General features: G+C 45.6%; 1 protein-coding gene, 3 long non-coding RNA genes, 1 other non-coding gene and 1 pseudogene across 9 annotated transcripts in view; all 6 read right to left on the reverse strand.

The window, feature by feature from the left end:
• Nucleotides 1-1,045, reverse strand: part of LOC127297608 (uncharacterized) — an 8,654-nt gene extending 7,609 nt beyond the window's left edge. For 2 of the 5 annotated variants that reach the window (XR_007849273.2, XR_007849272.2), the window contains exon 1: nucleotides 1-1,043. This exon is cut by the window's left edge and continues 373 nt beyond it. This is a non-coding gene — a long non-coding RNA (uncharacterized lncRNA). The other 3 variants (XR_007849274.2, XR_011744214.1, XR_011744215.1) reach the window with 3 other exon arrangements.
• Nucleotides 1,046-2,858: 1,813 nt separating this feature from the next.
• Nucleotides 2,859-2,930, reverse strand: TRNAT-UGU (transfer RNA threonine (anticodon UGU)). Its single transcript has one exon. It is a non-coding gene; the product is annotated as a tRNA-Thr (tRNA).
• A 3,607-nt stretch (nucleotides 2,931-6,537) lies between these two features.
• On the reverse strand, nucleotides 6,538-8,329 carry LOC127349321 (uncharacterized). The gene is made up of 3 exons (XM_051375059.2): nucleotides 8,086-8,329; nucleotides 6,971-7,074; nucleotides 6,538-6,866 (listed from the first exon to the last, which is right to left on the reverse strand). The coding sequence occupies exons 1-3, from the start codon at nucleotides 8,167-8,169 to the stop codon at nucleotides 6,728-6,730; spliced, it is 327 nt and encodes a 108-aa protein (XP_051231019.1). The 5' UTR covers nucleotides 8,170-8,329; the 3' UTR covers nucleotides 6,538-6,727.
• A 15,293-nt stretch (nucleotides 8,330-23,622) lies between these two features.
• Nucleotides 23,623-25,753, reverse strand: LOC127297605 (uncharacterized). Its single transcript, XR_011744216.1, has 2 exons — nucleotides 24,008-25,753; nucleotides 23,623-23,925 (listed from the first exon to the last, which is right to left on the reverse strand). It is a non-coding gene; the product is annotated as an uncharacterized lncRNA (long non-coding RNA).
• A 2,820-nt stretch (nucleotides 25,754-28,573) lies between these two features.
• On the reverse strand, nucleotides 28,574-29,077 carry LOC139830348 (uncharacterized). The gene is made up of 2 exons (XR_011742270.1): nucleotides 28,978-29,077; nucleotides 28,574-28,870 (listed from the first exon to the last, which is right to left on the reverse strand). It is a non-coding gene; the product is annotated as an uncharacterized lncRNA (long non-coding RNA).
• Nucleotides 29,078-46,995: 17,918 nt separating this feature from the next.
• LOC127348244 (uncharacterized) lies at nucleotides 46,996-58,837 on the reverse strand (annotated as a pseudogene).
• Between the last annotated feature and the right edge of the window lie 13,082 nt (nucleotides 58,838-71,919).

Raw genomic sequence — 71,919 nt, forward strand, 5'->3', positions numbered from 1 at the left:
ATAGTTCAATCGTTTGAGAACTTAATCAAACAAAATATGACTCAAAAAATGACCTTGGTCTTCTTAAAAAATCAAATCTTTTTGTTTCCTATTTAGATCTGCACATAGTGTTTTTACAAAAACATCAATTAGTTTTTTCCCTACCCTTGGAGAGGGAGGAATTTCAGAGACACACTCGTTGTTTGCTACTACCATGAAAAATGTATCTAAGCTGGATTTGCATCCACGAACAAGTTGCAGTCTGCCACCCACCCGGATGTCGCTGTCGTGGCACGCCATCACGTCTGAGCTGCCGCTACGGAAGTGCACACACACACACACACACACACACACAGAGAGAGAGAGAGAGAGAGAGAGAGAGAGACCGGGAGGAAAGAGGATAGGGGGCGTTGAACTGCCTAGGGCGGGAGCCGCCGACTTCTCCGTCGCGCTGCTAGCGCCCCGCACGTCCTCCAAGGCCGCACCAACTCCAGGTGTGTCCCGTCCGCCATTGCTGTAGAGGGTGGAGCACCATCAACCCCTCTTTCTTGCGCCCCTCCTTGCCCATCTCTCTTCCAGTAAAGGAGCTGGTGTGGTGTAGGCAGAGGGACGTGATGCAGGCAGAAGATCTGGCGGAGGGGATGGCATCGGCGGCCGACCTGCACTTCCACCCGGCGATGGCGGTGATGAGGCGGCGCTGCTGCAGGAGACCATGACGTCGACGACACGAGGTAGAGGCGGCGCTGCTAGGCGACAACACATGGAGGAGCTGGAGCTCGAGGAGAGGGGCGGTGCGGGGAGAGAAGGAGAGGGAGAGAGGCGTGCGGCGGCGGGGATGCGGGCGCGAGGGGAGAGGATTGGGGAGGAGACGGGCAGAGGAGGGGATTGGGGAGCGATTGGGGGCGTGGCGATTGGTGGAGATCGGGCCGAGCGGGCCTTTTCGCGATCCATGGATAAAAAGTGGGTCTGCGGGAGGGCCTCAGCGCCCTGGACGGAACGACGGCCGAGATCGCGCCACGTCTGCTCGATCGGACGGCCGAAAATCCAAAGCGCTGTGAGAGCTCCATGGGGGTGCAGCAATCATACCGTGAGATACCAGGGTCTCCAGACTCCAGACTCTACCCAAACCCAGAGGCCAGAGGAGAGGAGAGGCGGCAAGGCAAGCTAACCTAGATCGGCAAGGCAGAGGCGAGGAAAGGGGAAGAAAGCTCCGGCGGCTTAGCTAGATCGACCGGCAAGGCAGAGGCGAGGAAGGGGAAGAAAGCTCCGGCGCCGGCGCTGAATATGGGCGGTGAGGAGGCGTTGGCAGCGTTTGGTGCGAGGAGGAAAAAGGAGCGGGAATTTGAACCCGAGGAGTCCCGCACCGATCCCAAGGCCTACGAAGCTCGTCTCTACCGCCTGTTCTGGAACAACAATTTCGCCACTGAATGCGGCTCCTACGAGGACACAAGTAAGCTTCACGCCTCTCAAGTCCTAGTTTAATTTTGGCTAGTGCTGCAATTTTGATTGTCCCCCCTCCTATCGCTAACCACGTTTATGTGCTATTGGATCGACTCATGCAGCCTCTATACCTCCCATGAGCTTCACCGACCGTCGTTGCACATTCGCAGACATGCAATCGACCTTGCAGATCTTCTCGGTGAAAGTCGAGGAGATAATGGGAGGCTTGCAATGGCCGCTTCACGTCTACGGCATGGTAGCAGTACGCGATATCGTGGACCATAACCGTAATATCATCTTCCACCGTCAAAGAGATAACTTTCAATCAATTACAGAGGAGGTTAGTTTGTACACCTTCTCCTACTTAATTTGTCTCGGTTAATTAGGAGTGCATATTAATTATATATGCATTTTTTGGGGGGTCTGATCACTTCAAAATTCAAATGCATGCAGGATCCCTATCTAGCACTAACTGGCCCTACCCGTGCCGTTGTGGTGAATGTTCACCCTGTGTACTTTGAGGTCGATCTTAAAGTGAAAGGCGTCGTTGAGTCCGAGGACAAAGATTTAAGCTTTCTAGCACTTTGTTACACCTGCAACGGCCCATGTATGTCCTACGTGACCAATCTTGTTGGGACTAGCAAGCTTAGTACACTAAAGTTCACGTTTGGTCACATCCTCAACTCCGTCGAGGCCACGGTCAATGTGGAAGTCATTAGCGGGAGATGGCCATGCGATTATCAAGGCGTATTTACTGCCAAAACCTCCAACATTGACGACATGGACATAGTGATGCTTGCATATGAAGATGGTGAATTGCCAATGGATGGTGACCGCAAGATCAAGCTTTCACGCCGTGTTATTTGCGTCGAACTTATTCCACCCGAGGAACACCTTAAGAAGTCAAAGTTGATGCTTACTCTCAAGGCGTTGCATATTAATGACATAAATGGTAAGGTGGAACATCATCTGAGTTTCAAGCCAAAGAAGAATGGTAGAAGCCATCGGAAAATTAAGGTCGGCCCCTGTGAGATTCAAGTGACCGTGGCATGGTCTCTTCTCACGACCTTCAAATTTCCCTACGAGGAGTCTTAACTCACATGAAATGTTTGTGTTTGCTAAAGTAGACGGACTAGTTGTTGCAGTACGTATAATAACTAGCAAAATACATGTACGTTGCCACAGATAGTTCATGTATTCTTCGTTTTGGGTGATCCTTTGTTCTCACAATTTAGGATGGACAACACGTCGAGATTTACATTTAAGCAAACCACATGATACTTAACTATCCTTGAATGAACATGGCCAAGGAACATTTAATTTATGCTGAAAACCAGATAAAAGTTTTTACGGAAAAAAGTGAGACCGAGAAATCTGGGTACAAGATAAAAGAGTAGCACAAAATGCAAAATAAAAATGAAACTAAATACCGAAATAAGTGCCCACACGCAGGATCGAACTACGGACCTTCAGTTTACAAGACTGACGCTCTACCACTGAGCTATACGGGCTTGACTGGTTATAATCTGATAGCAGGACAAATTAACTTCTAATGACGACGAAGCCTCGGGTTTTGTGAACGCTTCTATCGCAAATTATGAAACTGGTATCTAAATGTGGTTATGAAAGCTTCGAGTCATTCCGTGCTATGGTTCTGAAACCCTACCAAACAAATATCTAGTGAAATTGGATCCTAAATAAGACTCACATAGTCACATACGATATTCGAGTTATTCCGCGGCTGCGCCCACTTGACTTTGGTCAGCCCCGAGGGTCGTTTTGATCTGGCCGGTGGAGACCATCTGCGGCTGCACCTCAGCTCCTGCCCGTGGATAATCTGTACCCCTAATAATAAAGGAGCTAACGTTTCCTTGGTTTCGTCCGTCATAATGCGCTTTCGTCCGTCGTGATTTGCGCTTTTGTACGTCTCCAGATGTGTCCTATTTCCTGTGTGATCGACATGTGCTTCCTTATCGTTGAGAGTTCTAGCCGATTTTAGTCTAATCTAAGATTAACCAGGCCCGGAGTCCGTCCCAAGCCCGTCTCATCCGTTCTTACGCTGAAAAGTTCCACATCTTGTACGACAAGTTGTAGTATTGTCGTGTATAAATATACCTATCGTGGGGCAATTGTCTATGATTGTTCCTTGATTTCGTGATGAAGTCATGAAGCAGCAGTCGGAAGCGGTAGATTTATTTGATTTTGAAGGCCGCGAGTCGGCGACCCTCGCCCATATCGGCAGAGACGTGATCAAAGCATCAAGCGCGCACCGCCGCAGAGGCCGATGTACTCCAACCTTGTGGTCTAGGCGGCCGGGAAAGCATGACCGTGACACACTGTCGCGATCTGATGCCCCCTTGCTGATACGAGGTAGCCACGTCCCGCGATAACGATGAGTCTCCACTCTCCAGTTTACTCCGGTGGTCTAGCTCACCGCCCGCCGCAGGCGAGCCGTCGTCATCATCCCATCGGAGCCGAAGGTGGTGGCCTCGAAACATGGCTGCGGCGCCGTCATGATCCGATGACCGTGTGTATTCTTAGGTCAGCTGGCACTAGCGGGACCGCGGTAAAGTAGCATGGTGGTCGGTGGAGGCAACGACGACGACAAGCGGCAGCACCATTGATCGTTCTCGCGTGCACCGGCCAGGCCGAGTCGGCGAGTCCTGCCATCGTGATCAATCGTGATCGATCCGGTTTCCTACATGTACAATCATCAAGGAGTCCTACACTGCATCGGCTCAGGCCAACTCGTCCGACACTCATCATAAAATCCGAGCGACTATAGCCTGCAGCGTTCCTGCTCGCACCGCGAGGGCGTGTGGCTGCAACGAGCGTGGCCGTCGAGGGAGGTGCATGACCTGGAAGAGGAAGCGGCGATGGACGGCCGCTGCAAGAAGGCCATGAGGATGCGAGCGTTGGAGAGGAGAGAACGGCAGGGCTGTCGCTGGCCACGTTGCGTCATCGTTGATCGAACTCGTGGAGGGTCGTTTCTGCCCAGCTCGTGTATCCCGAAAGAGGAAGAGATTGAAGACCAAATGAGAGCAGGGATGTCCACTAGCGGAATCTTTCTTTGAAGATGCAAAACATAGGGTGCATGTACTTCCAGATCCCATCCTCGCTGGGAACCACCACCGATGTATTGACGGAAGACGGATCAACCGGGCTGGGCATGATCTTAAGAGAAAGATGGCGGCTCTCTGATGTTTACCGCTTGCATATTCTTGGATGCTAAGCTTTCTGCGTCAGGAGAAGAAATTAAACTGTGTATGAATAGGTTCACTAAATCAATTTTAGTTGCAGTCGATTGTGCTGAAACTTTGTCAAATAATAGAGATACTTGGCATCAATTTGTTCACCACGTGAGAGAATTAAAGGGCTGCTTGTCTTCGACAGAGAAATTCCATTAGAAAAAGTTTGTAGCTTCAGAAAGCTTAGTCGTGTCTTTGCTGATGTGGGTAGGTCCCAAGAACGTGGTACTGGACTACAGGTTGGGAAGCTTCCCGGAGGAGCTGGTTAGCATGGAAACATCAATTGTAACAAAACCTATTTGATCGATTAAACAGTTGATCCAGAAAAATAGTTAAAGTAAAATAAAATCTTACTAATATTTAGGAAAGATCTTATGTTGTATAATTATATAGTCCAAAAAATAAAAAATATAGGTTAGTGAACTTTGGTAATCGTAGAAAATAAGAATAATAAATCGAGCGTGTTGTCAGGTTTAGCGCCGGCCTCCTCCAAATATTGTTATATACGCTATTTACTATGGTTTAGCGGTGCTATACCACATTGTTTCACGGATTAGCTACATCGACAGTAAAATGAGACTTTCTTTTATAGATGTAGAGAGATTCACGACTTCCATTGAAATGTTGGTGCAAATAGGTTTTTTTTTCATAGATGCTGGTTTCTCTCTCCCGTTGCAACGCACGGGCAAATTTCCTAGTACAATACTTATATCAAGATTGCCCATGTTTAGCACTGTACCGGTTAGTATTCATGACCATCTTTTACCGCCTCCATTCCAAAATATAAATAGGTTTATTTTTTTGCGAAAAAAGGTTTATATTTTAGAACAGAGATAGTGTTCATTTACCTAGCATTATTTGTGATGACTTGACGAAATATGGGTACTGATACGAGAGACGAGACAGATGATGTTTTTTTCTCCATGTCCACCTGCGCAGCACACCTAACTTTGGGCACGTGTGCATGTCAAAAAAAATAAAACTTTGGGCACATGTGTTAACACAGTATGTGGTTTTTTAGGGAGTGATCACTGTAGGTGTAGACGAGGAGTAAGTTTTGTTAATTCGAGGTTTCCATGAATCTAACTCATACTCCTCGTCTACAATGGTTATAGTTCATGGCTACTCGCTTGCTCAAAAAGTTAGAGAAATGCCCCAATTTGATCTCTGAAGTTGCCCCGGATGCGCATTTTGGTCACAAGCTTGCAAATCGTGAATTATGGTCATGAAGTTGCTTCGCGCGAGTATTTTTGTAACTCCGCCACGGTGACCGTTAGTTTGCTGATGTGGCCAATTGGTTTTTTTTTTTTTTGCAAATTTTGTCCTCTAAAATTTTGCATCCTCTCAGAAAAATAGAGCAAATTGGAGATTTTCTCAAAAAGCATCTCAATTATCATGCACCTCTCTTAAATTTTGTTAGAAATATATAATGGCAATCAGTATTTCGTATTTCACCTTTACCTGCTTTGAAATACTAGAAACTAACAAATCAAAAACACACTTCTGGAAGAAAGTTTGAAACCACATTTTGTGTCAAACAAAAAGAATAAACTCGCGAGCTTGACATTGTTGTTTCATATTCACCACGATGTTGATTCAGCAGGTACACATTTGACTATTTGAGGCATATACTACTGAGGATGAATCATTGCATAAACTTGGAATGTTGAGATGAAATCGTACAAAAGTTCATGAATAATTCCAATTTTGCTTTATTAATTAAGCAAATACACATCTTAACAATATACTGCTCAGGAAAAATAAATGCATAACAAAGGATCAAAAGAGCTGAAATCGACTAAGGAGTAAGGACAGCCTGTAGTGGTTGCAACTAACAGTTGTCGAATATAACACAGCAAACACGTTAACGGGTAGCCGTTACAAATATAATTTATCAACCGCGGTATGTTCGCTTCCCTCAGAAACAGAGTTTAACAGGTGTCGAATATAACACAGAAAACACGTTAAAACGGGTCGCCGACACGCAGCAGAGTGCTCTTGCAGTACACAGGCCATTACCAAAGTGTTCTTGAATAGTAATAAGCTATTAGTAGCAGTAATTAATCCGGATGATTGGTGCCTGCTTCCGGTAATTCAACCCTGTTATTGTCAGCTATATAGCAAAGCCCTCCAAAAGCAATTGCTAGCGCGGCAGCTTCAGCACGAAGAACGGCCTTCCACATCGACCTCCGTTGACGCCTTCCAAGTGCGGACAAGGGGAAGAACGTGAGAATAAACAAAATCATGCAAGTCACAGTTATGAACATTTAGAAGAAAAAACCAGTCTAGTGCTTTGTGCATACCGTTGTTCTTTCTCTAGCTTCTCGAAGAAAGACCGGAGCCTCTCATCGTAACCTTCAGCCCAATCAGCAGGAGTTTTCGAGAATGCTCTGCTGCTCATCTTATCCTGCAGTTAGACAGTTGAAGAAGACATCAGATACTGATGCACTGGTGCCATGTCACGTGCAAACAGACAGATTGATCTGAATTGCTAACTGATGGACATGAAAATGCTGACAGGATTTGTTAATTCTGAAGTGAAAATCCACGGCCAGCACACTGTTTCTTTTCAAGATAAAAAAGACTCTCTAGTTAACTAAACAACCAATTCAAGTTTGCTAGTTCTATCAAAGCATAAATCTAGCGGCCTGAGCAATTAAGACCACATGGGGCCAACTATTATTTCCGTTTCCTGGCATTTTCCTTGGATTTGTAGTACAAAATCATTCTTGCAGACACATACTTCTCAAGCAAGGATATATATATAAATCAAAAGACAGTATACAGTCAATGCGACCTACCTACAAACGTTTCGACAGTGAATTTCTTGAGCGGCACTTTTGATTTACAAACTAGTTCAGTGTAATTAGAAAATAGCTAAATCAGCTTGCGATTTTTCTATAGCGTCCTATGATCCTATTTCGCCGCTCGAGCGACCGCGATGTCGCATCGGCAATCCAAGGTCATCGAGGAGGCGGCGCGTACGCGCGCGCTTAATGTCACTTACCAGCTCCGCGCGGTCGGCGACCCATCATCACCGGTGGTGCAATCGCGATCACCCTCATAGTGTCATTATACCGAGATCAGACAGAGGCAAATTTACAACTAGTACATCTAAAATTGTGAAGCCAGAATCGTGCGAGGGCACCAAATAGAGGAGAGGTCCGTGCGCGTGCTGCGGGTGGAAAATTGTGCGGGATTGGTTGGTCATTCAACGAAACGATATGTCGATTGAACATCACATAATACATGTTTCTGCTACGATTGGCAGCGGGTGGAAAATTGTCGACTGATTAGCACATAATAGATGTTTCTGGTTCATGGATCGTACTAAGTGGGCTACGATTGGCATATGCATGTATAGATGAACGAACGCAGCAGCGATTGCTGAGCGTGGGGGACGGGGAACGGAGTGAACCTGGGAGGCGACGCGGCCGGAGCCCGCCACCCGCTGGAAATAGGCGGGGAACCTCAGCTTCCCGACTAGAGAACGCATCGCCATGCCGCCAACCGGATCTGGAGGAATCAGTGGGGTGGGGGAACGCCTGCGCTAGCTAGCTTTTCCTTCTTCTCCTTCCTCCCTATCTCGCCGTCACCCTCGCCGTCGCCTGGTACAGATTGCTGTGACCGTGTTCGTGTCGCCCTTTGCGCACCTGAAAGATAGCTGCACGAGAAAATAGAGCGCGCCGATCGAACCCAACTGGAAACCTTCTCGGACTCGAGGATTGTAACGATATGGGCCCAACTTGGGGAATTGGCTCAACGACACGGAGGTGTGCATCTGGGCTCTGGGCCCTTACCTGTTGCCCTGTCGGCTGAGCCATTATACCAACGAGGTACTCTCGCATCTAAAAAACAAAATAGGTCGTGGGAGGTCGGAAAACTCTAGAAAAAGGCCGGCGCTGCGAAGGGAAAGGCGACTCACTCCAAAGCGCGCGACATGTGTATTTGTGGTGCGGGAAAATCTGCGGGAAGTGGTAGTCTCGCCGCCACGTGTCGCAAGGGGAAGCAAGGTGGGGATGGGGGAGGAGAGAGAAGAGTGAGTTGTGTCAGTTTTTCCCTTTTCCTTCTAGATTCGTTTTTTCAAAATAAAATATCTTGAGAACCGTAAGTCCAAATTGCGAACCGTTTTCACTTTTGAGATCCTCGCGTCGAGATCTTCGAAACTAGATCCCATGTTGATAGGTTTGTAGATACTTTTTTTTCGTACTTCCAATAGTAGTATGATTGTACCTGTGGTGTGTACCTAACTGTACCTGTGTTTCAACTGAAAAGTACTTCTGTTTTTAGTGTGTTTGGTGCAGTTTTTCCCTTTACTCGCTTAATCATTGTACTTGCACGCGATCGCTATCGTGTGCATATGATCAGATGCATACATGTACTTGCTCGTGTTCACGCATCGTACCGCCGTATGCGCGTTTGTACACCGTCGTCGGTGTGTATTTGTACTGCTCGTGTGTGTTCATCGTACTCGTGTGTGTGCGTATCGCATACTGAGTGCACGATCATTTCGCTCGTGTACGTGATCGTACTTGTATCGCTGTGTTCAATCAATTATTGCTCGTGTGTTGTGCGTGATCAGACTCGCTCGTGTGCACGATATATTCGTGTGCGTGGTATCAGCTTGTACATGTACTCGCATGTATGTTCAACTGTGCTCGTGTGTTGTGCGTGACTGTACTTGCTCCCCAAATATTGTACGTACATGTAAAGAGTTTGTAGTATGCCGATGTACTTGTCTTTTTGTTGTATTCGATCTAGCAAGGAAAAGCAATCAGATGTATGCATGCAAGCTAGGTACCGGATCGATCCTCGTACTCGTACTCGCGCACGATCTGCTCATGTGTTTGCCCACGCGACCTTGTACTCGCGCACCCTCGCGTGCGGTACTCGCGCTCGCTCGTGTCGGGCCGACGCGCCTACGCGCTTGCGTATAGTAGTAGTAGATCGTGCCACGCGTCGCTTGCGGAGCGTCGCTCGCGGACGGTTCGGACCTTTCCGAAGATCGGCCTCTAGCTAATCATACCCTGGGAGGTCCTGAGACTTCCCTGGAGAACCGCAAGAGGAATTCGGCTGAGGCCCGTCTTAATGATGGGAGTCCAGCAAACGATGCTCTACCCCAGCACCAGCTCCCACTGATGCTTGAATGGAAGGAGAAGGGGGTGATCGGCCCGGCTGCGGACAAGGGGGCACAGATGAAGCTGGATTTTGATGGGGGAGGGAGCAGAGTTTATCCACAACGCTCTGGAACACCTCCACCGCCTCCATCGGCTAGAGAACAGAAGCGTCCCAAGAAGCATTCAACACCCAAGAAAGATAAGAAGGTGGAAGAAGAGGCGGCCTCCATGGTGGAGGACCGCCCTGCACAATGAGTACCTTTCTCTGGAACTGTCGTGGGTTAGGCAATGCCGCTACAGTTCAAGAGCTTCGCGACTTTGCGCGCGAGTTTGCCCCTTCTATACTATGTGTTGTGGAGACTCAAATTCACAAGTCTAGGGTAGAGGGTTTAGCAGGAACATTGGGATATGACAATGTTTTTGCTGTTAGTAGTACGGGCCGCAGTGGTGGTCTGGGGATTTTTTGGAATAATGATATCAAAGTTGATTGTTTGCCTTACTCTCAGTATCACATTGATGCAGTTGTTCACACCCCCTCGGAGGAACCGTGGCGGCTAACGTGTGTGTATGGAGAGGCGTGCGTGAGTGAACACCACAAGACTTGGGATATGCTGAAATTCATCAAGGCATACTCACCTCTACCGTGGCTGTGCATCGGCGATTTCAATGAGGTACTCCATAGGGAGGAGCATATGGGGGTCAATGATCGGAGTAACACCCAGATTCAGGCCTTCAGGGAAACGGTGGATGTGTGCGAGCTGATGGACCTCGGCTATATAGGCACGCCATGGACTTTCGAGAAGAAGGTTGTGGGAGGAAGTTACTGTCGCGTCCGGCTGGACCGAGCCTTGGCGACGACAAGATGGAGTGAGCGTTTTCCACTCGCCACTCTCCATCACCTTACGGCAGCGGCTTCTGACCACTCGCCGATAATCCTACACCATGTACCCCCAGCTGATCGGCCTCTCCAACACCACATTTTTCGTTATGAGGCGATGTGGGAGTCCCATGAGGATCTGGTGCCGCTGATTACGCAAAACTGGAGGTCGGTGATACGTCTCCGACGTATTGATAATTTCTTATGTTCCATGCCACATTATTTATGATATCTACATGTTTTGTTCACACTTTATGTCATTATTATGCGTTTTCCGGAACTAACCTATTGACGAGATGCCGAAAGGCCAGTTGTTGTTTTCTGCTGTTTTTGGTTCCAGAAAGGCTGTTCGGGCAATATTCTCGGAATTGGATGAAATCAACGCCAAACCTCCTATTTTTCCCGGAAGGCTCCAGAACACCGAAGGAGAGTCGGAGGAGAGCCAGGGGGCCCCACACCATAGGGCCGCGCGGGCCAGACCCTGGCCGCGCTGGCCTAGGGTGAGGCCACCCTGTCAGCCCTCCTGCGGCCGCCTCTTCGCCTATAAAACCCCTTTCGACCTAAAAACAAAGTACCAATTGACGAAACTCCAGAAAGACTCCAGGGACGCCGCCACCGTCGCGAAACTCCAATTCGGGGGACAGAACTCTCTGTTCCGGCACCCTGCCGGGACGGGGAATTGCCCCCGGAGCCATCTCCACCGCCGTCTTCACCGCCATCTTCACCGCCATCGCTGCCTCCATGATGAGGAGGGAGTAATCCACCCCCGAGGCTGAGGGCTCCGCTGTAGCTATGTGGTTCATCTCTCTCCCATGTACCTCAATACAATAATCTCATGAGCTGCTTTACATGATTGAGATTCATATGAGTTTTGTATCACTACTATTCTATGTGCTACTCTAGTGATGTTATTAAAGTAGTTTTATTCCTCCTGCACGGTGTAATGGTGACAGTGTGTGCATCCGTGTTAGTACTTGGCGTAGGCTATGATTATGATCTCTTGTAGATTATGAAGTTAACTATTGCTATGATGGTATTGATGTGATCTATTCCTCCTACATAGTGTGATGGTGACAGTGTGCATGCTATGTTAGTTCTTGCTGTAATTGTGTTGATCTATCTTACACTCTAAGGTTATTTAAATATGAACATTGAATATTGTGGAGCTTGTTAACTCCGGCATTGAGGGTTCGTGTAATCCTACACAGTTAGCGGTGTTCATCATCCAACAAAAGAGTGTAGAGTAGTCCTATTATGTGATCATTGTTGAGAGTGTCCACTAGTGAAAGCAGGATCCCTGGGCCTTGCTTCCAAGCATCGAATCTCCGTTTGTTTACTATTTTACTGCGTTACTACTGTTGCGTTACTACTGCTTGTTTACTGTCCTGGGCAAAGCACTTTTTTGGTGCCGTTGCTACTGCTTATATATATTCATACCACATGTATTTCACTATCTCTTCGCCGAACTAGTGCACCTATTAGGTGTGTTGGGGACACAAGAGATTCTTGCTTTGTGGTTGCAGGGTTGCTTGAGAGGGATATCTTTGACCTCTTCCTCCCTGAGATCGATAAACCTTGGGTGATCCACTTAAGGGAAACTTGCTGCTGTTCTACAAACCTCTGCTCTTGGAGGCCCAACACTGTCTACAAGAATAGAAGCTCCCGTAGACATCAAGCACTTTTCTCATACTCCGGTTCCAGGTAACAGTACTCTTCTGGCGCCATTGTGTTTGTGCTCGAAGCTATTTCCTTTAGATCCTGCAATTGCATCTTTTTGTTTCTTGTTTTACACTAGTTAGGCATAATGGAATATAACTATGAGCTTCTTAATTTATTTCCTAAGCTAAGACATGAATTGTGTGATGCAAAAATTAAAGAACCTATGGAACCTCATTTGCATGCTAGTAGCAATATTATTGGTATGAACGCAATCACGGCTAATGCTATGAATAAGTCTAAGCTTGGGGAAGCTAGTTTCTGTGATCTTTTTGGCTTCCCATCTTTAGGGGAGAAAATTTGTTCTGATAATGCTTTATCTTCCATATGCGATAACTCTAATGATGCTTCTGATATTTTGAATCCACCTGCTGAAAGTATTCCGTATAAAATACCTATGAAAATTATTGAACGCGTTATGGATAACCGCTATAAAGGGGATGGAACTATCCATCCTGGAGATCATTTACTGTTTTTGCATGAATTATGCGGGTTATTCAAGTGTGCAGGTATCTCTATGGATGAAGTGAAGAAGAAGCTATTCTCTATTTCGCTGTCTGGTAAAGCAGCGCATTGGTATAAATTGTTGGAGAATAGTCATTCTCTTGGTTGGGAGGAAATTGTACCTCTCTTTTATTCTAAATTTTATCCTCCTCATGAAGTGCATATTGATAGGATTTATATTTATAACTTTTATCCTCGTGATGGAGAGAGTATTTCTCAAGCGTGGGGGAGATTGAAGTCACTAATGATCAAATGTCCCATTCATGAGCTCCCCCGTAATGTTATTGTTAATATTTTTTATGTGAGGCTTTCAGGACAACACAAGGACTATCTGGATGCCTGTTCGGAGGGATCTTTCACAAGCAAGGAGGTTGAAGCTAGGTGGGATCTTCTTGATCGGATTGAGGAGAACGCTGAAGGATGGGAGAACGACAAAGGTAAAGAGTCGGGTATAAATTATGATTATGAATGCATTGAAGCTTTTATGGATACCGATAAATTTCGAAATATGAGTGCTACTTATGGTCTTGACTCTCAAGTTGCTGCAAATCTTTATAAAGCCTTTGCTTCTCATTTTGAATTGCCTAAAAAGAATTTTGATAAGTATCACGAACCTTTTAAAGAGGCTTGCATGAAGAATGAAATTGTTGTTAATTATTGCAATAAGCATGCTCAAACTCCTAAGAATGCTATTTCTTATAAGCATGTTAATTTTTGTGGAATACATAGACCTTGTGGAATTAATCAAATCAAAGATGAATATTGTATCCATCATGCTAATGAAAAAACTAGAAAGTGGTTTAGGGCTTTAGATGATCTTGGTAAAAAAGTTTGTGCCCTCTATCCTTTTATTTGTGAAGTTTGCCATGAAGTGGGTCATTTTAATTTTCAATGCTCCTCCAATGATAATTTGAACCCAATGAGTGCTGCAAATTTGTATTGTGATGATGAAATTACTCCTAATCAGCATGATGAACTTACTTTATTTTTGGGGTGTGAAGAACTGTCGAGAAAAATCTCTTTGTTACATATGAGTGATCTTGATATTGATGATGTCCTGCATGGGTGTTTTTCTTATTGCATTGATAATAGCCATACAAATACTTACATACAAAATATTTTAGAAGATGACACCCTGCCAAAATATGATAGGACCGCTGTGTGTTTTCAACTAATTAATGAAAAGGAGGGATCCTCCCAAGTTTCTTCTATTGTTTCTGAAAGTAAATCAGGTTATGCGGACAAACCACCCTTCAAGCCTCTTCCTCCTAAAGAAGGGAACGAGGAGAAGGAAGAGAAGAAGAAGAAGAAAAAGGGAATGAAGAAGAAGAAGAAGAAGGAGAATAAAAAGAAAGAGGTAACGGCGTATCCCCGCGTGAATGAGATAACGCTAGGTAACCGTAAGTATGTTGCTCCTAATGATTATTGTGATAATGAATCTGAATATGATGATTTTCATATGCCCTTTACATACATTAGCAATCATGATTTGAATGAGCACACTACTTTTGATATTGCAAATCTCTGGGAAACTAATTCTGAAAATGATAATGATAATAATTGCCATAGTGTCAGTGCTATCCATGCTTCCTCCCATAATGATATAGAAAGCTCTAAGCTTGGGGAAGAGGTGTTTGAAAATCCTTTAGCTACTGGTCATTATGTTCTTGATACATCTCCTTCTAATAACAATGATGGTGTGGACACAGATAAACCGACTGTGAAAGATAACTATTCTATTTCCTATGATGACACTGTGCCTCCGATCTCTGGTGATTATTATAAAGAATGCTATGATATAGGTTCTAACTATCCTGATGAAACTTGTCATAGTCATGATTGGATTACCAAAAACAATTCCCTTAATATGCAATTTGTTTACCATGATCAAATTCTTGATAATAATCTTGCTCCAATTACTATTAATGAGAATAACTCTTCTTATGCCAAATTTAATGATACTTCTATGCATATGAACCATGATAAGAATGTTTTAAGTGATGGGTATATTGTGGATTTCATCAATGATGCTACTGAAAGTTATTATGAGAAAGGGAAATATGGTCGTATGCATCTTAATAATATTAAGTTTCCCCTCTTTATGTTGAGAATCCTGAAGTTACTCGTGTTCTATCCTCTTATGCTTGTCACTTTGTTCTTCATGAATTCATTTGTGTACAAGATTCCTTTGCATAGGAAGTGGGTTAGACTTAAATGTGTTTTGAATTGCCTCTTGATGCTCTCTTTTTGCTTCAAATACTATTTCCTGCGAGTGGATCATTAAAACTGCTGAGCCCATCTTAATGGCTATAAAGAAAGAACTTCTTGGGAGATAACCCATGTGTTATTTTGCTACAGTACTTTGTTTTATATTTATGTCTTGGAAGTTGTTTACTACTGTAGCAACCTCTCCTTATCTTAGTTTTGTGTTTTGTTGTGCCAAGTAAAGTCGTTAATAGTAAAGTTCATACTAGATTTGGATTACTGCGCAGAAACAGATTTCTTTGGTGTCACGAATCTGGGCAAAATTCTCTGTAGGTAACTCAGAAAATTATGCCAATTTACGTGAGTGATCCTCAGATATGTACGCAACTTTCATTCAATTTGAGCATTTTCATTTGAGCAAGTCTGGTGCCTCAATAAAATTCGTTTTTACAGACTGTTCTGTTTTGACAGATTCTGCCTTTTATTTCGCATTGCTTCTTTTGCTATGTGGGATGGATTTCTTTGTTCCATTGACTTCCAGTAGCTTTAGGGAATGTCCAGAAGTGTTAAGAATGATTGTGTCACCTCTGAACATGTGAGTTTTTGATTATGCACTACCCTCTAATGAGTTTGTTTCGAGTTTGGTGTGGAGGAAGTTTTCAAGGGTCAAGAGAGGAGGATGATATACTATGATCAAGAAGAGTGAAAAGTCTAAGCTTGGGGATGCCCCGGTGGTTCATCCCTGCATATTTCAAGAAGACTCAAGCATCTAAGTTTGGGGATGCCCAAGGCATCCCCTTCTTCATCGACAAATTATCAGGTTCATTCTCTTGAAACTATATTTTTATTCGGTCACATCTTATGTACTTACTTGGAGCGTCTGTTTGTTTTTGTTTTTGTTTGAATAAATGCTTGTATGGGAGAGAGACACGCTCCGCTGGTTCGTATGAACACATGTGTTCTTAGGTTTTAATGTTCATGGTGAAGGTTGAAACTGCTTCGTTAACTGTTATATGGTTGGAAACGGAAAATGCTACATGTAGTAATTGGTATGATGTCTTGGATAATGTGATACTTGGCAATTGTTGTGTTCATGTTTAAGCTCTTGCATCATATACTTTGCACCCATTAGTGAAGAAATACATAGAGCTTGTTAAAATTTGGTTTGCATGAGTGGTTTCTCTAGAGTCTAGATATTTTCTAGTGAGGTGTTTGAACAACAAGGAAGACGATGTATAGTCTTATAATGATTGTAATATGTCTTTTATGTAAGTTTTGATGTACTAGTTCGTGCTTGTGTTTGCTTCAAACAACCTTGCTAGCCTAAAACCTTGTATCGAGAGGGAATACTTCTCATGCATCCAAATCCTTGAGCCAAACAACACTATGCCATTTGTGTTCACCATACCTACCTACTACATGGTATTTCCTGCCATTCCAAAGTAAATTGCTTGAGTGCTACCTTTAAACAATTCAAAATTTATCACCTCTGATTTGTGTCAATGTTTTATAGCTCATGAGGAAGTATGTGGTGTTTATCTTTCAATCTTGTTGGGCAACTTTCACCAATGGACTAGTGGCTTCATCCGCTTATCCAATAATCTTGCAAAAAGAGCTGGCAATGGGATTCCCAGTCCCAAATTAATTAACAAAAATAGACACTCCTCCATGGTATGTGATTGTTGGACGGCACCCGAAGGATTCGGTTAGCCATGGCTTGTGTAAGCAAAGGTTGGGAGGAGTGTCATCATAATAAAACTAAAATAAAAAGGCACTCCTTCATGGTATGAGATTGTTGGCAGGCACCCGAGGATTCGGTTAGCCATGGTTTGTGAAAGAAAGGTTGGAAGGAGTGCCACCCAAAAATAAAATAAAATGGGAGCCGCTCTTTGAAGGTTTGCCTGGCAAGAGGGTTAGAGTACCCGCTACCATTCGTTGACAACAACATACACCTCTCAAAACTTTATTTTTATGCTCTCTTTATGTTTTCAAAATAGAAGCTCTAGCACAAATATAGCAATCGATGCTTTCCTCTTTGAAGGACCATTCTTTTACTTTTATTGTTGAGTCAGTTCACCGATTTCTCTCCATCTCAAGAAGCAAACACTTGTGTGAACTGTGCATTGATTCCTACATATTTGCATATTGCATTTGTTATATTGCTTTGCATTGACAACTATCCATGAGATATACATGTTACAAGTTGAAAGCAACCGCTGAAACTTAATCTTCCATTGTGTTGCTTCAATACCTTTACTAAGAATTTATTGCTTTACGAGTAACTCTTATGCAAGACTTATTGATGCTTGTCTTGAAGTACTATTCATGAAAAGTCTTTGCTATATGATTCATTTGTTTACTCATGTCATTTACATTGTTTTGATCGCTGCATTCATTACATATGCTTACAATAGTATGATCAAGTTTATGATGGCATGTCACTCGAGAAATTATCTTTGTTATCGTTTACTGCTGGACGACGAGAAACTAAGCTTGGGGATGCTGATACGTCTCCGACGTATCGATAATTTCTTATGTTCCATGCCACATTATTGATGATATCTACATGTTTTGTTCACACTTTATGTCATTATTATGCGTTTTCCGGAACTAACCTATTGACGAGAAGCCGAAAGGCCAGTTGTTGTTTTCTGCTGTTTTTGGTTCCAGAAAGGCTGTTCGGGCAATATTCTCGGAATTGGACGAAATCAACGCCAAACCTCCTATTTTTCCCGGAAGGCTCCAGAACACCGAAGGAGAGTCGGAGGAGAGCCAGGGGGCCCCACACCATAGGGCCGCGCGGGCAGACTGGCCGCGCCGGCCTAGGGTGAGGCCACCTGTCGCCCTCCCGCGCCTCTTCGCCTATAAAACCCCTTTCGACCTAAAAACGCAGTACCAATTGACGAAACTCTAGAAAGACTCCAGTGGGCGCCGCCACCGTCGCGAAACTCCAATTCGGGGGACAGAACTCTCGTTCCTAAGACCTGCCAGGACGGGGAATTGCCCCTGAGCCATCTCCACCGCCGTCTTCACCGCCATCTTCACCGCCATCGCCGCCTCCATGATGAGGAGGGAGTAATCCACCCAGAGGGCCGAGGGCTCCGCTGTAGCTATGTGGTTCATCTCTCTCCCATGTACCTCAATACAATAATCTATGAGCTGCTTTACATGATTGAGATTCATATGAGTTTTGTATCACTACTATTCTATGTGCTACTCTAGTGATGTTATTAAAGTAGTTTTATTCCTCCTGCACGGTGTAATGGTGACAGTGTGTGCATCCGTGTTAGTACTTGGTGTAGGCTATGATTATGATCTCTTGTAGATTGTGAAGTTAACTATTGCTATGATGGTATTGATGTGATCTATTCCTCCTACATAGTGTGATGGTGACAGTGTGCATGCTATGTTAGTTCTTGGTGTAATTGTGTTGATCTATCTTACACTCTAAGGTTATTTAAATATGAACATTGAATATTGTGGAGCTTGTTAACTCCGGCATTGAGGGTTCGTGTAATCCTACACAGTTAGCGGTGTTCATCATCCAACAAAAGAGTGTAGAGTAGTCCTATTATGTGATCATTGTTGAGAGTGTCCACTAGTGAAAGCAGGATCCCTGGGCCTTGCTTCCAAGCATCGAATATTCATACCACCTGTATTTCACTAGTGGATTCCAAGCATCCACTAGTGACAGTTTACTGTTTTACTGCGTTACTACTGCTGCGTTACTACTGCTTGTTTACTGTCCTGGGCAAAGCACTTTTTTGGTGCCGTTGCTACTGCTTATATATATTCATACCACCTGTATTTCACTATCTCTTCGCCGAACTAGTGCACCTATTAGGTGTGTTGGGGACACAAGAGACTTCTTGCTTTGTGGTTGCAGGGTTGCTTGAGAGGGATATCTTTGACCTCTTCCTCCCTGAGATCGATAAACCTTGGGTGATCCACTTAAGGGAAACTTGCTGCTGTTCTACAAACCTCTGCTCTTGGAGGCCCAACACTGTCTACAAGAATAGAAGCTCCCGTAGACATCAGTCGGCTGGTTCCTCTTCCATGCAGGGCCTCCAAGAGAAGCTGAAGGGCTTTTCGGACTCCCTCACGTCGTGGGGGCGCACGACTTTTGGCCATGTCCGCAAGGAGCTGCGTTCTCTCAAGCAAGAACTGAAAACCCTTCGCAATACCCTGGATAGAGTGGGTCCAAGCTACCGAGAACTGAAGGTGGTAGACAGAATTGTTGAGCTACAACATCGCGAGGAAACGATGTAAAGACAGAGATCGCGAGTCCAATGGCTCGCTGAAGGCGATCGCAACACAAAGTTCTTTCATCTCCGGGCTAGCAAACGGAAGAAGAAGAACTGTATTCGTCGGTTACGTCGTGCAGACGGTTTATTTACAGAAGATCAACAGGAGCTAAACCAGATGACAAGGGAGTTTTACAAAAATTTGTATACTTCAGAGGAGACATCGGGTATGGCGGAGGTGTTGGATTCTGTCCCTGTTTCGGTAACAAAAGTCATGAATGACAAGTTACTGTCACCGTTCGAAGAAAAGGAGATCAAAGAGGCTTTGTTCCAGATGTACCCACTGAAGGCGCCGGGTCCTGACGGCTTCCCCGCCCAGTTTTTCCAAAAGCACTGGGATGTCTGCGGGGCTGAAGTAACAAGCGCTGTTCTCCGGATTCTGCGGCTTGAGGAAGATCTGGAAGTGATCAACAAAACCTTTGTGGTGCTTATACCGAAGGTGGCATCACCAGAGGAGTTGGGACAGTTCCGCCCCATCAGCCTATGTAACGTCATATACAAGATCGCTTCGAAGGTCTTGGCGAATAGGCTGAAGGTTTTCTTGCCAGAGATAATCTCAGAGGAACAATCTGCCTTCGTCCCAGGGAGGCAGATTACGGACAATATTATCACGGCATATGAGTGCCTCCACTTCATGAAGCGAAACGGAGCCAAGAAGCATCAGCACTGTGCTCTGAAACTCGATATGAGGAAGGCCTATGACCGTGTTGAGTGGACATATTTGAGGGCGATCATGCTGCGTATGGGTTTCCATCGTCGTTGGGTGGACTTAATTATGAGCATGGTGACATCTGTATCCTTCTCGGTGCTGTTCAATGGCGCACCGTGTGAGGAGTTTCTCCCATCGCGCGGTCTCCGCCAGGGCGACCCTATATCCCCATACCTGTTTTTGCTTGCAGCAGAGGGCCTTTCTGGCCTCCTAAAAAACAGCCGTCAATCATCTGTGTTAGAAGGAATCAAGGTGGCGCCTACAGCTCCTGCCGTGAACCACCTCCTTTTTGCCGATGATAGCCTGCTACTTGTGAAAGCTTGTGTGGAGGGAGCGTTGGAGGTTAATGCTATTCTGGAGAAATATTGCAAGGCTTCAGGCCAGCGTGTGAACCGAGATAAGTCATCTGTTTTCTTCAGTAAAGGATGCACTGAGGTCACTAGATAGGCTGTGAAGAATACTTTGAATGTTCCTAATGAGACTCTGAATAAGAAATACCTGGGCATGCCCTCCGACGTGGGGCGATCCAAGCATGGGGCATTCAAGCATCTCAAGGACCGGATCTGGAAGAAGATTCAAGGGTGGTTGGAGCAACTACTAGCTTCTGGTGGTAAGGAGGTGTTGATCAAATCGGTTGCTTTGGCAATTCCAACTTTCTCCATGTCCTGCTTCAAACTACCACGAGGTTTGTGCTTGACGATCAATGCTATGTTGCGAAGTTTCTGGTGGGGTAGTAGAGATGGTAAACGCAAGACCTGCTGGATATCTTGGGAGTCCATGTGCACGCCGAAGGCCTCGGGTGGGATGGGTTTCCGTGACATTGAAATTTTCAACTTGGCTATGCTTGCAAAACAGGCGTGGCGTATTCTTCAGAACCCTCAAACTCTTAGTGCGAGAATCCTGAAGGCAGTGTACTTCCCGAGTGGGGACTTTCTGGAGGCTCCGCTGGGATCTACTCCATCACAAATATGGAGGGCCTTGGTTGAAGGCAGAGATGCAATGAAAATTGGGTTGATTAAGCGAATTGGTCAGGTGAGGAGACTAATGCATGGAATCACAACTGGCTTCCACGTGATCACATGCTTTGTCCGCTAGCCTGCCTGAAGGAGAACCCGCCGATGCTTGTATCGGACTTTATTGACCCCACGTCGGCCACCTGGAAGCCGGAATTGTTGACTGAGTTCTTTCTGCCGATGGATAGGGAGGCCATCCAGGCGATTCCTTTGAGCACCAGGAGGATGAATGATTGCTGGGCGTGGCACTATGAAAAGACCGGAATCCTGACTGTGCGGTCCGCATACCGCCTGCTAGTAGAAACAAAGAGGAGACGGGAAGGCTGGTTAGAGGGTAGACCAGATGGCTCGAACCATGCTGGCGAGAGCAAGGCCTAGCAGCGCCTCTGGAAAACCGAAGTCCCCTCAAAGCTTCGGGTGTTCCTTTGGCGACTTGCCAGGCATTCACCTCCGACTGCTGATGTTAGGCGGCATCGGCACATGGCGGAGAGCAGTATGTGTTCTATCTGCGGGGCCGAAGATTCTTGGAGGCATTCCCTGATAGATTGCACAGTGGCGAGATGCGTATGGGCTCTTGCCGACGAGGGCATTGTGGAGCATCTATGCAGAAATGAGGATCCCAATGCGAAACAATAGCTCTTCACTATGATGGAGTCCTTGTCCAGGGACGACTTTGCAAGAGTGGCAGTCACCTTGTGGGCGATCTGGTATGCACGTCGCAAGATCATCCATGATGAGGAATTTCAGAGCCCCCTGTCTACTCACTTGTCCATCGAGAGTTACCTCCGAGACCTTGCTATCTCGACCAAGGTTAGTAAGAAGATACCGGGAGGAACTGCCCAGCTATGGCCCCAAGGTGGATCCCTCCAAGTGTAGGTTGCGCGAAGCTGAACGTCGATGCGGCCATGTCCAAGCAGGATCGGGGTGGAGCAGTCGGCGTCGTTTGCAGGAGCGAGCAGGGGGTGTTCCTGGGGGCCTCCTCGCTCACCGTCCCAGGAATTGCTGATCCCACGGTTATGGAGGCGATTGCCTGCAGGGAGGCGCTAGCGCTGGCTAAGGACCTGGGGCTCCCCCGTATTACCGTGGCTTCCGATTGCCTGACAGTGATTAATGCGCTGAAAACTGAAGGGTTTAAGGGGGGATACAGTATGGTTCTTGATGAGGTGAAGGAGGATGCGAGGTTACTCGCCGAGGCCTCCTTCCGACATGAAAACAGAGCTTCTAATGGCGAAGCTCATCGTCTGGCACGTTTTGCTGTTTCTAGTAGTGTGGGACGTCAGGTGTGGCTCATCCAGCCTCCTGATGGTCTTTGTATCTTGAATAATGTTATTATTCAATAAAGTGGCGTGCTTAATCTCAAAAAAAAAAAAAAATAGGTACTCTCTAGTCTCTTCATTCAACCATAATAAAATGGCACAATAATTTACTAAAATGTTAATATGTTATACACTTACACTCCCTCGTGCATTTTTTCTGGGAAAGGAAGGGACATAACATACTTTTACCCCTTATGTTGATTTTGGTGTTCATGACAAAGAGTTAGGGGACTAATCATTGTTTTGGTTCCATAGAGGAGAGATATTTGGATGGGTGGCACGGGGTGTCTACAGTATGTCTCTGTTATCCCACATACAAATTTATTATGTAAATGGTGATGGAAATTGAGGAGTGGTGGGCGGTTATGACAACAACAACAAAAATCAGGCTAAAATATGTTCTCCACAGACCTATTGCTCTGGTTAAACATAGACGTTTTGACTCTTCATGTTGGCATGATTTTTTGAAAGTTAGGCAAATCTATTTATTAGATAATAGAAGTATGAGTTGACGCGGGGAGCAAAAAGTTCTGGGATGATGCTTGGTGCACTCCGGTATCCAGATCCTATGAAAGAGAAAAAAAATCCTTAATTATTTGAAGTTTGCAATCCAAGGTAGTCAGGGAGGTGGCTGCTTGCAACGCGGAGTAGCTACACGTAGTACACCCTCAATGTCACTTGATCAGCTCCAAGCGTGGTCGGCGGCCGTCAGCAGTGGTGCAATCGCTATCACCCCCATAGTGTCGTACCAAAATACTCCCTCTTTCCTAGATATAGGGTGTATAGTTTTTTGCATGGAAATTAAGAAAAAAATATTAAGGGCAACTTACACGGGTTTTGGCAAGATTACCCCTGAATTATTGATGTGATAAAATACAGGAGTTTGCATTAGCTAAGAAAATGCAAACAAATAATGTTCACATGAGTGGTTCAATACAATACACCTTATATTTTAGAGCTTATCTTCAAAAAACTATACGAACGGATGGAGTAAGAACAAATCACTGCACAATCTTGGAAAGTTGAGCTGAAATCATCCGAAAGTTCATCAAGAATCCCAATTCCACTTTGTTAATTAAGAAAATACACATCTTAAGACATACAACCCAGGATAAATCACTGCATAACAGGTTCAACAGAGCTGATATCGACTAAGAACGACTCACAGGTGACGAATATAACACAGCAAACATATTACCAACGGATGGCCGCCACAAAACATAATTTATCACCGGTTATGTCGCTTCCATCAGAAACAGAGTGTATATATAGAACAGTTTCAAAAAAGAGTGTATATATAGAACGAGATGCCAGTTGCGCTTACAGAACACAGGTCGTTAACAAAGTGCTTTTGAATAGCCATAAGTATGGTCGCTAGCTGCTCCGTTTAATTAAACCCTGTTATTGTCAGCTATGTAACAAAGCCCTCCAAAAGCAACTACTAGGGCGGCAGCTTCAGCACCAAGAATGGCCTTCCACACTGACCTCCGTTGCCGCCTTCCAAGAGCATGACAACGATCAGTCATGCAAATCACAGTTATGAGCATTCAGAAAAACAAGCCTAGTGCTTTATACGTACCGTGCTTCTTTCTCCAGCCTCTCGCGGAAAGACCGGAGCATCTCATCGTAACTTTCAACACGGTCAGCAGTAGAGTCAGTAGTTCTCGCAAATGCGGTGCTGCTCATCTTATCCTGCAGTTGAATGATTGAAGAAAATATCAGATGGTAATGTGTTGTGTTAAGTCACGTGGAAAAAGACGGTTTCAGCTGAACCACTAACTGAAGTATATGAAAAAGTTGATTGAAAGCATTGATTAAATTCTGAACTGAAAACCAAATAACTGAAGTACATGAAAAAGTTGATTGAAAGCATTGGTTAAATTCTGAACTGATAACCCACTAACTGAAGTACTGCATTAAGACGGAAAAGATGATCAGAAGCATCAGTTAGATTCTGAACTGAAAACCCACAGCCAGCTCTCTGCTTCTTTCTATTTAAAGAAAACTTTCTATCAACTAAACAACCCATTCAAGATGGCTAGTTCTATCAAAGCGTAAATCTAGCAACCTAAGCAATTAAAAGAACTTGGGACTAACTAATTTTTTGGTTTCATGGTATTTTCCTTCAGTTTGAACCATAGCATTCTGGCACAGGCTCATGCTTCTCAAGCAAGGATATATAAATCAAAGATGAGAATTTTTCTATGGCCTATCTCGTGCAAAAATGTAAACATACTGTCTTTCTCCCGATTGGTTCTGCTTTAGCTGGAGCACTATAGTCTTACTTGTTCAGCAGCCCTTAACTGATCATGATCGGCACATTCCCTACCTTTTCCCATAGAAAATAAAGAGTTCTAGTATGGTAGGAAAAGGAGCTAAAGGGCCTGCGTGTCTGCAGAATGTTTCACACAGGCGCTTCGAAATAAATTGACGATACGGCTAGGCTACAAATTTACCATTCAAGTTAATTAGCTCCTCGTGTTATTTGCCAACTTTGTCTCTGAAGCTTCCACAAAATGAACACAATGATCAATTGGAAATTCCTCTGTAAATGAAAAGGCAGTGTCATCGTGCTAACTGTGTTACTGTGGTGCGTGATTACAAACAGGCTAAACAAATAAGTTATCTGGTACATGATGGTACATGATCAGAGACCTTAAGAAATAAGACATATCCTACGGCTTAAAAATCCAAAAAGGCTGGCAAAGGAGGAATCTGCGTGCAGCAGGTGAAATTGCGGAGGATTTGTTGCGGCAAGAGAGCACAGTGCCATGAGGCCGGCAGGGGTGGAGGGGACGGCGGGAAGCTGGCCAGGACGAACTAATTTTTTTTCCTTGCTACTCTCCTTCCATTTGAACCGTAGCATTCCGGCACAGGAACATTACTTCTCAAGCAACGATATCTAAAGCAATAGATAATTAAGAGTTTTTTTATGGCCAATGAAGATCATTTGTATAGTAATTTTTCTTTCCCATGCATGTACATAAACCTACCGTCTTACTTCCTGATCGGTTCTGCTTAGCTGGAGCACTATAGTTACTTGTTCAGCACCCTTAAGTGATGGTGATCGGTAGTTCTCCTACCTTTTCCCTAGAAATGAAGAGGGCAAGGGAAAGGCGGTAAGGGGCCTGCATATCTGCAGATTGTTTCATACAGGAAGTGCTTGATTCGAACTAAATCGACGACACGGCTACAGATTCTCATGGGTTAGACCCGTTGAGTTAAAATTACCTCCTCATTTTATTTGCCAACTTTGCCTCTGAAGCTTTCACAGAATGAACACAATGATCAATTGGGACTTTCTCTGCGCATGTTTCCATGCCATTACCCTGGGGCTACGATTGGCATATGCATGTATATATGAACGAACGCAGCAGCGATTGCTGAGCGTGGGGGACGGGCCGGGAACGGAGTGAACCTGGGAGGCGACGCGGCCAGAGCCCGCCACGCGCTGGAAATAGGCGGGGAACCTCAGCTTCCCGACCAGAGAGCGCAACGCCATGCCGCCAACTGGATCTGGAGGAATCAGGGGTGTGTGGTGAGGGAACGCCTGCGCTAGGGTTTCCTTCTTCTCCTTCCTCCCTCTCTCCCCGTCGCCTGGTACAGATTGCTGCCACCGTGTTGGTGTCGCACCAGAAGATAGCTGCCAACTTGCCACGAAAAAATTAGAGTAGATCGATCCCAACCGGAAACCGCCTCGGTCCTCGGACTCGAGGATTCTAACTCCGTGGGCCGATCTTGGGGAATTGGCTCAACGACACCTCTTTTGTGTGCATCTGGCTCTTACCTATTGCCCGCTTACCGTGTCGATTACAGAACCGCCAAAGTACCCCGTCACCGCGTGAAATGGGCCATTACCAAAAAGATTTTTTTTTTTCGAAATGGGGTGTGCCCCGTCCTCTGCATCGGTTGATGCACACTCTTTTATTAAAGAAACGAAAATTCACCGTTTACAATTCAAGGATCAACGAGGATCGATACAAAAATCAACCACCGAAAAAGTAAAAGGTTGCTAAGCAAGCTATGCATCATGTAATCTCTTAATAGGCCGTCAAGTAGCCTCGTAGAAAATATCATGGGCAACCATTCGAAGGCGGTTGCATCCAGTAACCATGTACTCCCGCTGGTCCTCTGGGAGCAAGAAACACTAAAGCTGGATCCAGTAAACCATAGTGTGGATAACTTGCAAAAAATTTGTAGAGTCCTTTCTATTAAAAACAATATCATTCCTGCAATTCCAAATTGATCAACATAAAACCGAAACACCAATGCGAATCCTAGCTTTATCAGTTTTGTCAGTTCCATTAAGCCAATTCCCAAACATATTTGTGACATTGGATGGAGGTGGAATATTATATGCAACAAAAATCACTCGCCAAATAAGCTTAGCAAAAAGATAAGAAATAAATAAATGTTCAACTGATTCCTCATCGTTACAGAAAGAGCATTTTGTATTTCCATTCCAATTCCTTTTTGCTAGATTATCTCGGGTTAAGAGGACTCTCTTACTGATTACCAAAAAGACTTGAGGACGAGGTACTCTCTGGTCTCTCCATTCAAATAAAAAAATACAAGCCCCATTAATTTAGTAAAAAGTTTTTTTTGAACTATAATTTATTAAAAAGTTAATACTTTCTCTAGAACGGTTTAACATGGTTGACTGGATGGCTGTGAGAATCATAGTTATGCACAGGCCGGGTGTAACGCTGAAACTTTTTAAGTAACAAAATGCCCTTTATCAAAGAAAAAAAAGGACCGGTTTAACATGCGTGGACGCATTTTAAGACAAACTTTACAAAATGTATACCATTAGATTCGTATTCAAAAAATATTTACAATGATAATTATTTTTATAAAACATATTTCATATTTCATTGACCAAAATAATATTTGAAGCAATTTCATAAACTACGTGCGCGCCTATGAAACCAATCCGGAGGGAGTATGTTATACTCCATCCCATCCGGAAAAAATGACGTAATTTTCAAGAAAAGGAAGGCACGGATCCGTTCTTTCCAAAAAAAAAAAGAATTGAAGGAACATGCTTTAACCCTCTAGGAGGATTTTGGTGTTCATGACAAAGGGGGCTAATCATTATTTTGGTGTCTATGGAAGAGAGAAGTCTGAAACATTTGGATGGGTGGCAAGGGGAATCTATGCCTCTAGCAGGGAGAAAAGTTATATTGATATTTCTTTGAGTAGTTTATACATTTACTATATGTCTCTGTTTAGCGTTCCCTTACATTTAATGAAAAGTTGCTCAAGATTCAGATGATTTTTTTTTTGGCAAGGTGGACATTTCACTAGAAAATATCATATGGCAAAATGGTAGTTGATTTGTAGAACCCAAGAGAGAGGGAATTAAATATTTAGAAAAAAGAGCGCTATTTTGGCTAGCCTTTAGTTTAAAGGACTGACGTTCTACCACTAAGCTATTTGGGCTTGCCTGCTTGCATGCTGATATACCACTATATATTGGGAGTATAATCCTAGCCTAACAACGACCAAGCCTCAGAGTTCCCATGTGAATATAATATGAAATGCAGGAGCTAGTCCTTCTATCAACGTTGTACCTATTTAACTTTTGTTAGCAGTCTGAAGTTTTCAGGAATCTAAGCTATATTTTTCAGCCAAAATCGGCGAGTAAAGGATACATATAGTCTCTGCTCAAAGAGTTCTACTCAATGCATCATCTTCAAATTCTCTTTGTTCCACATCTCTTACATTATTTTGGTACATAATTAAGTAAATCGATTTTTGTATTTTAATTACCTTTTGGCTGCCCGCTTTGTAATAATCTAGAAATTAAGAAAGAGTTCGGAAATACAGTTGTTAAAGAAAAGAGTTCCGCGCTTCTATGTAATTAATTAGACAACAAGCTGATTTCCGTGTAGAACACTAGATTTTTTCGCATCAGATTATTAAAAAAATGAAAGATTGCGTGTGTGTGCATGTGTTTTGTACCCGCATTTGAAAATGATTACAAAGTCACACAAAAAGAAGAAATACGTAAGTTTGAGCATGTTGTTTTAAATCCACCGGGATATCAATTACGCTATGTTAACTCAGAAGATACACATCTGAGGCATATACTACTCGGACGAGTCAAAGCATAAATTTGGAATGTTGAGCTGAAGTCCAACAGTTCATCAAGAATTCCAATTTCACTTCATTAATTAAGCAAATACACATCTTAAGAGGTATACTACTCAGGAGGAATCACGGCATAACCAAGGATCAACAGAGCTCAAACCTACTAAGAACACAGGCCATTGTCAAAGTGCTCTTGAATAACCATTAGTAGTATAGAAGTAATTATTATGGATGGTCGGTGAACTAAACCCTGTTGTTGTCAGCTATGTAGCAAAGCCCTCCAAAAGCAACTACTAGCGCGGCAGCTTCACCAGCAAGAATGGCCTTCCACACTGACCTATTTTGCCGTCTTCCAAGGGGAACAAGGAGAAGAGCATGAGAACGATCACAATCATGCAAGTCTGAGTTATGAGAACCATAGCATTCAGGAAAACCAGTCTAGTGCTTTGTGCGTACCGTAATTCTTTCTCCATTCTCTCATAGTGAGACCTGAGCAGCTCATCGTACTTTTCAAACGGAGCATCACTAGTTCTTGCGAATGCGCTGCTGCTCATCTTATCCTACAGTTGAATAATTGAAAAAGGTATCAGATAGTGATGTGCTCTGTTAAGTCACTTGGAAACAGACAGTTTGAGATAGACAACTAACTGATGTACATGAAAATTTTGATTAAAATCATTGGTTGGATTCTGAACTGAAAATCTATGGCCAGCACACTGTTTCTTCTGCACGCGAGTAAACCTACTGTGTTTCTCCGGGTTGGTTCTGCTTAGCTGGAGCACCAGTCTTACTTGTTCAGCACCCTTAATTGACCGGCAGATCTCCTACCTTTTACCTAGAAAATAAAGAGGGCTCATATGGTAGGAGAAGGTGCTAAAGGGCCTGCATATCTGCAGCGGATTGTTTCATACAGGAAGTTGGTCAGTTCAAACTAAACCAACTAGAAATTCTCATGGGTTTGATGACCGTTCGAGTTCAAATTAGCTCCTTGTGCTATTTGCCAACTCTGTATCTGAACAATGATCAACTGGGACTTCCTCGGCAAATAAAACGGCAATGTCATCGCGCTACTGCGTGTGGTACGTGATTCCAAACAGGCCTAACAATAAACAAACGAGTTGTGTGGCTGGCTACATGATCAACACGCTTAACAAATAAGACATGTTCCACTGCTTAAAAATCCAAAGAAAGGCCAGCTTATCTTTGGATTGGTGAAGGCTGGCATATGTACACTATGCTACAGAGATCAAATCCCAGTTTCGACGAGACTTCTAGAGCGGCAAAATACGACTTCGTGTAAGGAAGAAAAAAAATAAACGGAAGAGAAACCTCCGACAGAGAGTCGCCTGAAGAAACGATTTTTTTTGAAGCCCAAATCGTGCGACCGCGTGCAGCATGTGAAATCACGGAGGAATTGGTAGGTCGATCGAACAGCACACAATCGATATTTCCTGGTTCATACTAGATCAGAGTAAGCAGGACCGGATTGGCACCCTTACATGAATATGCACGATCGAGCGGAGGAACGGATTGAACCTGAGATGCGATGGGGCGATTGCCCTCCACCCGCTGGAGATAGGCGCGGATCCTCAGCTTCCTCATCAAAGAGCGCAACGCCATGCCGCCAGAGGTGGGGGACGAGGCTGGCAACGACGGCTCTTGTGCATCCGGGCCCTCACACAGGTATGGGCTTTTGCTGCATACCGAACCGACGCGGGTACCTCCTTAACCGCGTGGGCCGGTCCGTTAAAAATAAGACTTGACGTCATATTTACACAAGTTATTTTCTCTAAAAATACCTTTTATTACAGAAGTTTTTTTTTTTGAAAATGTAGGCAAAACTTTTGCCTCATCCATCAACTAACAAAGAAGAAAGTGCACAGTTTTTAAGAGAAAATCGAGCGAAAACCGGCAATAATAGGGCCACACCCCATAAACAAAGCCCACTCACACTTACCAAAGCTAAGCCTAACAGAAGACCCGAATAATAAGGCCACACCCACTCATGCCAACACAAAGATAAAAAAAAGCTACAAGAACGAACACTCTAGACACAACACACCTACATCGCACCGACAAATATGCAAGGGCAAAGGGGGCAACCATCAAGTAACTGCAGATGCAATTTCTGTAGCACCTCTCTTCTTGCTACTACACTTGTCTGGGCTAGTACCATCACCCTTACACCCAAGGTAGGCAACGAAAGCTCCAGACACAGGTGTCAACACTCCCGACTTAGCAATCACATACCTATCGGACTCAGGCAAGCCGCGTCGACATCAACACTCTTCTCAAGGTCAGGCGCCTCAGCCATGATCATGTCCATGCCCTCATGCTCAGAGGCAGATGACACATCAAGCTGTAATGACAAGTGTTGTGGGTATACTTCATGGGTGTACCATCGACAGTGCCTAGATCCGGCAAGCCCGGGTGGCCCACGGATGGTGATGAGGCATGTGGCCCATCGGGCGGCCCAGTTGCTGTTGATCATGAAGGAAGAAGTCCGGCCCAGGATCAGTAAGCCGGATCCGTACCGACATCAGGAGTAACCCGGATCCACGGAGGCCCATGAGGAACCCGGATCCAGTACGACGTATACGGAAGGCGGATCCGTGACGTGCACGGCAAGATATTGTACCGTAGCTAGGCTGTCTGTAATCCGGCTAGGACTCTCCATGTAAACCCTAGATCCGTGCGCCTTTATAAGCCGGATCCCGGGAGCCCTAGAGGGACAACCACAACTCATTGTAACAACGCGAAGCGCCCAGATAATTCCAGACAAGCAGCAGTAGGCCCTGTCATCGTGCAGGTGTTCCGAAGCTGGGTAAATCGCGTACCACCGTCCCGTGTGCTCTCCGCCCTATGGCCCCTACTTCTTCTTCCCCTCGTGAGGATACCTCCTCCGAGGTACCGTCGATTAGGCAACGACAGTTGGCGCCCATCGTGGGGCCTGTGGCGTCTGGAGGCCGGAACCGGGAGGGTTCCGCCATGGGAAGCTACGACGACACCATCGCTGTGGGACGCGTCCTCTATGCCGGAAATCTGCCGATCGTCCCTCCGGATGAGTGTTGGATTCCGGCTAAGGCAAACCCCGTCAAACTCTCCATCGTCCCAATTGGCGGCATACACATCTTCATCGGGGAAACCGTCGATTCCGACGGAAACCCACTGGTAAGTAACGCAGACGCGACCGCCGCAGAGCTGGACGCTGTCGCGAAGATCCGATCTGAGATGCAGGAGCTTCCCAAGGAAGATTCCGCCTCGGATCTGGAAATTTCAAAGCCCACCCAATCCGCCCCTGAGCAGGAAACAACGGTGGAAGACCAATGCAGATCCACCTGGGTCTCCCAGGTGTTAGAAAAGCAGAGGTGCCACTTCGTACACTTCTTGGCCCACACCGCCGGAACCGCCCCTCAAGGAGAAGGAGCTGGTCCTGAGCAGGTAGAGGCATCGGAAAATGACGCGGATCCGGATGAGGCTGAGCCTGTCGGAGAAAGCGGAACTCCGGTTGAAGAGTCGATTTTGGGCAATCTGAGCCCACTTTCCGGAGATACCCCCTCCATGGACACTGGCGAGTTTTACCGCAAGCTAGGGGAGTACGGTTACGGTGATCAGCCTGAAGTCGACTCCACCCAGCCTAGGCAGGTTCTCGCAACGGTAGCAGCGCAGGGACAAGCTGGATCTGAAGAGGCAACCAACCAATCTGACCCTCAGCCATCCCACCAAGGATCTCCCATGTCTCAGGAGCAACCCCGCAGAGATTCTTCCCCGGAGGAGCTCCTGACAGCAGAAGAGATGGTTGCGCGAGCAGTTCTTAACAAACCTATAACCCCGGGCGACGCCGCAGATCTGGAGGCTCTAGAGACCACTAGAAAGGAAATGCTGGCCACAGCCAAGAAGCTCGCCGATACCGAAGCCGCGTTAAGGGAAGAAAGGGCAGAAGCTGCAGGTTTGGCGGACCACTTCGACAGACAGGACCGCGAAATTACTGCCACACTCGAACAGGTCAAGAGCATGGCAAAAGAGTGGGAAGAAAAGATGACCTATGCGCAGGCGGAGGCTGATCGAATTGTTAGAGAAGCAATTCCGCCCCGCAGAATCAACTTCGCCACGCCCGCAGAGCAGCGGCCGCTCGAAACCCCAAAGGACAACATGCTAAAAGCTGCGGAACTTTTAAAGAAGAAGGACGAAGAGGTTGATATCAACTATCTTCGCACACTCGTCGCTTCAGCAATGCAGCAGCAAAGCAAGGCGGATACTTCGCGCAGGTTGGAATCCAATCCGGATAACTGTGTATCTACCGCGCAGAAGGGCGCCCGCGCTGATCGGCGACCCGATGATGAATCACACACCGGATCCTCGGAGCGCAGAAGGAAAGCCAGGGAACACCCAAATCCGATCCCCGTACCATCAAAGACGCCACCGTCAGATCCAAGAAAGGGAAAGGATGCAATGTACTCTGGACGAGACAAATACCGCAACCCCTCTCCTCCGCCCAATGGTTACCCGCGACCCCCTCGCCGCCGTAGTCCAGCCGGAAACACCAGGCCCCCAGGGCATGGTGGGATTGTTATCCGCGACAACGTGCTGCCAAGAAACAGAAACAGGGAGCGCTCGCCGGAACCTCGCCGGAACCAGAACAATTTCATGAGCCCGAGCCCAGGAGGAGTCGGAATGAGGAGCGCGACCCAGAGCCTCGCCGGAGCCGCGACCCGGAACCTCGCCCGAACAACCAGGGCAGCCAGCGCCACGGCGAAGGTAGCCACAGAAGCCGGAGCCAGCACCAGGAAGGCCGAGGAGAAGCAGATGGCGGAAGCAAGAAATCGAACCGCCCACCTCGCAGGTCTCCCTCACCACCACCTAGCGGTGGCGGCGGAGGTGGAGGCGGAGGCAACGGTCGAAGATCTCGCTCTCGCTCAAAATCTCCTCGCCACGGCTCGCGCGACGCGCGGGATCGCCTTAACGAATACAGAACCGACTACATTGGTCCGAAGTGCTTTGGCAGGATGATTCGAGAGGAACCAAAGCCAAGGATGAACCTCAAGCTACCCGGAAACCTGAAGCATTATGATGGCACCGAAAGGCCGGATACCTGGATTGAGGATTACTATAATGCTGTAACCTTTGCCGGAGGAACCCCTAACATCGCCTGCCGCATGCTTCAGTTGTACCTTGTAGGTCCAGCCCGGATCTGGCTCAGCGACCTCGAGAAGAATTCCATCTTTTGCTGGTTTGACCTGAAGAACGCTTTCGAGAAACACTTCAGGGGCACATACAAGAGACCTGCCACAACAAGCGACCTGCAGGCATGTATCCAGAAGAAGGGCGAAACATCGAGGAATTTCCTCACCCGATGGTTGGCATGCAGAAACGAGTGCGAGAACGTTGACAACCGCACAGCAATGCACGCCTTCATTGGGGGCTTGCTGCGAGGAGGATTGCTGCGACACAAGCTAACTTGCTTGGTCAATGCAAATAAACTGACGTTGGACGACATGATCACCATCGCCAGCGATCACACTGCCGCCGATGACGACGCAGGCGGTGATCTCGCAGCTACAGCAATCCCCCTGCATCAGCAAAAGAAGAACCGTGACAACGGTAGCAGCGAAGACCATAAGCGCAAGAACCCCGATGACCGGAAGAGTGGCGGATCCGAGATGGTCGCCATGGCGTTTCAACGCGGAGGTTCAGGAGGCGGCAGAGGACGCGGACGTGGAGGCGGAGCCGGCGGGGGTCGGCGACATACCTCCGAGGTCACAGCTGGCGGATCCCGCGCCCCGCAAACCTACGAGGAGTACAGAGACATGCCCTGCCTGGCCCATCTGGACCCGGTTACAGGGAAGTCCACTCACACCAACCGCAACTGCATGTGGGTCAATGATCTAAAGAACGACCCGGAGGCAGGATACAAGCGCGCCCGGAAGCACCGCCCACGCGGCAAAGGTGGCAAGGGAAAGAACAAGGACAAAGAGGATGATAGTTCCGAGGCGATGGATGAGGATGATAACTCGCCGGATCCCAAGGCAGGATCCGCAGGAAAATCCAACCCATTCGATAAAAAGAGCGTGGGGGCTTACCACACTTTCCTCGGGACACCAACAGTACGCGCCTCCAAGTCAGCTACCCGGATCCTGAACGCCATAGTCCCGGCTGTGCCGCAGTACGTCAGGTGGTCGGAAATCCCGTGCACATTTGATAGGAAGGATCACCCCGCAATTGTGCCAAAAGAATGCTACGCCTTGGTTGTAAGTCCCCGCATAGATGGGTATGACTTCTCCAAATGCCTCATGGATGGCGGAGCCAGCTTGAACATCATGTACCTGGAGACTCTAGAGCGGATGAACCTCACCAAGGAGCAGCTGAAACACAGCACCACTGAGTTTCATGGCGTGGTTCCGGGTAAGAAGGCGAATTCCCTCGGCAGCATAACACTTCCCGTGGCCTTTGGCGATGTTCATAATTTCCGCGAAGAAAAGATCACGTTTGAAGTTGTGCCCTTCAAGAGCTCCTACCACGTCATCTTCGGCAGGCCCACCTACCACAAGTTCCACGCAAGAGCGTGCTACATCTACAACAAGCTCAAGATTCCGGGTCCTAAAGGTATGATTACCGTATCCGGAGACTACAAAAAGGCTCATGAGTGCGAGTTAGGCGAAGCCGCCTTCGCGAGTACGTGATATCGGAGAAGAGCTGAAAGGCTCTGAGCCGCGGTGGATCCGGCGAGATGCGGACTCACCAAGAAGCAGATCTCCGAGCAGAAAACCTCCTTCAAGGCCGCGATAGAAACCAAGAAGCACGACCTCATCCCAGGCGACTCTTCCAAGCAGGTTTCAGTCGGAGCCAACATGGACCCCAAATAGGAAAGCGCGCTCGTCGAGTTCCTCCGCGCTAACATGGATATCTTCGCATGGCAACCTTCTGACATGTCCGGAGTACCTAGGGAACTCGCCGAGCACTACCTCAACATAAATCCGGGGGCTAAACCGGTGAAGCAAGCTATCCGACGCTTTGGAGACAAGAAGCGCCGCGCCATAGGAATGGAACTAGCTAAGTTACTAGAGGCAGGTTTTGTAATAGAAGTTATCCACACCGATTGGGTCGCAAATCCCGTCCTTGTACCCAAAAAAGACACTGAAATACTAAGAATGTGCATCGATTACTCCGGCTTGAACAAACATTGCCCGAAGGATCCGTTCCCCTTGCCGCGCATTGACCAAGTCATTGATTCGACGGCAGGGGCGGAACTTCTGTGTTTTCTTGATGCGTATTCCGGGTATCATCAAATCCGGATGAAGGAATCCGACCAAAAGGCGACTTCATTCATTACCCCGTTTGGCACTTACTGCTATGTTACCATGCCTTTTGGTTTGAAAAATGCAGGTGTCACCTACCAACGTACGATGCAGCGGTGCCTGAAGGACCAAATTGGCCGGAACGTGCACGCTTACGTCGACGACATCGCGGTCATGACCCGGAAAGGATCCGACTTGATCAGCGACCTCACAGAAACCTTCGACAACCTCCGCAGGTACAAGATGATGTTGAATCCGCTGAAGTGCGTTTTTGGCGTGCCTAGGAAAACTCCTTGGCTTCATAGTCTCTCACAGAGGCATTGAGGTTAACCCGGAAAAGATCAAGGCAATCCTGTGCATCAAACGGCCAACTTGTCTCAAAGATGTGCAACGACTAACTGGTTGCGTCGCAGCAATCAGTAGGTTTGTTAGCCGTCTTGGCGAGAAGGCGCTACCTCTGTACAAGCTGCTGAAGAAAACAGACAAATTTGTCTGGGACGGCAGCCTCGACGCAGCTCTTCGAGGGTTGAAGGAAATACTCACCTCCCCACCTATCTTGGCAGCTCCAGTGAGTCGAGCCAATGCTCCTTTATCTGGCAGCTACCAACAAAGTCATCAGCCTCGTCATCGTGGTGGAGCGAAAGGAAGAAGGTCATGAATATGACGTCCAAAGACCTGTCTACTACATTAGCGAGGTGCTGACGGAGTCAAAACAAAGATACCCTCACTTTCAGAAGCTAGCCTATGGAGTGTTCCTGGGCAGCCGGAAGCTGAGGCACTATTTCCAAGAGCACCCAGTAACAGTTGTGAGCAAGGCTCCGCTGTCAACAATTCTTAACAACGCTGACGCAACAGGACGTACGCTAAATGGGGCATCGAATTATCTGCTTTCGACATCGCTTACAAGCCTAGGACTGCGGTTAAATCCCAAGTCTTGGCAGATTTCATCGCAGATTGGACAGAAGCTCCGGATGCAAGTCTGGAGCCGGAACCAGAGACATGGGTCATGCACTTCGATGGATCCAAGCAGCATCAAGGCTCAGGAGCCGGAGTCACCCTGAAGTCCCCTACCGGAGAAGAAGCTGATGCGTTCTGCAGATCCACTTCGAAGCTACAAACAACATGGTGGAATATGAGGCTCTACTACACGGTCTGCGCATCGCTAAGGAAATTGGGATCAAGCACATCATATGCTGTGGAGATTCCGACCTGGTGGCACAACAAGTAGCCGGAACCTGGAATGCCAGAAACTCCGTCATGGCGGCCTACAGAGACGAAGTTGATGAGATCGCCAAGTGCTTCCTCGGATACGAAGTCAAGTACGTCAGGAGAGACGATAACACAGCGGCAGACATGCTATCCAAGCTCGGATCCGACAGGAAGCAAATTCCGCCTGGCATTTTCTTGGAGCATCTCCGGATACCCTCGGTGAAGGGCGCTAACCCGGAAAACCCAGAAGTGGCAGTATCTCCGGCTAGGGAAGTGATGGCTATCATTCCGGCTTGGACACAGCCTTTCTTGGATTACCTCATTGATCAGAAGTTGCCAGAGGACGAGGTCCTCGCAAGACAGATCGTCAGACGAGCAAGATCCTACACAATTGTTGATGGACAGCTCTACAAACGAAGTGCAGCAGGGGTATTTCTCAAATGCGTCTCCAATCAAGATGGCATTGAAATCCTCAGAGAGATCCACGCAGGGGACTGCGGGCATCATGCCGCCCCCAGATCGCTCGTTGCAAAAGCTTTTCGGTTAGGTTTCTACTGGCTCACAGCTAAAGAAGACGCTGACAAAATAGTCAAGACCTGCCGAGGTTGTCAGTACTACGCTACTCAACCAAACGCTCCAGCCCAAGAGCTGAAGACCATACCTATCACCTGGCCATTTGCGGTCTGGGGGCTCGATATGGTTGGTAAGTTAAAAAGATCATCTCCTGGCGGTTTTGAATGCCTCCTGGTCGCCGTTGACAAGTTCAGCAAATGGATCGAGGCTAAGCCAGTGAGAAAAGCCGATGGTGCTACGGCACTAAAATTCGTCTGCAGCCTCGTGATGAGATTCGGCATCCCACACAGCATAATCACAGATAATGGCACAAACTTCGCTCAAGGAGAGTTGAGGGATTATTGTGAAACGATGGGGATACGGCTAGACCTTGCATCTGTGGCTCACCCACAATCCAATGGTCAGGTCGAAAGGGCTAACGGCCTAATATTATCAGGAATTAAACCACGCCTTGAAGAACCGCTGCGACGAGCAGCAGGAGCTTGGGCTGATGAGTTGGAAGCTGTCCTGTGGAGTTTACGAACTACCCCTAACAGATCAACAGGGTTTACCCCTTTTTTCCTGGTATACGGATCCGAAGCCGTGCTCCCCTCCGACATCATCCACGACTCACCGCGAGTTTCCGCCTACAATGAAGAAACAGCTGACGAGGCCAGACAGCTATCTGTGGACCTGATCGAGGAAGCTCGGAACTTAGCTGACCAGCGCTCCGCCATCTACCAGCAGAAGCTCCGACGTTATCACAGTCATCGAGTTCGGAAACGCTCCTTCATGGCAGGAGACCTGGTCCTCCGCCTTCGACAGGTGAAAGACCATAAGCTGCAATCTCCATGGGAAGGACCCTTCGTCGTTAGCAAAGTGCTCCATAATGGGTCGTACTACCTTGTTGATTTCCGCGAGCTGAGGGATAGACCTGCTAACTGGCACCGGAAACGCAAGCGTGAGGATCCGGATGACATCTACGATGAAACAGATCGCCCTTGGAATATCGCACAGCTACGTCCTTTCTACACTTAGCATATATTTTTTCCGAGTTACAAACTCTGTAATAGTTATACATGATCAATGAAATAAAGCTTATGGTTCACTCTCTGAGTCTTTTACCTCCTTTAATTGTTCATTTTAAATCGTGTATGTTTTCCGACTAAAACCGCAGAGCTGGATTTTTCCGCCTAGGCGTGTATAAAAGTTGTGATTTTCAAAAATCGTCCTTTAGGACGTGAGCTTAAGTTTTCTGATTAAGTTGTTGTCTGTTGCGAACTCGTGGATTCCTAGTAGCGATTTCCGGCACCTATGCTTGGGGGCTTGTTTCCGCGGTTATTGACGGATTGTCATTGGGCTTCGTCGCCGCTGGCGAGTGTTTCCGGCTAAGGTCTTCCGGCTCGCGGAAGGTCAAGCGGGCAAGCCGGAAAACAACGAAATCAGCACTTGCTTTCCGACATAAAAACGAAACATGCACATAACATTAACGGATAGCAGGATAAGTATTTCCGCCCCATGCATAATCGTTTCGTTCCTAGCTACTTAAGAATTTAAAGTATTATTACAAACCCACTCCGGGGCCAAAATGATGCAAATTGTTTCATTGTTTAAAACAGGAACTCTACTCGGAGTCCTCCTCTTCAGATTGCTGGTAGGTGGAGCCGTCGTCGCTGCCACCAGATCCGGCTTCGGAGTCGTCACCAGAGTTACCTCCGGAATGCTCGCCGCTTGACCCGGATCCTTCCCCATAATACTCCGGCTCACCTGCTTCCTCCTCTGCATCGGAAAATCCTTCGGGCAGATCGTGCTTGTTATACCAGAACGAGTGATCCACTCGCCTGACAAACAACTACTCGTAGCCTTCGGTTTCCGCGAGGAGGGCACCCATATCGGAATCCTTGGGGGCTCCGCGTGCAACATCCGCCAAGTTGAGTGAGGGGAAGTGAGCCTTGCAGGTGGCCAGGACTAGGGAGGCGGCTCCGCGTGCTGAAGATTTTTGCCAGTCCCTGATGAAATCTGGCACCTGTTGCATAAGTTTGGTCATCGTGTCGATGATCGTGGTTTTGGCCTTCTTCAGAGACAGAGTCTTGGCAATTCCGCGACAGGCTTCGAATAACGCGTCGATTGAAATCCGCGCTTCATCATATGCCTCCGTCCTCTTCAGGTTTGACTCTTTTGACCACTCAAAGCCGAGGCTTGCTGTGGAAGAAGGAGGTTCAGTTCCGTTAGAGAAAAGCATACAAGATGGTCGGAGCACGACGCGGAAAAAATGCTTACGGAAGATAAGTTTGTCAATGGCCTCCGCCTCCGCTTCCAGAACTCTGTTCTTGGATATCACGGAAAGCACGCGGCCCTGGCTTTTCTCCAGTTTTTCATTCAGCTCCGCCAGGTCGCGGGTATGCTTCTCGGAGAGCTCTTTCCTCGCCTCAGTCTCCTTACTGGAGGATTCTTGGATAAAGGTTTTGAGGGACTCGTTCTCCGCCTCCAGCACCTTGACCTTGGCGGAAAGCTCATCGAATGAAGAGTGCTTAGCAGCTTCTTCTGCAGGCAGCAAGTTGAACATATTATGCATCCTAAACAATTGTTAGCACAAAAAGTAAAAGACCCGGATCTCGTACCTTGAAGGCGGGTCTCAAGCAGCTGGATATCTTTCTTGCTATTTTCCGCATGCTGGCGCAGCCCCTCGATTTCCGCGATCTGCTCCAGCACGTGCACGCGCAGATCTTCGTGCAGTTTCCGCGTGGTCTGCGAAGCAGCAAAGAGTTAGTCGGATATTAAAGTCTGGGGAGCTAGCGAAGAATCCGCCTAAAGGTACATTTTGGGAAAGCATCGGCTAATACATGTTACACGGAACTATATCACCCAATGCTTGGGGGCTAGTATTACCTGCCGCACTTCCTTGTGCTTGGCAAAAAAATCCTTCAGGCTGTCCTCCAGGTTCGCGAGCTCTCGCATCTCCTCGTCCGGCTTTCCCCACACCTTGTTCAGCATGGCGGAAACCTCCGCGTGACGTTTTGCAAGGGTAAGCTTTTGGAGGGACGGAGTTGGTTGGAGGTTGACTCGAGTCGCGTTGGTAACTTGGAGGAGCTTAACTTTTTGCTCCTGCTCTTCTCCAGTGGGCCCCGCGAAAGCGGAGCTTGGCTGCTCTGGCGGAGGAACGGGTGAGGAGGTCCCCTTGGCGGAGTCACCATGGTGGGCGGGATCCTCAGGAAGGTCATCAAGGTCGATGACGTCTTTCGGATCCGGCTTGCTGGCGGATGAAGCCTTGGGCGGAACTTCAACCTCAGGAGTAATTGGAAAGGAGGCCGGAGATGGCCTGGCTCTCTTCTTTGGGACCCTTGGGGCCTTGGGGGGCTGGCTTCCGGAGCTTCAGAAAAAACATAAAAGTAAGTTTGAGCGTGAAACCAGAACTTGGATCTCGGAAATAGGAGCTTACCCGGAAGGCTTGAAGAAATGCTGGATGGCAGGCTGCCCCTTGTTGCTGGTGTTAATCAGTGAGAGGCGCTTCTTTTCCGCCTCCGCTTTCCGAGTAGCCGCAGTGCTAAGCACTTCGCGGGGGCGTTTCGCATGGGGGCTGGAAGGAGCCGGCTTCTTCCTCTTAGCAGGGCGTGGGGCTTCAGGAGCTTCCGCCTCCGATGCGACATCCGGATCCGTGTTACCGGTGGAAGGAACCCGGAGGAGAATTCCGAGTTCGCTTTCTTCAAGCGCCTCGAGCTAATGCAAAGTTAAACACAGACAAAAAAGTAGATGCGAAGAGAAACAAAAGATTAAAGTCGAGACGACGTACCGCGGTTCCGGAATCATTCGTATGAATGTCTTTATTGCACACGTGAACGTGAAGTTCACGTGGGATTTTGATGAGGAGCCGGATCCTCTTGTCGATGGCGTCGGCGGAAAGATTATCTTTTGTAGCGCGCATTGCGTCGTCGCGCCCTGTGTATTGGAACATCAGGCGGTCCCTCTGTTGGAGCGGCTGGATCCGCTTGGTGAACCAGGAAAGGGTTAAGTCCTTCCCCGTCAGCCCCTCTTCCGTCAGCTTACAGATCCGCCTGACGGCGCGTGTGAGCTGGGGCGATTCGGAAAGGTGGGGGCAGTGTGACCATGCCGGAATCTCGGTGGCGGGGCAGTTCTTGAAAGGCGGCAGCTTCTTTTCGCTCGCGGGGTCAGAGACGTCCTTCAAGTAGAAGAAACCCCTGGACCAGTACCTCGCGGATTCGTGGCGGTCGGTGGGGGGGTAGACGCGACCCGGGCGGAGTATGAAGGTGATGGATCCGCAAGTTGCCAACTTGGAAGTCTGGCGGATCTTCTCCTTCTTGACAGTAAAGAAATATTGGAACAGAGAGAGCTCGGGGGTTACCCGGAGATGGCCTTCGCAGAGGGTGACATGGTTGCTGATGGCAAGCACGCTATTCGGAGATATGTTGTGGGGTTGGAGCCTATACGTCTTCAGAATCTCCAGGAAGAAGTCCGAAGGCGGAAAGGAAAAACCGCGCTCCACCAGTGCCTTCGTCAGCACCATCTCGTTGTCCCTCGGAGCTGGAGCTAGTTCATCTGGAACTGACCTCCAGCTTCCAGGTTGCAGGAAGCCCTCCGCCTCGAGGTTCTTCAGCTCCATCTCGGTGGTGGTGCAGGGCCACCATTTTCCCTTAGCTTCGGAGTCTCGCTTGCGAGCTTTCGACTTTTTGGCAACCTCTTCCGCCTGGTGCTCCGTTTGACCCGCCCCGGAGGCTATCTCTGGGTGAGCAGAGGTCCCCTCAGCCTCCTTGCCGGAATCCTTTGAAGGATCCAGCCTGACTGGAACAAAGGGAGGAGGGGCGGAGGAGATTGGGGTCGCCATGATTGGTTTCGAGGTCGGAGGCGGAGTCGTTGAAGACATCTGAAGAAAAAAGGGTTTGGCGGAAACTTTCTTTAGTCGGATCCCACGTCATCTTCCCCAAAGTTCACCCCTACCAACTACGGCGCGAAAGTGAAGCTCGAAGACTTACCGTAATGGCGTGTGCGGTGGTCGGAGTTGCCGGCGACGAGTTTTCCGCGCGGTGGCTCGCCGGAGTTAAGAACACGAAGAACACTGCGGTGGTGGGCTCGCTCCGGCGATGCTCCGGCGACTATTCCGGCGGGTTCCGGCACGGCGGAGGAAGAGCTCACGGGCGGCGCTCGGCAGAGAGGTGAGAAGAGGGGTGAATGAGGGGTAAACGGTCAACGGCGGATATTTATAGGCTGAGGGACGAGATTCGTGCTCCGCATCCTGTGGTCGGAACGCAAGCGTCGCGCCGTTGGATGTGTGACACGTGTCCCAAACCCTAACAGTAAAAATGGCTAGAGATAAGTTACCGCACAAATCGCGCGAAAATGGCGCCATAATTGGCGGAACCGTTTGAGTCTGTTAAGATTCCGGGTAAAAGCGTGAAGATAAGCAATTCTCATTCGCAAGCAGGGGAGTAACCCGGAGACATGTTTAAAATTGTCGATGGATGAAGTCCCGCAGGATGGGGGATTTTCTGACTAAAGTTAGGAAAGAAGAAAATGTGAAGTTGGAGTTTTTCAAGTTTCTCCGCGTTACCAACGATGCCGAAAACCTAAGGTACAAGCATGGCGGAAACTGCAGGTGAAACTCGGAGAACTCTGGGGGCTACTGTTGTGGGTATACTTCATGGGTGTACCATCGACAGTGCCTAGATCCGGCAAGCCCGGGTGGCCCACGGATGGTGATGAGGCATGTGGCCCATCGGGCGGCCCAGTTGCTGTTGATCATGAAGGAAGAAGTCCGGCCCAGGATCAGTAAGCCGGATCCGTACCGACATCAGGAGTAACCCGGATCCACGGAGGCCCATGAGGAACCCGGATCCAGTACGACGTATACGGAAGGCGGATCCGTGACGTGCACGGCAAGATATTGTACCGTAGCTAGGCTGTCTGTAATCCGGCTAGGACTCTCCATGTAAACCCTAGATCCGTGCGCCTTTATAAGCCGGATCCCGGGAGCCCTAGAGGGACAACCACAACTCATTGTAACAACGCGAAGCGCCCAGATAATTCCAGACAAGCAGCAGTAGGCCCTGTCATCGTACAGGTGTTCCGAAGCTGGGTAAATCGCGTACCACCGTCCCGTGTGCTCTCCGCCCTATGGCCCCTACTTCTTCTTCCCCTCGTGAGGATACCTCCTCCGATGTACCGTCGATTAGGCAACGACAACAAGACTGCGGGAGGAGAAACAACCGTAGAGATGCTTTTCCTCAACCACCGACGACTGCTCAAAGGAGTTAAGCGCGACCGAAGCCTACACTTTGGCAAGCCCCAAACCATCAGAAGGACATGCCTCAGTTGGCTCATAAGAATCACCAACACGTGCCAACATCAGCTTGAGAGCTGCCACCTCTTCACGAAGAGGGCGAGACGCCTCCTCAACACGGACGTCAACTAACTGAGAGCTCCATGCGCCTCAAGGTAACCTAGGACTGAAAGAGAGAGTCCAAATTGTTGTTGATCTTGAATTGATCGCAACTCCTAAGAGAGGGTCTTGTCGGCACCATTGCAACCAAGTGCCCCACGACCTTTGTCGAACTTCGCGACGACGAGGGACAACGAGGCTAAGCAGGTGGAGAGCGGCTCTGCTGGCAAGGAGCAGAAGCGATCGGATATCAAACACAAGTGACATCCTCTATACCAAGAGCGGCAGGAAAGCGAGCACGACAGAAATGCTCCCGGTGACTAGGACGACGATAGTGGATACATCTGAAGAATCCACGACATGTGCTGACCTGGTAGTCACACTCAAGACAATTGAAACATCTCCCACGAGCCCAACGTTGGGAAGAACCTACAAGAATCAGTGTCATGGGTATACCCTTTCGGGTATCCATTATTACTATACACGGTAAGACGGATTATGGAGGTGGACTAGCACAAGGACTCTACAAGTTGGACCCGCATGTAATATCGATTTGAATTACAAGAAAGAAGCCTACAATATGTAATAGACTAAGACTCTTGTAAACCCTAACCTGGTTGCATATATAAAGTCAGATATAGACACCTCTTCGGGGCACGTAAGATCATAGACGTAATACTAGACTAGACACAACTCCGTCTAAGGTGGCACCCTGTCACTCATCTATCATATACTGGATTGCTAGCAGGATGCGATCCTCCAACGTGGGGATGTGATCCTGGGTATGTCGTGTGCCATCTCGCTCCCGGAATCTCTAATCGTCGCCTTTCCCAAGACCTAAGTCCATAGCCTTGGACATTGTCGAGAGTACAACCTCGTCATTGGCACCGTCTGTGGAAAGCGCGACGACTGGATTTTGTTACCTGGGTGAGATCCATCGAGTTCGTCATCAACATCATCACCGAGGTTTGAAGATCAGAAAACGTCAAATACTCTACACCAATCAAAGTGGTGCAGCCACCGAATCACTGTAGCCGCTTGGCGGGGAGCCACATGCGTGGTGCACGGTACGCACGGGATCGGCGTAAGCATGAACATCGTCAGTGATTCAATCGAACAATGAAGCCAAAGCCTTGGAATCATCGAGAAAAGAAGGGAAGCATGAAGTCGAGCACTCGAGATGCAGAGAAAAGGAAAGAGAACCCGCAGCCTTTGTTGCGCACCCGACTGATCCTAAGGGCATGCCCCATGCACTGCCTCACACCTTTAGCTAGGTTCAAGTGGTTCAAAACAGATTTGGATGAGGAGACCACCTCCTCTTCAGAAAGTGGAATTTTAAGCCTTGAAAGTATGATTTTTGAAGAGAGAAAGAGATACATAGTATCATATTTGTGAGGTCGCTTATAACTTCCATTAAAAATATAAAATTTACCATATTTCTTCCGACAACTTTTTTATATGGAGCGGCTAGATGTATATGCCACCATTGCTCATCCTTAAGAAGCTCTAATTCCACCCAACAGGAGCACCACGCGAAGATGAAACTGGCGCGGAAGACCGGAACCTGCACGTGAAGTTGAGTTGATGATTTCTTTTCCACCGGATCTGATCGATCTGTTTCTTCCACGCAGAAAAAGCTAAGTCTTACTACCTTTTATGTATTATCAGTTGGCATTGTTAGGTCCTTGAATTCGTTCACAACTATTCGCATAATTATCTTGGTTTTACGTATTTAATTAAGCCATTAATTAAATTATCTACATCGTCTTTGCATGTATATTGTGAGCATGTATGCATCGTTGAATAAACAGAACATGGAGGCAAGTCACAAATCGTCTTCACGAGTTGGCCATCCGACAAAGACCTAACAATGCCACACTCAAGGGTGGGGTTCACCCGTCACGGATCCGCCAGATTGTGTCCACCGTATCGACTGTTTCAGGCTAAACACCATAAGACTCTGCTCACAAGTTCCAATATCCGGTCGATCTTCCTTCATCCAAAAAGCAAAACTAAGTATTTTGACGTTATTTAATAAGCAGTATTATTATATCTTTTGCTTCGTTCATTGTTATTTTTTACCTGACCTATTACAAGATATTCGACATATACTACGGCGGCTATTTCATCGACAGCTTCTTCACGGAAACAATTTTTTTGATTTGTTGGTAACTCCGATTGAGCTGAAATTTATGCTGAAGCTATAAATTTTTGTTCTGTATATGCGCAAAAATCAGAAAATTCCCGACGTTCCTAAGAGGGCTAAACAATTACATTTTGTTGCTTCTATTTTTTTAGACAGATTATGTCTTTTGTTGCTTAAGCGATTCTTTTGAATTTCAGGTTCATTCTTTTTGATTATTTTTATACTTTATGAATGGTGGCAACTCAATATACTCTATGGACACTTCAAACTAAATTTTATTTGAAGGTTTTATAGCAGCTTGCATTTTATCTTTATGGCCACTAATGTCAAACATAATGATACACAAAAAAACTTGATTAAATCTGATACAAATTTGTTGTCCAAATTGAATTCTAAGACAATTGGCAAATATTTTCTAAGTCTATTGAACCGAGTTTGATATAGAGCGGAATAAAAAAATTCTAAGAAACATATCATCGAGTTTCACTAAAATTTTATTGTGTTTCAAAAGTCAATTTCCAAACTTTATCAAAATATATTAAATATTAGTCTTGTTTTGTAGCTCTTTTCTTAGGATCTTATTCAAACGGTCCATAAATTAAAATTGTGGTTCAAAACTTACAAAGATTTAAAATTTTAGATTTAGATCTGATATGTGATATGAGGGGAACCTAATAAATCATATAAAATGTATAAAGACCAAAAGAGAGAAAATGGGCCCTGCACATGTCCAACGCACGATACCATGGATTCATGGAACTATGGAAGTTGGATCCAAAATATGCAGCACTATTACATTTGTGCTCAAATATCTCAACAGCGAGCCAAAATTTCATGATCTTCTCATTTATCAATAAAATTCACACATGTTTAAGCCGAGCATTTACAAAGCCAACAAAATCACTTGCCGTTCCAGGACTGAGCTTTCTTCCGAGCCAAGAACATTGCCATGCGGGGAAAGAAGTTCTTCTTCTGCTTGGCGTCCGCCTCCTCCGCCGCCGACATGGCCGCCATGTCGGCCCTCGGCATGTACCCTCCTCTGGGGCTGAGTATGTGCGGGTTCCCGCGCCCGCTGCCATCAAACGCGGAGATATCGGCCAGTCCCGTGCGCGGCGACGCGGTCTCGCCGCCTGCACTGCCGCCGGCGCGCCGCTCCTCGGCCTGCAGCTGCCGCAGCTCGCGCTCCGCCTCGGCCTTGCAGAGCTCCGCTTCCTCGGCCTCCGCCGTCGCCGCCTGCCGCGCCTGCCTCCTCTGCTCGGTCCACTTGGTCAGCTGCGTCAGCTTCTCCAGGCTCCGCACCTCCGCGTCCTTGGCCTCCTTGATCAGCTTCACCGCCTCGACCATCCGCTTGCCAGCCACCTCCTCTGTTTCCCGCGCCCGCCGACTCAGCTCCTCGTACTCATCCGCCTCCAGCGCCACGCCGCCTTCGACGGCGCCGCTCTTGTTATCTTGCTGTTGCACCAGCGCGTCCGCCGATGCCGTGGCGGTCTCCGCCGACGCGTTCGCGGCGAGTATCTCCCGCATCACGGCCTCCAGCCGCGCCTCCATGGTCTGTACGGCGGCCTTGGCCACGCGTGCCTCTTCCCTGGCCACGGCAATTTCCTCCTGCGCCGCTTGAGCGCGCCTTCGCTCGCTCTGCCTCTTGCCGTGCCTCGCTTAGCTGCTCAGACCTCCTGCTCTTTTTGCTGTCCCTTGCTCTTGCCTGCGCCGCAGTAAGCTCGGAGGTCAACAGGCTCAGCTCTTCCTCCAGCGGTGGGATGGACGCCGACGTGGCCTCCTCCTTCCTCCGCACAGCGGCGAGCTCCGCCTTCTCCTTCTCGAGGTCGGCGCACAACGACGCGGCGGCGACCCGCATGATCTTGGCCTCGTCTTGGGCCTTCTCCATGCTCGTCTTCACCTCCTCGAGCTCCTTCCTTGCGTTCGCCAGCTTCACCGACGGCGCGCCCACCGCCGCCATGTCCTCCGCACTGGCCCCTTCGATAGCGCACGTGAACAGCTCGACTCTTAGATTCGCCCGTTGTTCGGAAGCCGCGGCGACCTTGGACTCGAGTTCGCCGGCCGCGAGCAGCTCATCCCTCAACCTCCTCGCCTCCTCCTCACCCTGCTTCAGCTCGCTCTGCAACTGCACCTTGTCCTCCTACCACGCCATCGCCAGCCGCAACCTATTCTCCTCGGCCACATCATGCGCGCCGCGCGCGGACTCCAGCTCCGCCTTCACCGCAGCGAGCTCCTCGGCCGCCTCCCTCACGGCCTCGCCCGCCGCCACAGCCTCGCCAGCCGTCTCTCGCGCGCGCGTGATACGTCCCAAACGTATCTATAATTTCTTATGTTCCATGCTACTTTTATGATGATACTCACATGTTTTATACACATTATATGTCATTATTATGCATTTTCCAGCACTAACCTATTGACGAGATGCAGAAGAGCCAGTTGTTGTTTTCTGCTGTTTTTGGTTTCAGAAATCCTAGTAAGGAAATATTCTCGGAATTGGACGAAATCAACGCCCAGGGGCTTATTTTTCCACGAAGCTTCCAGAAGACCGAGGGAGATACGAAGTGGGGCCACGAGGCGACGCCACACTAGGGCGGCGCGGCCCAGGCCTTGGCCGCGCGGCCCTAGCGTGTGGGGCCCCCGTGACTCCTCCGACTCCGCCCTTCCGCCTACTTAATGCCTTCGTCGCGAAACCCCCAGTACCAAGAGCCACGATACGAAAAACCTACCAGAGACGCCGCCGCCGCCAATCCCATCTCGGGGAATTCAGGAGATCGCCTCCGGCACCCTGCCGGAGAGGGGAATCATCTCCCGGAGGTCTCTTCATCGCCATGATCGCCTCCGGATCGATGTGTGAGTAGTTCACCCCTGGACTATGGGTCCATAGCAGTAGCTAGATGGTCGTCTTCTCCTCATTGTGCTATCATGTTAGATCTTGTGAGCTGCCTATCATGATCAAAATCATCTATCTGTAATGCTACATGTTGTGTTTGTTGGGATCCGATGAATATTGAATACTATGTCAAGTTGATTCTCAATCTATCATATATGTTATTTATGTTCTTGCATGCTCTCCGTTGCTAGTAGAGGCTCTGGCCAAGTTGATACTTGTGACTCCAAGAGGGAGTATTTATGCTCGATAGTGGGTTCATGCCTCCATTAAATCTGGGACAGTGACAGAAAGTTCTAAGGTTGTGGATGTCACTACTAGGAAAAGGGCTATAGCTGCACGCAAGTGGTGCCGGCGCACCACCATAGGCATGCGCCGGTGGAACATGTTGCCGGCGCACCAAATAAGCGCCGCGCCGGCGATGGACCTATACTGCCGGCGCACAAAAAAAATTAGTGCGCCGGGGATAAAATTCGAAGAGATCTGGCTGAACAGTAAAAATCTGGGCACCTTACCCCCGGCGCACCTCTATGGTGGTGCGCCGGTGGTAGACAATTTACCACCAGCGCACCACCATAGAGGTGCGCCGGGGGTAAGCTGCCTAGATTTTTCTCTCCACCCCCCCGGGAATCGCCTTTTCAGTTTTCGAAAAAATAATAGAAAATGATAGAAAATTCAAAAAATAAAATCCTTTGAAATGCCCATGTAATATGTGATCTAGTTTTAGTAAAAATTTGAAAATTTGAATTTCGATGTATTATGCAAAATGGCGTCATCTTTCGGTAAAACGGGATTTCTGGTTGCATACGACCTCCGATGAAAAACTTTTTTATATCAAAATCGATCTACTCGAAATTTCCTATTCGAATTCAACCGCCTACGGCCGTTTGGAGAAAAAATGGATTCGTCAAATTCAAAACAGAAACAGGACTTTTTTCAGATTTAAGATTTGGGAGAAAAAAAGAAAAAAAATACCCCCGGCGCACTACCCTACTTGGTGCGCCGGCAGTAACCTATGGTATATACTCCACACCTGCCTGTGCTCCTCACTTTCACATTTTCCTTCTCTTTTCCTCCTCCTCCTCCTCCTCATCTACTACATCGAGCTACTGCAGCGAGCTACTCCGGCGACCTTTACTGCACCGACGGCCACGATGGCCACCGACGGCCACAACGTCCTCCGGCCTCCTCCAACACCTCCGGCCTCCTCCACCACCTCCGGCCTCCTCCACCACGTCCGGCCTCCGCCACCACGTCCAGCCTCCTCCACCACCTCCGGCCTCCTCCACCAACTCTGGCCACCTCCATCAACTCCGGGCTCCCCCACCTACTCTGGGCTCCTCCACCTCCGGCCTACTCGTCCTCCTCCTACACCGACGCGATGACCTCGGGAGCTTCCGCCATCATCCTGCACCTCCTGTACCTCCTACACCGGCGCAGAGATGACAACCACTGATTAGCTAGATCTAGATCTAGATCTAGATTTGATTTTTTTTTGTTTTCTTGTATAACCTACCGCCGGCGAACAAGACAGGTGCGCCGGGGATAACGCAAGTTACCACCGGCGCACCAACAGGTGCGCCGGCAATAAGCGATTATCACCGGCCTGTTCCCACCGGTGGGCTCTAAGTGCGCCGGCAATAGGCCTTTTTGGTGCGCCGCCAATAGGCCTTTTCCTTGTAGTGTGTGTTGTTGCCACTAGGGATAAAACATCAATGCTTTGTCTAAGGATATTTGTGTTGATTACATTACGCACCATACTTAATGCAATTGTATGTTGCTTGCAACTTAATACCGGAAGGGGTTCGGCTGATAACCTGAAAGTGGACTTTTTAGGCATAGATGCATGCTGGATAGCGGTCTATGTACTTTGTCGTAATGCCCTGATTAAATCTCATAGTACTCATCATGATATATGTATGTGCATTGTTATGCCTTCTCTATTTGTCAATTGCCCAACTGTAATTTGTTCACCCAACATCTGTTTATCTTATGGGAGAGACACCACTAGTGAACTGTGGACCCCGGTCCTATTCTTTACATCTGAAATACAATCTACTGCAATTGTTCTTACTGTTCTTCGTAAACAAACATCATCTTCCACACTATACATCTAATCCTTTGTTACAGCAAGCCGGTGAGATTGACAACCTCACTGTTACGTTGGGGCAAAGTACTTTGATTGTGTTGTGCAGGTTCCACGTTGGCGCCAGAATCCCTGGTGTTGCGCCGCACTACACTCCGCCGCCATCAACCTTCAACGTGCTTCTTGGCTCCTCCTGGTTCGATAAACCTTGGTTTCTTTCTGAGGGAAAACTTGCTACTGTACGCATCACACCTTCCTCTTGGGGTTCCCAACGGACGTGTGTTAACTGCACGCATCAAGCATATTTTCTGGCGCCGTTGCCGGGGAGATCAAGACACGCTGCAAGGGGAGTCTTCCACATCCAATCTCTTTACTTTGTTTTTGTCTTGCTTTATTTTATTTACTACTTTGTTTGCTGCACTAAAACAAAACACAAAAAAATTAGTTGCTAGTTTTACTTTATTTACTATCTTGTTCTCTATATTAAAAACACACAAAAAATTAGTTACTTGCATTTACTTTATTTAGTTTGCTTTATTTACTACTGCTAAAAATGAGTAATCCTGAAGTTGAAGTTCGTTCTTTTAAGCAACAAGGTGGAGAAAGTTTTAAAGATGCTTGGTATAGAATTAGTGATGCCCATCATAGGTGCACTAAGAAACACTCCACTATTATCCTACTTAGGAACTTTTATGTTGGTATATCTAGCTGGAATAGGTATGTTCTTGATACTCTTTCGGGGGTAATTTCCTAGGTACTCCTGCTTTAGAAGCTAGTTGCATCATTGAGAGTCTAGTTGGAATACCACCTGTTAATGAAACTAAAATTGAAATCTCTCTTGAGGATGTCATGAAAAAGTTGGAAGCCATAGAGAAAAATCTTCCAAGTGTTGAGACTAAATTGGGGGTATTACTTGATAATATTGATAAACTTGATAAATCCCTAGGAGGAATTAATGAAAGAATTGCTACTTTAGAAACTTGTGCTATCCATGATAATCAAACTCATAGAATTGGTAGACTTGAAGAAGCTATGGGAACATTGGGTTCAACTTTTTCTTCTCTTAAATTTAAAGAGAAAGCTTATGTGGGAAAGGAGCAAAAATTCATGTATGTTTCTAAGGTGCCTAAGCCAAAGAATTATTGTAAGACTAAAATTGATAAAACCCTTAGTACCACTATGGGAAATTTAGATAATGAAGCATCTAAGGTACCCTCTGCAACAAGTTTTGTTTGTGAAATTTTTTTTGATGTCAATGCTTCATCTCTTGATGTTACTTGATTCACACTTTCTGCGCCTAGCTGAAAGGCGTTAAAGAAAAGCGCTTATGGGAGACAACCCATTATTTTACTCCTGCACTTTGTTTTATATTTGAGTCTTGGAAGTTGTTACTACTGTAGCAACCTCTCCTTATTTTTATTTTATTGCATTGTTGTGCCAAGCATTGTTGCTGCGCCTAGCTGAAAGGCGTTAAAGAAAAGCGCTTATGGGAGACAACCCATTATTTTACTCCTGCACTTTGTTTTATATTTGAGTCTTGGAAGTTGTTACTACTGTAGCAACCTCTCCTTATTTTTATTTTATTGCATTGTTGTGCCAAGCAAAGTCTTTGATAGTAAAGTCAATACTAGATTTGGATTACTGCGCAGAAACAGATTTCTTGCTGTCATGAATTTGGGTATGGTTCTCTGTAGGTAACTCAGAAAAATCTGCCAATTTACGTGCGTGATCCTCAGATATGTACGCAACTTCCATTCAATTTGGGAATTTTCATCTGAGCAAGTCTGGTGCCTCTAAAAAATTCGTCTTTACGGACTGTTCTGTTTTGACAGATTCTGCCTTTTATTTCGCATTGCCTGTTTTGCTATGTTTGATGGACTTCTTTGTTCCATTAACTTTCAATAGCTTTGTGCAATGTCCAGAAGTGTTAAGAAAGATTATGTCACCTCTGTATATATGAATTATGCACTGACCCTCTAATGAGTTTGTTTTGAGTTTGGTGTGGAGGAAGTTTTCAAGGGTCAAGAGAGGAGGATGATACAATATGATTAAGAAGAGTGAAAAGTCAAAGCTTGGGGATGCCCCCGTGGTTCATCCCTGCATATTTTAAGAAGTCTCGAGCGTCTAAGCTTGGGGATGCCCAAGGCATCTCTTCTTCATCGACAACTTATCAGGTCACCTCTAGTGAAACTATATTTTTATTCCGTCACATCTTATGTGCTTTACTTGGAGCGTCTGTTTGTTTTTGTTTTCGTTTTGTTTGAATAAAATCGGATCCTAGCATTCTTTGTGTGGGAGAGAGACACGCTCCGCTGTTTCGTATGAACACATGTGTTCTTAGCTTTATCTTTAATGTTCATTGCGAAAGTTGGACTATTTCATTCATTGATATATGGTTGGAAACGGAAAATGCCGCATGTGGTAAATGGTATAATGTCTTGAATAATGTGATACTTGGCAATTGTTGTGCTCATATAGATCATGTTTAAGCTCTTGCATCATGTACCTTGTACCCATTAATGAAGAATTACATAGAGCTTGTTAAAATTTGGTTTGCATGATTGGTCTCTAGAGTCTAGATATTTTCTGGTTAAGGTGTTTGAACAACAAGGAGACAATGTAAAGTCTTATAATAGTTACAATATGTTCATATGTGAGCTTTGATGCACCTTTTATACTTGAGTTTGCTTCAAACAACCTTGCTAGCCTAGCCTTGTATTGAGAGGAATTCCTCTCGTGCATCCAAATCCTTGAGCCAAAAACTATGCCATTTGTGTCCACCATACCTACCTACCACATGGTATTTCTCTGCCATTCCAAAGTACATTACTTGAGTGCTACCTTTAAACTTCTATTCTGTGCCTCTACAATACATAGCTCATGGGAAAATAGCCTTAAAAACTATTGTGGTATTGAATATGTACTTATGTATCTTATTTCTTAATAAGTTGCTTGTTGAGCGGTAACCATGTTTCTGGGGACGCCATCAACTTTTACCTTTGTTGAATATCATGTGAGTTGCTATGCATGTTCGTCTTGTCTGAAGTAAGGGAGATTTTCATGATCAAATGGTTTGAGTATGCATAATGTTAGAGAAGAACATTGGGCCGCTAACTAAAGCCATGATTCATGGTGGAAGTTTCAGTTTGGACACAAATCCTCAATCTCTTATGAGAATTTTAACTGTTGTTGCATGCTTATGCATTAAAGAGGAGTCCATTATCTGTTGTCTATGTTGTCCCGGTATGGGTGTCTAAGTTGAGAATGATCAAAAGCGAGAAATCCAATGCGAACCTTCTCCTTAGACCCTTGTACAGGCGGCATAGAGGTACCCCTTTGTGACACTTGGTTGAAACATATGCTATGCAATGATAATCCGTGTTAATCCAAGCTAATTAGGACAAGGTGCGAGCACTATTAGTATACTATGCATTAGGCTTGCAACTTATAAGATGTGTTATACATAACACATATGCTTTATTACTACCGTTGACAAAATTGTTTCTATGTTTTCAAAATGAAAAGCTCTAGCACAAAAATAGTAATCCATGCTTCCCTCTGCGAAGGGCCATTCTTCTACTTTATTGTTGAGTCAGTTTACCTACTTCTTTCTATATTAGAAGCAAACACTTGTGTAAACTGTGTGCATTGATTCTTACATGTTTACCTATTGCACTTGTTATATTACTTTATGTTGACAATTATTCATGAGATAAACATGTTGAAGTTGAAAGCAACCGCTGAAACTTATATCTTCCTTTGTGTTGCTTCAATACCTTTACTCTGAATTTATTGCTTTATGAGTAACTCTTATGCAAGTCTTATTGATGCTTGTCTTGAAAGTATTATTCATGAAAAGTTTTTGCTATATGATTCATTTGTTTACTCATTGTCTTCATCATTGCTTCGAATCGCTGCATTCATCTCATATGCTTACAATAGTATGATCAAGATTATGATAGCATGTCACTTCAGAAATTATCTTTGTTATCATTTACCTACTCGAGGGCGAGTAGGAACTAAGCTTGGGGATGCTTGATACGTCCCAGACGTATCTATAATTTCTTATGTTCCATGCTACTTTTATGATGATACTCACATGTTTTATACACATTATATGTCATTATTATGCATTTTCCGGCACTAACCTATTGACGAGATGCCAAAGAGCCAGTTGATGTTTTCTGCTGTTTTTGGTTTCAGAAATCCTAGTAAGGAAATATTCTCGGAATTGGACGAAATAAACGCCCAGGAGCTTATTTTTCCACGAAGCTTCCAGAAGACCGAGCGAGATACGAAGTGGGGCCACGAGGCGACGCCACACTAGGGCGGCGTGGCCCAGGCCTTGGCCGCGCGGCCCTAGCGTGTGGGGCCCCCGTGACTCCTCCGACTCCGCCCTTCCGCCTACTTAAAGCCTTCGTCGCGAAACCCCTAGTACCGAGAGCCACGATACGAAAAACCTTCCAGAGACGCCGCCGCCGCCAATCCCATCTCGGGGGATTCAGGAGATCGCCTCCGGCACCCTACCGGAGAGGGGAATCATCTCCCGGAGGTCTCTTCATCGCCATGATCGCCTCCGGATCGATGTGTGAGTAGTTCACCCCTGGACTATGGGTCCATAGCAGTAGCTAGATGGTCGTCTTCTCCTCATTGTGCTATCATGTTAGATCTTGTGAGCTGCCTATCATGATCAAGATCATGTATCTGTAATGCTACATTTGTGTTTGTTGGGATCCGATGAATATTGAATACTATGTCAAGTTGATTATCAATCTATCATATATGTTATTTATGTTCTTGCATGCTCTCCGTTGCTAGTAGAGGCTCTGGCCAAGTTGATACTTGTGACTCCAAGAGGGAGTATTTATGCTCGATAGTGGGTTCATGCCTCCATTAAATCTGGGACAGTGACAGAAAGTTCTAAGGTTGTGGATGTGTTGTTGCCACTAGGGATAAAACATCAATGCTTTGTCTAAGGATATTTGTGTTGATTACATTACGCACCATACTTAATGCAATTGTCTGTTGCTTGCAACTTAATACCGGAAGGGGTTCGGATGATAACCTAAAAGTGGACTTTTTAGGCATAGATGGATGCTGGATAGCGGTCTATGTACTTTGTCGTAATGCCCTGATTAAATCTCATAGTACTCATCATGATATATGTATGTGCATTGTTATGCCTTCTCTATTTGTCAATTACCCAACTGTAATTTGTTCACCCAACATCTGTTTATCTTATGGGAGAGACACCACTAGTGAATTGTGGACCCCGGTCCTATTCTTTACATCTGAAATACAATCTACTGCAATTGTTCTTACTGTTCTTCGTAAACAAACATCATCTTCCACACTATACATCTAATCTTTGTTACAGCAAGCCGGTGAGATTGGCAACCTCACTGTTACGTTGGGGCAAAGTACTTTGATTGTGTTGTGCAGGTTCCACGTTGGCGCCAGAATCTCTGGTGTTGCGCCGCACTACACTCCGCCGCCATCAACCTTCAACGTGCTTCTTGGCTCCTCCTGGTTCGATAAACCTTGGTTTCTTTATGAGGGAAAACTTGCTACTGTACGCATCACACCTTCCTCTTGGGGTTCCCAACGGATGTGTGTTAACTGCACGCATCAGCGCGCCGCCGCGGCGCCGGCCTCCGCCGCGACGGCGTCCCGCTCCTTCCTCACCGCCCCCAGCTCCTTCCTCACCTCACCCAGCTCCGCCCTGGCCGCCGCGTGCCGTTCCCGCACGCCGGCGAGCTCTGCCCGCGCCACGGCGCGCTTCTCCGTCTTGCGCAGGCGCAGCTTGGTGAGGTTGGCGTCCTTGCGCGCCTGCGCCTCCGTGATCTGCGCGCGCTTGACGCTGAGCTAGAGGTCGTCGATCTCGCCCGTGGCGCCCGCGAGGTCCCGCCGCGCGTCCGCCCTGCCGGCCTCCACCGCGCGCGACCGCCTCTGGTACTCCGCCTTCTCGCCCGCCACCTTGCCCAGCTCCTCCTGCACCCGCTACCTACGCTGCAGCAAACATTCAGTCAAACTGTTAGCTGCAATCGCAGTTACAGAGAGAGATAGAGCAACTGGTAGATCATCCAGGTAGAAAGTGTACCCAATTGTTTCATAGGATATCCTATGAAGACGTATTTCTCCGCTTTGGGTTCTAGCTTGTCAGGTTGTAACTTCTTTACATAAGCTTCGCAACCCCAAACTTTAAGGAACGACAGCTTATGTTTCTTTCGAAACCATAATTCATACGGTGTCATTTCAACGGATTTAGATGGTGCCCTATTTAAAGTGAATGCGGCTGTCTCTAATGCATAACCCCAAAATGATAATGACAAATCAGTAAGAGACATCATAGATCGAACCATATCCAAGAGAGTTCGATTACGACGTTCGGACACACCATTGCGCTGTGGTGTTCCCGGCGGTGTCAACTGTGAAAGTATTCCGCATTTATTTAAATGCATGTCAAACTCATAACTCAGATATTCGCCTCCGCGATCAGAACGCAGAAACTTAATCTTCTTGTTACGTTGATTTTCTACTTCACTTTGGAATTCCTTAAACTTCTCGAAAGTTTCAGATTTATGTTTCATAAAGTAAATATACCCATATCTACTCAGATCATCCGTGAAGGTTAGAACATAACGATAACCACCGCGCGATGCCACACTCATTGCTCCGCACACATCGGTATGTATGATTTCCAACAAGTCTGTAGCTCGCTCCATTGTACCAGAGAATGGAGTCTTAGTCATTTTTCCCATGAGACATGCTTCGCATCTATCAAGTGACTCAAAGTCAAGTGACTCAAGAAGTCCATCGGAATGGAGTTTCTTCATGCGCTTCACTCCAATATGACCAAGACGATAGTGCCACATATAAGTAGAATTATCATTCAATTTAATTCGCTTAGCATCAATGTTATGAACATGTGTATCAGTACTATCGAGATTTAACAAGAATAAACCATTCATCTCAGGTGCATGACCATAAAAGATATTTTTATAAATAGAACAACCATTATTCTCTGACTTAAACGAATAACCATCTTGAATTAAACAAGATCCAGATATAATGTTCATGCTCAACGCAGGCACCAAATAACAATTATTAAGGTTTAAAACTAATCCCGAAGGTAGATGTAAAGGGAGCGTGCCGACGGCGATCACATCGACCTTGCATCCATTTCCAACGCGCATCGTCACCTCGTCCCTCCCAGGCTTCGTTTTTTCCGTTCGAGTTACAAATGTGAGCAACTGAATCAATATCAAATACCCAGGCACTACTACGAGAACCAGTAATATAGACATCAATAACATGTATATCAAATATACCTTTCTTCTTGATGAGGCCGTTCTTCAGATCAACCAAGTATTTGGGGCAGTTACGATTCCAGTGCCCCTTCTCCTTGCAGTAATAGCACACAGTATCAGGTTTAGGACCAGCCTTAGGCTTCTCAGGAGGCGCAGCAACTTTCTTGCCGCCCTTCTTGAAGTTGCCCTTGTTAGGCTTGCCCTGCTTATTGAAACCGGTGGTCTTGTTGACCATCAACACTTGGTTCTCTTTCTTTATCTCAACCTCAGCAGATTTTCAGCATGGAGAAGAGTTCAGGTAGCACTTTGTTCATGTTCTGCATGTTGTAGTTCATCATGAAGTTCTTGTAACTAGGTGGCATTGATTGGAGGACACGATGAATACCCAGCCGGTTAGGAATCACTATCCCCAAGTCACTGAGCTTATTTGCATGCCTGGACATAGCGAGCACGTGCTCACTAACAGAGCTACCCTCTTCCATCATACAGCCTGATACGTCTCCGACGTATCGATAATTTCTTATGTTCCATGCCACATTATTGATGATATCTACATGTTTTATGCATACTTTATGTCATATTTATGCGTTTTCCGGAACTAACCTATTGATGAGATGCCGAAGGGCCAGTTCCTGTTTTCTGCTGTTTTTGGTTCCAGAAATTCTAGTAAGGAAATATTCTCGGAATCGGACGAAATCAATGCCAAGCATCCTATTTTTGGACGAAGCTTCCAGAACACCCGAGAGCCGCCAGAGGAGGGCCCTGTGGGCCCCAGACGACAGGGTGGCGCGGCCCAGGCCTTGGCCGCGCCCCCCTAGTGTGTCGTCGCCTCGTCGACCCTCCGACTCCGCCTCTTCGCCTATATAAAGGTCCTTGACCTAAAAACCACGATACGTTCAACGAAACCAGAGAAAACCTTCCAGAGTCGCCGCCATCGCGAAGCCAAGATCTGGGGGACAGGAGTCTCTGTTCCGGCACGCCGCCGGGACGGGGAAGTGCCCCCGGAAGGCTTCTCCATCAACACCACCGCCATCTTCATCAACGCTGCTGTCTCCCATGAGGAGGGAGTAGTTCTCCATCGAGGCTCGGGGCTGTACCGGTAGCTATGTGGTTCATCTCTCTCCTATGTACTTCAATACAATAATCTCATGAGCTGCCTTACATGATTGAGATTCATATGATGATGCTTGTAATCTAGATGTCATTATGCTAGTCAAGTGGATTTTACTTATGTGATCTCCGGAGACTCCTTGTCCCACGTGTGTAAAGGTGACAGTGTGTGCACCGTGTGGGTCTCTTAGGCTATATTTCACAGAATACTTATTCGCTGTTATGAATGGCATAGTGAAGTGCTTATTTATATCTCTTTATGATTGCAATGTGTTTTGTATCACAATTTATCTGTGTGCTACTCTAGTGATGTTATTAAAGTAGTTTATTCCTCATGCACGGTGTAATGGTGACAGTGTGTGCATCGTGTAGTACTTGGCGTAGGCTATGATTGTGATCTCTTGTAGATTATGAAGTTAACTATTGCTATGATAGTATTGATGTGATCTATTCCTCCTTTCGTAGTGTGAAGGTGACAGTGTGCATGCTATGTTAGTACTTGGTTTGGTTATGTTGATCTGTTGTGCACTCTAAGGTTATTTAAATATGAACATTGAATATTGTGGAGCTTGTTAACTCCGGCATTGAGGGTTCGTGTAATCCTACACAGTTAGTGGTGTTCATCATCCAACAAGAGGGTGTAGAGTCTAGCATCTATCTATTTATTCTGTTATGTGATCAATGTTGAGAGTGTCCACTAGTGAAAGTATGATCCCTAGGCCTTGTTCCTAAATACTGCAAACATCGCTTGTTTACTGTTCTACTGCTTGTTTACTTCCTGCAATATTACTACCATCAACTGCACGCCAGCAAGCACTTTTCTGGCGCCGTTACTACTGCTCATATTCATTCATACCACTTGTATTTCACTATCTCTTCGTCGAACTAGTGCACCTATTAGGTGTGTTGGGGACACAAGAGACTTCTTGCTTTGTTGTTGCAGGGTTGCATGAGAGGGATATCTTTGACATCTTCCTCCCTGAGTTCGATAAACCTTGGGTGATCCACTTAAGGGAAACTTGCTGCTGTTCTACAAACCTCTGCTCTTGGAGGCCCAACACTGTCTACAAGAATAGAAGCACCCGTAGACATCAAGCTATTTTCTGGCGCCGTTGCCGGGGAGGAAAGGTAAAAGGCACTCATACTCCGGTCCCAGGTAACTAAGTACTTTTCTGTTGCCGTTGTGTTTGTGCTCGAAGCTATTTCCTTTAGATCCTGCAATTGCATCTTTTTGTTTCTTGTTTACACTAGTTTGGCATAATGGACAACAATGAGCCTCTTATTCTATTTCCTGATTTAAGACATGGATGGTTTGATGCGAAAATTAAAAAACCTATGGAACATATTAGTATGAACGCTTTGAACACCATTGTTGCTAATGATATGGAAAATTCTAAGCTTGGGGAAGCTGGCTTTCATGAGCATGATATTTTTAGTCCCCCAAGCATTGAGGAGAAAATTTACTTTGATGATACTTTGCCTCCTATTTATGATGATTATAATGATATTGGTCTTTTAGTACCGCCCATTATGGAGGATAAATTTGATTATGATTACAATGTGCCTCCTATATTTGATGATGAGAATAATAATGATAGCTACTTTGTTGAATTTGCTCCCACTACAACTAATAAAATTGATTATGCTTATGTGGAGAGTAATAATTTTATGCATATAACTCATGATAAGGATGTTTTATGTGATAATTATATTGTTGAGTTTGCTCATGATGCTACTGAAAGTTATTATGAGAGAGGAAAATATGGTTGTAGAAATTTTCATGTTACTAAAACACCTCTCTATATGCTGAAATTTTTGAAGTTACACTGGTTTTATCTTCCTATGCTTGTTACTTTGCTCTTCATGAACTTGTTTATTTACAAGATTCCTTTGCATAGGAAGCATGTTAGGCTTAAATTTGTTTTGAATTTGCCTCTTGATGCTCTCTTTTGCTTCAAATACTATTTCTTGCGAGTGCATCATTAAAACTGCTGAGCCCATCTTAATGGCTATAAAGAAAGCACTTCTTGGGAGATAACCCATGTGTTTATTTTGCTACAGCAATTTTTGTTTTGTTGAGTCTTGGAAGTTGTTTAGTACTGTAGCAACCTCTCCTTATCATGTTTTTGTGCCAAGTAAAGTCTCTATGGTAAAGTTGATGCTAGATTTGGATTGCTGCGCAGAAACATCATTGCTCTCTATCACGAATTCGCGCAGAAGTCTCTGTAAAAAAATCATAAAAATATGCAAATTTACGTGTGTGATCCTCAGATATGTGCGCAACTTTCATTAGTTTTGAGTTTTTTTGTTTGAGCAAGTTAAGTGCCCCTTCCAGGTTCATCTTTACGGACTGTTCTGTTTTTTGACAGATTCTGCCTTTTATTTCGCATTGCCGCTTTTGTTAAGTTGAATGAGTTTCTTTGTTCCATTAATTTTCAGAAGTTTTGTGCAATGTCCAGAAGTGTTAAGAATGATTGTGTCACCTCTGAACATGTGAATTTTTGATTGTGCACTAACCCTCTAATGAGTTTGCTTAAAGTTTGGTGTGGAGGAAGTTTTCAAGGGTCAAGAGAGGACTATGATATACTAAGATCAAGAGGAGTGAAAGCTCTAAGCTTGGGGATGCCCCGGTGGTTCACCCCTGCATATTTTAAGAAGACTCAAGCGTCTAAGCTTGGGGATGCCCAAGGCATCCCCTTCTTCATCGACAACTTATCAGGTTTCTTCTGTTGAAACTATATTTTTATTCGGTCACATCTTATGTACTTTACTTGGAGCGTCTGTGTGCTTTTGTTTGTGTTTTTGTTTGAATAAATGCTTGTGTGGGAGAGAGACACGCTCCGCTGGTTCATATGAACACATGTGTTCTTAGCTTTTAATGTTCATGGCGAAGGTTGAAACTACTTCGTTAATTGTTATATGGTTGGAAACGGGAAATGCTACATGTAGTAATTGGTAAAATGTCTTGGATAATGTGATACTTGGCAATTGTTGTGCTCATGTTTAAGCTCTTGCATCATATACTTTGCACCCATTAATGAAGAAATACATAGAGCTTGCTAAAATTTGGTTTGCATAATTGGTCTCTCTAAGGTCTAGATAATTTCTAGTATTGAGTTTTGAACAACAAGGAAGACGGTGTAGAGTCTTATAATGTTTACAATATGTCTTTTATGTAAGTTTTGCTGCACCGGTTCATCCTTGTGTTTGTTTCAAATAACCTTGCTAGCCTAAACCTTGTATCGAGAGGGAATACTTCTCATGCATCCAAAATCCTTGAGCCAACCACTATGCCATTTGTGTCCACCATACCTACCTACTACATGGTATTTCTCCGCCATTCCAAAGCAAATACTTCATGTGCTACCTTTAAACAATTCAAAAGCTATTATCTCTTATTTGTGTCAATGTTTTATAGCTCATGAGGAAGTATGTGGTGTTTATCTTTCGATCTTGTCATTTACTTCGGACAGACTTTCACAATGGACTAGTGGCTTCATCCGCTTATCCAATAATTTTGCAAAAAGAGCTGGCAATGGGGTTCCCAGCCCCGATTAATTAACTTTCATTAATAATTCTCTTCACATGTTTTGCTCTGATTCATCAGTAAGCAACTTAATTTTGCAAATAGACACTCCTCCATGGTATGAGATTGTTGGAAGGCACCCAAGGTTTCGGTTAGCCATGACTTGAGAAAGAAAAGGTTGGGAGGAGTGTCATCTAAAAAATAAAAAGATAAAAACTAAACTAAAGTACATGTGTAAACAAAAGAGAAGAGGGATGATCTACCTTGCTGGTAGAGATAAAGTCCTTCATGGGAGCCGCTCTTGAAAGTCTGGTTGATAAGGTAGTTAGAGTACCCGCTACCATTCGTTGACAACAACAAACACCTCTCAAAATTTTACTTTTATGCTCTCTATATGATTTCAAAACTTAAAAAGCTCTAGCACATGATTTAATCCCTGCTTCCCTCTGCGAAGGGCCATTCTTTTACCTTTTATGTTGAGTCAGTTCACCTATCTCTCTCCACCTCAAGAAGCAAACACTTGTGTGAACTGTGCATTGATTCTTACATACTTGCATATTGCATTTGTTATATTACTCTATGTTGACAATTATCCATGAGATATACATGTTACAAGTTGAAAGCAACCGCTGAAACTTAATCTTCCTTTGTGTTGTTTCAATACCTTTACTTTGAATTATTGCTTTATGAGTTAACTCTTATGCAAGACTTATTGATGCTTGTCTTGCAGTACTATTCATGAAAAGTCTTTGCTTTATGATTCATTTGTTTACTCATGTCATTACCATTGTTTTTGATCGCTGCATTCATTACATATGCTTACAATAGTATGATCAAGGTTATGATGGCATGTCACTCCAGAAATTATCTTTGTTATCGTTTACCTGCTCGGGACGAGCAGGAACTAAGCTTGGGGATGCTGATACGTCTCCGACGTATCGATAATTTCTTATGTTCCATGCCACATTATTGATGATATCTACATGTTTTATGCATACTTTATGTCATATTTATGCGTTTTCCGGAACTAACCTATTGACGAGATGCCGAAGGGCCAGTTCCTGTTTTCTGCTGTTTTTGGTTCCAGAAATCCTAGTAAGGAAATATTCTCGGAATCGGACGAAATCAATGCCCAGCATCCTATTTTTGGACCAAGCTTCCCGATCACCCGAGCGCCGCCAGAGGAGGGCCCTGTGGGCCCCAGACGACAGGGTGGCGCGGCCCAGGCCTTGGCCGCGCCCCCCTAGTGTGTCGTCGCCTCGTCGACCCTCCGACTCCGCCTCTTCGCCTATATAAAGGTCACTGACCTAAAAACCACGATACGTTCGACGAAACCAGAGAAAACCTTCCAGAGCCGCCGCCATCGCGAAGCCAAGATCTGGGGGACAGGAGTCTCTGTTCTGGCACGCCGCCGGGACGGGGAAGTGCCCCCGGAAGGCTCCTCCATCGACACCACCGCCATCTTCATCAACGCTGCTGTCTCCCATGAGGAGGGAGTAGTTCTCCCTCGAGGCTAAGGGCTGTACCGGTAGCTATGTGGTTAATCTCTCTCCTATGTACTTCAATACAATGATCTCATGAATTGCCTTGCATAATTGAGATCCATATGATGAGCATTGTATCACTATTAGTCTATGTGCTACTCTTGTGATGTTATTAAAGTAGTTTATTCTTCCTTCACGGTGTAATGGTGACAGTGTGTGCATCGTGTAGTACTTGGCGTAGGCTATGATCATAATCTCTTGTAGGTTATGGAGTTAATTATTACTATGATAGTATTGATGTGATTTATTCCCCCTTCATAGTGTAAAGGTGACAGTGTGTATGCTATGTTAGTACTCGGTTTAAATTGCAAAGATCTATTATGCTCTAAAGGTTACTTAAATATGAGTGCCGAATGTTGTGACGCTTGTTAACTCCGGCATTGAGGTGCTCTTGTAGCCCTACACAACGAATGGTGTTCATTATCAAACAAGAGTATATGTAGCACAAAGGAAGATAATTTATTTATTTATGTGATCAATGTTGAGAGTGTCCACTAGTGAAAGTATGATCCCTAGGCCTTGTTTCCAAATACTGCAAACATCGCTTGTTTACTGTTTTACTGCATCTTTACTTCCTGCAATATTACTACCATCAACTGCACGCCAGCAAGCACTTTTCTGGCGCCGTTACTACTGCTCATATTCATTCATACCACTTGTATTTCACTATCTCTTCGCCGAACTAGTGCACCTATACATCTGACAAGTGTATTAGGTGTGTTGGGGACACAAGAGACTTCTTGTATCGTGATTGCAGGGTTGCTTGAGAGGGATATCTTTGACCTCTTCCTCCCTAAGTTCGATAAACCTTGGGTAATCCACTTAAGGGAAACTTGCTGTTGTTCTACAAACCTCTGCGCTTGGAGGCCCAACACTGTCTACAAGAATAGAAGCACCCGTAGACATCAAGCACTTTTCTGGCGCCGTTGCCGGGGAGGAAAGGTAAAAGGCACTCATACTCCGGTCCTAGGTAACTAAGTACTTTTCTGTTGCCGTTGTGTGTGTGCTCGAAGCTATTTCCTTTAGATCCTGCAATTGCATCTTTTTGTCTCTTGTTTTACACTAGTAAGGCTTAATGGAAGACAACAACAAAATGAGAGATCTTTATGAACTTTATCTTGAATTAGGACATGATGTGTTTGAAGAGAAAATTAAAAAACCCATGGAACTTATGCATGCTAATGGGAATGTTATTAGTATGAACGCTTTGAACACCATTGTTGCTAATGCTATGGAAGAATTTAAGCTTGGGGAGGTCGGTTTTGATGAAAATGATCTCTTTAGCCCTCCGGGTATTGAGGAGAAAGTTTATGTTGATTATGATATGCCTCCCATATATGATGATTATAATGATAGTGGTCTTTTGGTGCCGCCTACTATGGAGAGTAAATTTGATTATGATTATACTATGCCTCCTACACTTGATGAGAATAATAATGATAGCTACTTTGTTGAATTTGCTCCCACTACAACTAATAAAATTGATTATGCTTATGTGGAGAGTAATGATACTTTTATGCATGAGAATAAGAATGCTTTATGTGATACTTATATTGTTGAATTTGTTCATGATGCTACAGAAAGTTATTATGAGAGAGGGAAACATGGTTATATGCATCTTAATAATATTAAGTTTCCCCTCTTTATGTTGAGAATTTTGAAGTTACACTGGTTTTATCTTCCTATGCTTGTTACTTTGCTCTTCATGAACTTGTTTATTTACAAGATTCCTATGCATAGGAAGCATGTTAGACTTAAATGTGTTTTGAATTTTCTTCTTGATGCTCTCTTTTGCTTCAACTCTTATTTCTTGCGAGTGCATCATTAAAATTGCTGAGCCCATCTTAATGGCTATAAAGAAAGAACTTCTTGGGAGATAACCCATGTGTTTATTTTACTACAGCACTTTTGTTTTATATTTGAGTCTTGGAAGTTGTTACTACTGTAGCAACCTCTCCTTATCTTATTTTATTGCATTGTTGTGCCAAGTAAAGTCTTTGATAGCAAGGTTGATACTAGATTTGGATTTCTGCGCAGAAACAGATTTCTGTCTGTCACGAATTTGGGCAGGGTTCTCTGTAGGTAACTCAGAAAAATCTGCCAATTTACGTGCATGATCCTCAGATATGTACGCAACTTTCATTTAATTTGAGAATTTTCATCTGAGCAAGTCCAGTGCCTCTACAAAATTCGTCTTTACGGACTGTTCTGTTTTGACAGATTCTGCCTTTTATTTCGCATTGCCTCTTTTGCTGTGTTGGATGGATTTCTTTGTTCCATTGACCTCCAGTAGCTTTGGGAAATGTCCAGAAGTGTTAAGAATGATTGTGTCACCTCTGAACATGTGAAATTTTGATTATGCACTAACCCTCTAATGAGTTTGTTTCGAGTTTGGTGTGGAGGAAGTTTTCAAGGGTCAAGAGAGGAGGATGATATACTATGATCAAGAAGATTGAAGAGTCTAAGCTTGGGGATGCCCCCGTGGTTCATCCCTGCATATTTCAAGAAGACCCAAGCGTCTAAGCTTGGGGATGCCCAAGGCATCCCCTTCTTCATCAACAATTTATCAGGTTTCTTCTCTTGAAACTATATTTTTATTCGGTCACATCTTATGTACTTTACTTGGAGCGTCTGTGTGCTTTTTGTTTTGTTATTTTCATTCTCTGAATAAATTCATGCTTGTGTGGGAGAGAGACACGCTCCGCTGTTGCATATGAACACATGTGTTCTTAGCTTTACTCTTAATGTTCATGGCGAAGGTTGAAACTGCTTCGTTCATTGTTATATGGTTGGAAACAGAAAATGCTGCATGTGGTAATTGGTATAATGTCTTGAATAATTTGATACTTGGCAATTGTTGTGCTCATATAGATCATGTTTAAGCTCTTGCATCATGTACTTTGTACCCATTAATGAAGAACTACATAGAGCTTGTTAAAATTTGGTTTGCATGATTGTTCTCTAGAGTCTAGATATTTTCTAGTTAAGGTGTTTGAACAACAAGGAAGACGATGTAAAGTCTTATAATGCTTACAATATGTTCATATGTGAGTCTTGCTGCACCGTTTTATACTTGAGTTTGCTTCAAACAACCTTGCTAGCCTAGCCTTGTATTGAGGGGAATTCTTCTCGTGCATCCAAATCCTTGAGCCAAAAACTATGCCATTTGTGTCCACTATACCTACCTACCACATGGTATTTCTCTGCCATTACAAGCAAATACTTCATGTGCTACCTTTAAACAATTCAAAAGCTATTATCTCTTATTTGTGTCAATGTTTTATAGCTCATGAGGAAGTATGTGGTGTTTATATTTCAACCTTGTCATTTACTTTTGACAGACTTTCACAATGGACTAGTGGCATATCCGCTTATCCAATAATTTTGCAAAAAGAGCTGGCAATGGGGTTCCCAGCCCCAATTAATTAACTTGCATTAATAATTCTCTTCACATGTTTTGCTCTGATTCATCAGCAAGCAACTTAATTTTGCAAATAGACACTCCTTCATGGTATGTGAATGTTGGAAGGCACCCGAGGATTCGGTTAGCCATGGATTGTGTAAGCAAAAGGTTGGGAGGAGTGTCATTGATACGTCTCCAACGTATCGATAATTTCTTATGTTCCATGCCACATTATTGATGTTATCTACATGTTTTATGCACACTTTATGTCATATTCATGCATTTTCTGAAACTAACCTATTAACAAGATGCCGAAGTGCCAGTTGCTGTTTTCTGCTGTTTTTGGTTTCAGAAATCCTAGTAACGAAATATTCTCGGAATTGGACGAAATCAACGCCCAGGGGCCTATTTTTCCACGAAGCTTCCAGAAGTCCGAAGACAAAACGAAGTGGGGCCACAGGGTGGCCAAACCCTAGGGCGGCGCGGCCCACCCCCTGGCCGCACCGACCTATGGTGTGGGGCCCCTGTGCCCCCTCCTGACTTGCCCTTCCGCCTACTTAAAGCCTCCGTGACGAAACCCCCAGTACCGAGAGCCACGATACGGAAAAGCTTACTGAGACGCCGCCGCCGCCGATCCCATCTCGGGGGATCCAGGAGATCGCCTCCGGCACCCTGCCGGAGAGGGGATTCATCTCCCGGAGGACTCTACGCCGCCATGGTCGCCTCCGGTGTGATGTGTGAGTAGTCTACCCCTGGACTATGGGTCCATAGCAGTAGCTAGATGGTTGTCTTCTCCCCATTGTGCTATCATTGTCGGATCTTGTGAGCTGCCTAACATGATCAAGATCATCTATCTGTAATTCTATATGTTGCGTTTGTTGGGATCCGATGAATAGAGAATACTTGTTATGTTGATTATCAAAGTTATATCTATGTGTTGTTTATGATCTTCCATGCTCTCCGTTATTAGTAGATGCTCTGGCCAAGTTGATGCTAGTAACTCCAAGAGGGAGTATTTATGCTCGATAGTGGGTTCATGTCTCCGTGAATCTGGAGGGGTGACAAGAACCTCTAAGGTTATGGATGTGCTGTTGCCACTAGGGATAAAACATTGGTGCTATGTTCAAGGATGTAGTCACTAGTTATATTACGCGCAATACTTAATGCAATTGTCTGTTGTTAGCAACTTAATACTGGAGGGGGTTCGGATGATAACCTGAAGGTGGACTTTTTAGGCATAGATGCATGCTGGATGGCGGTCTATGTACTTTGTCGTAATGCCCAATTAAATCTCACTATACTCATCATGATATGTATGTGCATGGTCATGCCCTCTTTATTTGTCAATTGCCCAACTGTAATTTGTTCACCCAACATGCTGTTTGTCTTATGGGAGAGACACCTCTAGTGAACTGTGGACCCCGGTCCAATTCTCTTTACTGAAATACAATCTACTGCAATACTGTTCTACTGTTTTCTGCAAACAATCATCTTCCACACAATACGGTTAATCCTTTGTTACAGCAAGCCGGTGAGATTGACAACCTCACTGTTTCGTTGGGGCAAAGTACTTTGGTTGTGTTGTGCAGGTTCCACGTTGGCGCCGGAATCCCTGGTGTCGCGCCGCACTACATCTCGCCGCCATCAACCTTCAACGTGCTTCTTGACTCCTACTGGTTTGATAAACCTTGGTTTCTTACTGAGGGAAACTTGCTGCTGTACGCATCACACCTTCCACTTGGGGTTCCCAACGAGCGTGTGCTTTACGCGTCATCAAGCTAAATTTCTGGCGCCGTTGCCGGGGAGATCAAGACACGCTGCAAGGGGAGTCTCCACTTCTCAATCTCTTTACTTTGTTTTTGTCTTGCTTAGTTTTATTTACTACTTTGTTTGCTGCACTAAATCAAAATACAAAAAAATTAGTTGCTAGTTTTACTTTATTTGCCATCTTGTTTGCTATATCAAAAACACAAAAAAAAAATTTATTAGTTTACTTGCATTTACTTTTCTTATTTCATCATGTTTCCTTTTAATTTTACCACAAAAGACATACCGGTAGGACGTGGGTCTATAGTTGGGAGAAATAATATAGAAGAATTTTTCAATCATGTTAGTACCATTGAAAATTTTGAAGATAGACACTTGGTAGACCTTGCGCCTACTTATGAAATTGCTGCCGCGCATTTAGTTCGCCTGTTGGAGACTAAATTTGTTAATCTTAATCCTATAATCCAACACATGTTTCTCACACTTGGTGATATGGAAGAAGGGGAAAAGAAAGATTTTGTTTTAGAAACCCTTCTTAGAGAATTTGGTGGTCTAGCAAGAGAAGCTAGAAAGTTCTTTGCTAAATTTAATATGCTTGGTTCTCATACTAATTTTGTTAGTCTCCTTGAAAAGATGGACATGGATAGAATAAGATACACTAATAATATTGATGATGGTGGGGAGATCAAAGCACCAATACCATGTAAACTCTTAGCTATGAATGATGCACTAGAAAATAACTATGCTTGGCTTGTTCCTGAAAATTTGTTTGATGAGAGTAGCACGCCTAAGACTAATGAAAAGGGAGATGCTAAAACTTATGTATCAAATATACTATGCCTAGTTGAGAACGATTCACACCCCGCTGAGAACACACCACCCTTCGATAATACTTGATACACACTTTCTGCGCCTAGCTGAAAGGCGTTAAAGAAAAGCGCTTATGGGAGACAACCCATGTTTTTACCTACAGTACTTTGTTTTTATTTTGTGTCTTGGAAGTTGTTTACTACTATAGCAACCTCTCCTTATCTTAGTTTTGTGTTTTGTTGTGCCAAGTTAAGCCGTTGATAGAAAAGTAAGTACTAGATTTGGATTACTGCGCAGTTCCAGATTTCTTTGCTGTCACGAATCTGGGTCTACCTCCCTGTAGGTAGCTCAGAAAATTAATCCAATTTACGTGCATGATCCTCAGATATGTACGCAACTTTCATTCAATTTGAGCATTTTCATTTGAGCAAGTCTGGTGACATTTTAAAATTCGTCAATACGAACTGTTCTGTTTTGACAGATTCTGCCTTTTATTTCGCATTGCCTCTTTTGCTATGTTGGATGAATTTCTTTGATCCACTAATGTCCAGTAGCGTTATGCAATGTCCAGAAGTGTTAAGAATGATTGTGTCACCTCTGAATATGTTAATTTTTATTGTGCGCTCACCCTCTAATGAGTTGTTTCGAGTTTGGTGTGGAGAAAGTTTTCAAGGATCAAGAGAGGAGTATGATGCAACATGATCAAGGAGAGTGAAAGCTCTAAGCTTGGGGATGCCCCGGTGGTTCACCCCTGCATATATCAAGAAGACTCAAGCGTCTAAGCTTGGGGATGCCCAAGGCATCCCCTTCTTCATCGACAACATTATCAGGTTCCTCCCCTGAAACTATATTTTTATTCCATCACATCTTATGTGCTTTTTCTTGGAGCGTCGGTTTGTTTTTATTTTTGTTTTGTTTGAATAAAATGGATCCTAGCATTCACTTTATGGGAGAGAGACACGCTCCGCTGTAGCATATGGACAAGTATGTCCTTGGTTTCTACTCATAGTATTCATGGCGAACTTTCTTCTTCGTTAAATTGTTATATGGTTGGAATTGGAAAATGATACATGTAGTAATTGCTATAATGTCTTGGGTAATGTGATACTTGGCAATTGTTGTGCTCATGTTTAAGCTCTTGCATCATATACTTTGCACCCATTAATGAAGAAATACATAGAGCATGCTAAAATTTGGTTTGCATATTTGGTTTCTCTAAGGTCTAGATAATTTCTAGTATTGAGTTTGAACAACAAGGAAGACGGTGTAGAGTCTTATAATGTTTTCAATATATCTTTTATGTGAGTTTTGCTGCACCGGTTCATCCTTGTGTTTGTTTCAAATAAGCCTTGCTAGCCTAAACCT

Source organism: Lolium perenne, chromosome 4 (genome assembly GCF_019359855.2).
Source record: "Lolium perenne isolate Kyuss_39 chromosome 4, Kyuss_2.0, whole genome shotgun sequence".
NCBI lineage: Eukaryota > Viridiplantae > Streptophyta > Magnoliopsida > Poales > Poaceae > Lolium > Lolium perenne.

What these genes read in the sequence shown, in the direction of transcription:
- LOC127349321 (XM_051375059.2), bottom strand. Translation starts at nt 8,169, where the DNA reads ATGGCGATGCGTTCTCTAGTCGGGAAGCTGAGGTTCCCCGCCTATTTC. An exon ending in CCGGCCGCGTCGCCTCCCAG is followed by an intron (nt 7,075 to 8,085) that starts GTTCACTCCGTT and finishes GTCTAACTGCAG; the next exon opens with GATAAGATGAGCAGCAGAGC. An exon ending in AAGCTAGAGAAAGAACAACG is followed by an intron (nt 6,867 to 6,970) that starts GTATGCACAAAG and finishes CGCACTTGGAAG; the next exon opens with GCGTCAACGGAGGTCGATGT.